The sequence below is a fragment of the Ovis canadensis genome, chromosome 24 (assembly GCF_042477335.2).
Source record: "Ovis canadensis isolate MfBH-ARS-UI-01 breed Bighorn chromosome 24, ARS-UI_OviCan_v2, whole genome shotgun sequence".
Lineage (NCBI taxonomy): Eukaryota > Metazoa > Chordata > Mammalia > Artiodactyla > Bovidae > Ovis > Ovis canadensis.
Genome location: NC_091268.1, coordinates 24,304,248 through 24,376,336, shown reverse-complemented (window position 1 = coordinate 24,376,336; position 72,089 = coordinate 24,304,248). Strand labels below are relative to the sequence as shown.

At 43.3% G+C, this 72,089-nt stretch overlaps 1 protein-coding gene, 1 long non-coding RNA gene and 1 other non-coding gene across 3 annotated transcripts; 2 read left to right on the top strand and 1 right to left on the bottom strand.

The window, feature by feature from the left end:
* The first annotated feature begins 17,347 nt into the window (after positions 1–17,347).
* LOC138429726 (protein yippee-like 2) lies at positions 17,348–18,368 on the top strand. Its single transcript, XM_069571452.1, has one exon. It carries the CDS (start codon positions 17,652–17,654, stop codon positions 18,009–18,011), a length of 360 nt encoding a protein of 119 aa, XP_069427553.1. The 5' UTR covers positions 17,348–17,651; the 3' UTR covers positions 18,012–18,368.
* A 17,314-nt stretch (positions 18,369–35,682) lies between these two features.
* LOC138428706 (uncharacterized) lies at positions 35,683–50,635 on the bottom strand. Its single transcript, XR_011252549.1, has 4 exons — positions 50,474–50,635; positions 42,959–43,018; positions 42,244–42,308; positions 35,683–36,587 (listed from the first exon to the last, which is right to left on the bottom strand). It is a non-coding gene; the product is annotated as an uncharacterized lncRNA (long non-coding RNA).
* Positions 50,636–61,574: 10,939 nt separating this feature from the next.
* LOC138429808 (U6 spliceosomal RNA) lies at positions 61,575–61,681 on the top strand. Its single transcript, XR_011252898.1, has one exon. It is a non-coding gene; the product is annotated as a U6 spliceosomal RNA (small nuclear RNA).
* The last annotated feature ends 10,408 nt before the right edge of the window (positions 61,682–72,089 follow it).

The window sequence follows — 72,089 nt, the reverse complement described above, 5'->3', positions numbered from 1 at the left end:
AACTGGTCCTTTACGAGTAGAAGTGAGATCTATAAGGAGGGAGGTCAGTATCTTGTCAGCATTGTGAATTTGATCAGTTGAATATAAATAATGTACGTATGATAAAAAGAGATTCTTCTCTATATGTGTGATAAAGAGAAGTGTTTATGTGAGTCCATTGATTTGTGGAAATAGGGGATGGATAAGCAAATCCATCCAATCACTGGCCAGGGTCCGGTTTGAGGTACTGAGTAAACGATGGGTCAGATTTAGAGTTCTGAATAGGTAGGGAGGGTTTGGGGCAGGGTGAGTTATAAGCAGGCTATTAATGTGACGTTCCCACTGTAAAAGAAGAGGGAGTAAGAGCAAAATCATGATGTGACATCTCATGTCTAAGGGGAGAAAATGATAACAATAAGAATCCAAGTGTAGAAATCAATTTGGGTTGGTGTGAACTCTATGAAATCTCCCTGGAGCCAAAGATTGGTTATAAAGTCAAGGAGAAAGGGGAGATCAGTAACAGTGGTATCTCCAGGAAAGGTAAGGGCTTGTGTTACTATTTGAAGGAAAGTGGATAATGAATTCATCTAGGCTGATCATAGTAAGAGGAGGGCCACGCCCAAAAAACAAGAACTATGGAGAAGTAGGTAAAACAGACAGAAAGGTTTTGAATGATAGTCCACTCAGGAGGAGACACAGAGTAAAGTCCTATTGTGAATAAGGTAAGTAGGGGAAATCTCAGCCCAATTAGTAGCCAATACGTCTGTTTTTGTTTTACTTGTTTACATTTGTTTTTGGCTGTTCTGTTTCCTCTGGAATTCTATCTAGTCAAAGCCTGGTGGGTCCCAGAACAGTGCTGGTGTAGCAAGGAGCATCTAAGCGGGAAATGTTTCTTGGCAGAGATGGAGACTCTTCTGGGGCCCACTTTAATCTAGAGATATGAAACCAAGAGGAGTGATCTGCTAGTTTAGCAACTGTTGGTATGGTTAGAATGACCTCAAATGGACCAGTCCATTGAGATTGGAGATCCTTGGCTGTAAGGCCTTAAGCAGGACTTGATCCCCAGGTATGGGTGTTAAGTCAGCTGAATTCCTTTGATGAGGCTTTGGGAGAAAGTGATCTGCATATTCTTTCATGAGGCATCTAATAAGGTTAAGGATGAGAAGATAATCTCCCAGCAAGGGGCTGGCAGTAGGGAACTGACCTAAGAGAAAAGGGAGTCCTTACATGAGCTCGAAAGGACTGAGGAAAGACCAGTCCTGTGGAGTAGCCCTAATGTGAGCCAAAGCCATGGGAAGGAGTTCAGTCCACGGCCTTTGCAGTTCTAGAGAGAGTTGGGTTAGGTGTGTTTTGAGCATAGAGTTTGCCTTTTCTACTTTTCCCAAGGATTGGGGTCTGTAAGGAATATATAGTTTCCAGGTTATGCCAGGGATTGGGCTACCTGTTGAGTGATTTGGAAGATAAAAACTGGCCCGTTATTGGATTGGAGACAGAGTGGGAGGCCAAAGTGAGGGATGATTTCTCGTATGAGAAACCGTGTTACCTCTGTGGCAGTTTCTGATCTCGTAGGAAAAGCCTTAATCCACCCTGAAAAAGTGTCTACTAGAGTAAGCATGAGTTTTATTTTTCGTGTTGGAGGCATGTGAGTGAAAGCAATTTGCTAGTCTTCTCCTGGGTTATGTCCTCAGGCCTGATGTGTTGGGAATGAGGGAATAGGCTTTAGGGCTCCCTGTGGTGAGACTATGCCAAAGCCTTTGACTGTGTGGATCACAATAAACTGTGGAAAATTCTGAAAGAGATGGGAATACCAGACCACCTGACCTGCCTCTTAAGAAATCTGTATGCAGCTCAGGAAGCAACAGTTAGAACTGGACATGGAACAACAGACTGGTTCCAAATAGGAAAAGGAGTATGTCAAGGCTGTATATTGTCACCCTGCTTATTTAACTTCTATTCAGAGTACATCATGAGAAACGCTGGACTGGAAGAAACACAAGCTGGAATCAAGATTGCTGGGAGAAATATCAATAACCTCAGATATGCAGATGACATCACCCTTATGGCAGAAAGTGAAGAGGAACTAAAAAGCCTCTTGATGAAAGTAAAAGAGGAGAGCGAAAAAGTTGGCCTAAAGCTCAGCATTCAGAAAACAAAGATCATGGCATCTGGTCCCATCACTTCATGGGAAATAGATGGGGAAACAGTGGAAACAGTGTCAGACTTTATTTTTGGGGGGCTCCAAACTCACTGCAGATGGTGACTGCAGCCATGAAATGAAAAGACGCTTACTCCTTGGAAGAAAAGTTATGACCAACCTAGATAGCATATTCAAAAGCAGAGGCATTACTTTGCTGACTAAGGTCCGTCTAGTCAAAGCTATGGTTTTTCCAGTAGTCATGTATGGATGTGAGAGTTGGACTGTGAAGAAGGCTGAGCGCCAAAGAATTGATGCTTTTGAACTGTGGTATTGGAGAAGATTCTTGAGAGTCCCTTGGACTGCAAGGAGATCCAACCAGTCCATTCTGAAGGAGATCAACCCTGGGATTTCTTTGGAAGGAATGATGCTAAAGCTGAAACTCCAGTACTTTGGCCACCTCATGAGAAGTGTTGACTCATTGGAAAAAACTCTGATGCTGGGAGGGATTGGGGGCAGGAGGAGAAGGGGACGACCGAGAATGAGATGGCTGGATGGCATCATGGACTCGATGGACGTGAGTCTGAGTGAACTCCAGGAGTTGGTGATGGACAGGGAGGCCTGGCGTGCTGCGATTCGTGGGGTTGCTAAGAGTTGGACACGACTGAGCGACTGAACTGAACTGAACTGTGGTGAGACTGAGAAGCAGATAATGCAAGAATGAGTGATTTGTTGTAGGACTAAAAGAAGGTTAGGATAGGTGATAAGAGGTCTTAAGAGATGATAAAGAGGTTTAGTGCCTACTGGTAGAAGCGCAGCCAAGAGGAGCTACCCCATGCCCAAGGTCAGGGGTGGTGACTGAGAGCTCCAGGCTGCAATGGCTCAGGGGGCAGCCAAGAGGAGCTATACCATGTCCGAGGTCGGGGTAGTGGCCGAGTGGAGCTATCCCACGTCCGAGGTCAGGGGTGGCAGCCTAGAGGAACTACCCCACATCCAAGGAGTGGCAGCTGCACGGGCGCAGGAGGGCCGAAAGGAGCTACTCCACATTCAAGGTCAGGAGGGGCGACTTCCTCCAAGGTAAGGCGCAGCGGCTGCGCTTTGCTGGAGCAACCCCGAAGAGATAACCCACATCCAAGATAAGAGAAACACAAGTAAGATGGTAGGCATTGTGAGAGGGCATCAGAGGGCAGACACACTGAAACCATAATCACGGAAAACTAGCCAACCTGATCACATGGGCCACAGGCTTGTTTAACTCAATGAAACTGAGCCATGCTGTGTGGGGCCACCCAAGATGGCCGGGTAATAGTGGAGAAGTCTGACAGAATGTGGTCCACTGGAGAAGGGAATGGCAAGCCACTTCCGTATTCTTGCTTTGAGAACCCCATGAATAGTATGAAAAGGAAAAATGATAGGATAATGAAAGAGGAACTCCCCAGGTTGGTAAGTACGCAATATGCTAGTGGAGATCAGTGGAGAAATAACTCCACAAGAATGAAAGGATAGAGCCAAAACAAAAACAATACCCAGTTGTGGATGTGACTGGTGAGAGAAGCAAGGTCCGGTGCTGTAAAGAGCAATATTGCATAAGAACCTGGAATGTTAGGTCCATGAATCAAGGCAAATTGGAAGTGGTCTAACAGGAGTTGGCAAGAGTGAATGTCGACATTCTAGGAATCAGCGAACTAAAATGGACTGGAATGGGTGAATTTAACTCAGATGACCATTATGTCTACTACTATAGGCAGGAATCCCTTAGAAGAAACGGAGTAGCCATCATGGTCAACAAAAGAGTCTGAAATGCAGTACTTGGATGCAGTCTCAAAAACAACAAAATGATCTCTGTTTGTTTCCAAACAAACCGTTCAATATCACAGTAATCCAAGCCTATGCCCCAGCCAGTAATGCTAAAGAAACTGAAGTTGAACAGTTCTATGAAGACCTACAAGACCTTTTAGAACTAACACCCCCAAAAGATGTCCTTTTCATTATAGGGGACTGGAATGCAAAACTAGGAAGTCAAGAAACACCTGGACTAACAGGCAAATTTGTCCTTGGAGTACAGAATGAAGCAAGGCAAAGGCTAATAGAGTTCTGCCAAGAGAACGCACTGGTCATAGCAAACACCCTCTTCCAACAGCACAAGAGAAGACTCTACACATGGGCATCACCAGATGGTCAACACCGAAATCAGATTGATTATGTTCTTTGCAGCCGAAGATGGAGAAGCTCTGTACAGTCAACAAAAACAAGACTGGGAGCTGACTGTGGCTCAGATCATGAAATCCTTATTGCCAAATTCAGACTGAAATTGAAGAAAGTAGGGAAAACCACTAAACCATTCAGGTATGACCTAAATCAAATTCCTTATGATTATACAGTGGAAGTGAGAAATAGATTTAAGGGACTAGATCTGATAGACAGAGTGCCTGATGAACTATGGATGGAGGTTCATGACATTGTACAGGAGACAGGAATCAAGACCATCCCCATGGAAAAGAAATGCAAAAAAGCAAAATGGCTATCTGGTGAGGCCTTACAAATAGCTGTGAAAAGAAGAGAATCGAAAAGCAAAGGAGAAAAGGAAAGATATAAGCATCTGAATAGAGAGTTCCAAAGAATAGCAAGGAGTGATAAGAAAGCCTTCTTCAGCGATCAATGCAAAGAAATAGAGGAAAACAACAGAATAGGAAAGACTAGAGATCTCTTCAAGAAAATTAGAGATACCAAGGGAATATTTCATGCAAAGATGGGCTCGATAAAGGACAGAAATGGTACAGACCTAACAGAAGCAGAAGATATGAAGAAGAGGTGGCAAGAATACACAGAAGAACTGTAGAAAAAAGAGCTTCATGACCCAGAGAATCACGATGGTGTGATCCCTCACCTAGAGCCAGACATCCTGGAATGTGAAGTCAAGTGGGCCTTAGAAAGCATCACTATGAACAAAGCTAGTGGATGGGATGGAATTCCAGTGGAGCTGTTTCAAATCCTGAAAGATGATGCTGTGAATGTGCTGCGCTCAATATGCCAGCAAATTTGGAAAACTCAGCAGTGGCCACAGGCCTGGAAAAGGTCAGTTTTCATTCCAATCCCAAAGAAAGGCAATGCCAAAGAATGCTCAAACTACCACACAATTGCACTCATCTCAGATGCTAGTAAAGTAATGCTCAAAATTCTTCAAGCCAAGCTTCAGCTATATGTGAACCATGAACGCCCTGATGATCAAGCTGGTTTCAGAAAAGGCAGAGGAACCAGAGATCAATGGCCAACATCTGCTGGATCATGGAAAAAGCAAGAGAGTCCCAGAAAAACATCTATTTCTGCTTTCTTGACTATGCCAAAGCCTTTGACTGTGTGAATCACAATAAACTGTGGGAAATTCTGAAAGAGGTGGGAATACCAGACCACCTGACCTGCCTCTTAAGAAACCTAAATGTAGGTAAGGAAGCAATAGTTAGAACTAGACATGGAACAACAGACTGGTTCCAAATAGGAAAAGGAGTATGTTAAGGCTGTATATTGTCACCCTGTTTATTTAATTTACATGCAGAGTACATCATTAGAAACGCTGGGCTGGAAAAAGCGCAAGCTGGAATCAAGATTGCCGGGAGAAATATCAATAACCTCAGGTATGCAGATGACACCACCCTTATGGCAGAAAGTGAAGAGGAACTAAAAAGCCTGTTGATGAAAGTGAAAAAGGAGAGTGAAAAAGTTGACTTAAAACTCAGCATACAGAAAACAAAGATCATGGCATGCAGTCCCATCACTTCATGGCAAATAGATGGGGAAATTGTGTCAGACTTTGTTTTTTGGGGCTCCAAACTCACGACAGATGGTGATTGCATCCATGAAATTAAAAGACAGTTGTTCCTTGAAAGGAAAGTTATGACCAACTTAGATAGCATATTCAAAAGCAGAGACATTGCTTTGCCAACAAAGGTCCATCTAGTCAAGGCTATGGTTTTTCCAGTGTTCATGTATGGATGTGAGAGTTGGACTGTGAAGAAAGCTGAGTGCGAAAGAATAAATGCTTTTGAACTGTGGTGTTGGAGAAGACTCTTGAGAGTCCCTTGGACTGCAAGGAGATCCCACCAGTCCATTCTGAAGGAGATCAGTCCTGGGTGTTCATTGGAAGGACTGATGCTGAAGCTGAAATCTGAATACTTTGGCCACCTCATGCGAAGAGTTGACTTATTGGAAAAGACTCTGATGCTGGGAGGGATTGGGGGCAGGAGGAGAAGGGGATTACAGAGGATTAGATGGCTGGATGGCATCACCGACTTGATGGATGTAAGTTCGAGTGAACTCCGGGAGTTGGTGATGGATAGGGAAGCCTGTCGTGCTGCGGTTCATGGGGTCACAGAGTCGGACACGACTGAGCGACTGAACTGAACTGACTGTAGGGCCTGATGAATATCTGTAAAAATCTGTGTGGCCTGAGATTGGGGAAAGACATAGCGGCCCTGTTTTTGTTACTAGTCTCTTTGTGATTGTGCTCCCTCTTGTAATAATTGTGTTTTTCCCTCAGGGAGGTAAAGGGGCTCTATGTTGGCGATTATTATACATTGTTGAGCTGATAATCAGAGTGAGGCTTGTTTTGCTTCTCTGTCTGCGGCACCATTGCCCCAGGAAATGGGGTCTGAGGCCATCTGGTGACCTCGGCAATGAATGATGCCTACTGCAGTTGGCATATTAGCTGCTGTTAAAAGTTGGAGTACAAGCGGGGTGTTAGTTGTGGGAGAGCCTTTAATAGATAGGAGCCCTTGTTCCTTCCAGATGGCAGCATGTGAGTGTATGATGTGGAAAGTATATTTAGAATCAGCGTATATGTTTGCTCTCTTGTTAGCTGCGAGGGTAAGGGTAAGTTCTGCCTTTTGGGAAGAGGTTCCCAAGGGGAGAGGTTGGGATTCAGTAATTTTGGTGTCAGACAATTACATTATCCAGCTACGTTTTTTTCTTATGATGTTGAAGAGGAACTGCCATCAATATACCAAGTAAAGTCAGGGTTATTTCAGGGGGTTGAGGAATTGTGGGAGAAGTGGGGCCTCAGGTCTTCTAATGCCTCTTTGCAAGTATGGATGTGGTGCTCAGAAGAAGTAGGGATAAGGGTGGCAGGGCTGACAGTAGGACAGTGTTCAAAGGAGAACTGGGGAGATTCGAGAAGGGTGACATGAATTAGTTGAATGTGTGAAGGAGATAGGAAGGGTCATGGATTTGTGAGACAGTAAAGTCTTAAAGTCTTAAAGTCTTGTGGTGAACAAATGACAGTGGGTGCTCCAAAAGTCACATTTTTACTTTCCTGAGAGAGGAGCACAGCTGCTGTCAGAGCATGTCCGCAGGCTGGCCATCCTCTAACTGTGGCATCTAATTGCTTTGATAGATAAGCGACAGGGGTGAAGGAGGGGCCCTGATTTTGTCCCCAAACTCCTAGGGCAATTCTTTGTCTCTCAGTAGTGTGGAGTATAAAGGGGTGAAAAAGGTCAGGAAGTGTTAGATATGGGGCTGAGACCAGTGGCTTGCTTAAGGGTGTTAAAGGCTGAAGGGACATTTGATTTTAGCTCTAGGGGTTCTGAAAGATCTCCTCAGGTGGCTGAATATAGGGGTTATGCCAAGAGGGCAAAATTAGGAATCCAGAGGTGTAGATATCCAGCTAACCCCAAGAAGGACAGGCTCTCTGTTTTTGATGTAGGGAGTGGTAGGGTGGATATAAGGGACTTTCTATCGGCAGTAATATATCTTTTTGTTGGTGTTAAAAGGACTCTGAGATAGGTAACTCTAGGAAGAGAGAGCTGAACCTTGGTGTGAGACACTCAATAGCCTCAATCACCTAGAAAATTGAGAAGTTGTATAGTGTGTTGTTGAAAGTGTGTAAGTGAAGGACTACAAAAGAGGAGATCATCCACATATTGGAGGACAGTACTCGGAGTAAGATCAAAAGAGGTTAGGTCTGATGTGAGAGCTTGGCCAAAGAAATGGGGGCCATCACGAAAGCCTTGTAGGAGGACTGTCCATGTCAGCTGTTGGGAGCCATGATTGTCTGGATCAGACCAGGTAAAGTCAAAGAGGTCTTGAGAGTGAGTGTAAAGGGATAGTAAAGATGTCATCTTTGATGTCTAGAACAGTGAAGTGGATGGTGGAAGAGGGACTGAGAGAGAGGAGTATAAGGATTTAGAACTACTGGGTGTATGGGGATAACGGCTGCATTGATAAGTCTCAGGTCCTGGACCAGACGATAGGAATCATTTGGCTCTTTGACAGGTAGGATATGGGTGTTAATAGGAAGGGTGATTTGGGTGCAAGAGACCCTGATGTAGGAGTTTAGTGACGATAGGCTTTAATCCTTGTTGATATTTTTTGGAGATGGGGTATTGTAGTTGATTGGGGAATTTAGAGGGGTCTTTGAGATGGATATGAATTGGAGCATGGTGAGAGGCAATAGATGGGTTGTCTGTATCCCAAACTATGGGATTTATGGACAAGGAGGACGATGGGGCAGGGGAAGAAGAGGTGGGGTTGAGGAACTGTAACCAGGCTAGATCAGAGGGTGGGCTTTGGATAGTAATAGAGGCTTTGAATTTTAAGAGAAGGTCTCTCCCAAGAATAGGAGTGGGGCATTTTGGGAGCATGAGAAAAGAATGGGAAAATGGGGGTATCTTGAAGTGTGCAAGGTAGAGTTTTGGTTATTCGTGGTGTAGATGTTTAACTGTCAACCCACATAACAGAGACCTGGGAGACCTTGGTTTTTCTGGAGTAGGCAGGCATAGCAGAATCAGTGGCCCCTGTGTCAGTGAGAAAGAAGATTGGCTTGCCTGCCACTGTAAGAGTTACCCTGGGCTCCGTAGAGGTGATGAGAATTGGGGCCTGGGGCCCTGGGCACCTTCAGTCTTCAGCAGCAAGTCCAAGGAGCCTGGGCAGAGCTGGGTTGGAGGACTCCTGCTCGGGACCAGGAGGGGATGTCTGGATCCCTGGAAGGTGATTTGGGCAGTCAACCTTCCAGTGTCCCTTTATGCCTCAGCTGGGACCTGGACCTGGAAGGGGCCTTGACTTTAGGCATGAACGGGCCCACTGGCCGTTTTTGAGCATTTGAAGCAGGTCCCAGGTGGCTTCCTTTCTTTGTTGGTTGATGGAGGTTTGGAGCCATGTGGGGCAGTGGCTAAAAGGTGGCTTTTGGCTTAATCTCATTGGGCCTTCTCTAGCTTTGCCTGTTCTTCCCGGTTATTGAAAATCTTGAAGGGTAAATTTAAAAGGTCTCGTTGAGGGATTTGAGGGCTTTGTTCTGCCTTTTTTAGTTTCTTTCAGATATCTGGAGATGACTGGGAGATAAAATGGGTGTTAAGGACAATGGTGCCCTCTGCTGAAGTGGGGTCTAATTTTGTATATTTTTGTAGTGCTTCTGTTAACCTGGCTAGAAATTGTGCTGGGTTTTCATCTAGTCTTTGTTATTTTCCAGAACTTATCAAAGTTGATAGCTTTATGCCGTGCCTTTTGAAGGCCCACAATAAGGCAAGCAACCATATGATTACAGGCTGCTCGTCCAGGTCTCCCTGCCTGATAATCCCAGTTGGGATCATCTCGGTGGACAGCCATTGCCCCTAGGGACTTAGTGTCCTCTGTCCTGTGTATCTCATCAGCATGCGCCTGAGACACTTGCCGTACTTGTTCCTTCTCTTCTGGGAGAAGAGTGGAGGAAAGGATGATGTAAATACCATGCCAGGATAAGTCCTAAGACTGGGTAAGATACATGAATTCTTTTAGATAATTATCTGGGTCTGAGGAGGAGGAGCCAAGGCACTGTTCAGTCTGACACAGATCAGTTCAGTTCAGTTCAGTTCAGTCGCTGAGTCGTGTCCGACTCTTTGCGACCCCATGAATCACAGCACGCCAGGCCTCCCTGTCCATCACCAACTCCCGGAGTTCACTCAGACTCACGTCCATCGAGTCAGTGATGCCATCTAGCCATCTCATCCTCTGTCGTCCCCTTCTCCTCCTGCCCCCAATCCCTCCAAGCATCAGAGTCTTTTCCAATGAGTCAACTCTTTGCATGAGATGGCCAAAGTACTGGAGTTTCAGCTTTAGCATCATTCCTTCCAAAGAACATCCAGGGCTGATCTCCTTCAGAATGGACTGGTTGGATCTCCTTGCAGTCCAAGGGACTCTTGAGTCTTCTCCAACACCACAGTTCAAAAGCATCAATTCTTCAGCACTCAGCCTTCTTCACAGTCCAGCTCTTACGTCCATACATGACCACAGGAAAAACTGTAGCCTTGACTAGATGGACCTTAATTGGCAAAGTAATGTCTCTGCTTTTGAATATGCTATCGAGGTTGGTCATAACTTTTCTTCCAAGGAGTAAGCGTCTTTTAATTTCATGGCTACAGTCACCATCTGCAGTGAGTTTGGAGCCCCCCAAAATAAAGTCTGACACTGTTTCCACTGTTTCCTCATCTATTTCCCATGAAGTGATGGGACCGGATGCCATGATCTTCGTTTTCTGAATGTTGAGCTTTAAGCCAACTTTTTCCCTCTCCTCTTTCACTTTCATCAAGAGGCTTTTTAGTTCTTCTTCACTTTCTGCCATAAGGATGGTTTCATCTGCATATCTGAGGTTATTGATATTTCTCCCAGCAATCTTGATTCCAGCTTATGTTTCTTCCAGTCCAGTGTTTCTTTTTTTTTTTTTTTTCAGTGTTTCTTATGATGTACTCCGCATATAAGTTAAATAAGTAGGGTGACAATATACAACCTTGACGTACTCCTTTTCCTATTTGGAACCAGTCTGTTGTTCCATGTCCAGTTCTAACTGTTGCTTCCTGACCTGCGTACAGATTTCTCAAGAGGCAGGTCAGGTGGTCTGGTAGTCCCATCTCTTTCAGAATTTTCCACAGTTTATTGTGATCCACACAGTCAAAGGCTTTGTCACAGTCAATAAAGCAGAAGTAGATGTTTTTCTGGAACTCTCTTGCTTTTTCCATGATCCAGTGGATGTTGGCCATTGATCTCTGGTTCCTCTGCCTTTTCTTAATCCAGCTTGAACCTCAGGAAGCTCATGGTTCACGTATTGCTGAAGCCTGGCTTGGAGAATTTTGAGCATTACTTTTACTACCATGTGAGATGAGTGCAACTGTGCAGTAGTTTGAGCATCCATTGGCATTGCCTTTCTTTGGGATTGGGATGAAAACTGACCTTTTCCAGTCCTGTGGCCACTGCTGAGTTTTCCAAATTTGCTAGCATATTGAGTGTAGCACTTTCACAGCATCATCTTTCAGGATTTGAAATAGCTCCACTGGAAATCCATCACCTCCACCAGCTTTGTTCGTAGTGATGCTTTCTAAGGCCCACTTGACTTCACATTCCAGGATGTCTGGCTCTAGGTGAGTGATCACACCATTGTGATTATCTGGGTCATGAAGCTCTTTTTTGTACAGTTCTTCTGTGTATTCTTGCCACCTCTTCTTCATATCTTCTGCTTCTGTTACGTCCATGCCATTTCTGTCCGTTATTGAGCCCATCTTGCATGAAATATTCCCTTGGTATCTCTAAATTTTTTGAAGAAATCTCTAGTCTTTCCCATTCTATTGTTTTCCTCTATTTCTTTGCACTGATCACTGAGGAAGCCTTTCTTATCTCTTCTTGCTGTTCTTTGGAACTCTGCATTCAAATAGGTATATCTTTCCTTCTCCTTTGCTTTTCGCTTCTCTTCTTTTCACAGCTATTTGTAAGGCCTCGTCAGACAACCATTTTTCTTGTTTGCATTTCTTTTTCTTGGGGATGGTCTTGTTCCCTGTCTCCTGTACAATGTCAAGAACCTCCATCCATGAACAGACAATGTGTCTCTGCATGTGTATGTTTTCTATATATACCTACTCTTTTCTTGACTTGGTGCAGCTGCTCACTGTTCTGACTGCTGCCCCTTCTCGCCTCATTAGAGGTGATCTGTTCCTGTAGAGTATCAGTCTTGTTCTTTCTCTGATCCTCACCTTCTCTAGTTCCCTTACCTTCAGTGCAGTTCAGTTCAGTCACTCAGTCGTGTCCGACTCTTTGCAATCCCATGAATCGCAGCACGCCAGGCCTCCCTGTCCATCACCAACTCCCGGAGGTCACTCAGACTCACGTCCATCAAGTCCATGATGCCATCCAGCCATCTCATCCTCTGTCGTCCCCTTCTCCTCCTGCCCCCAATCCCTCCCAGCATCAGAGTCTTTTCCAATAAGTCAACTATTCACATGTGGTGGCCAAAGTACTGGAGTTTCAGCTTTAGCATCATTCCTTCCAAAGAAATCCCAGGGTTGATCTCCTTCAGAATGGACTGGTTGGATCTCCTTGCAGTCCAAGGGACTCTCAAGAGTCTTCTCCAACACCACAGTTCAAAAGCATCAATTCTTTGGCGCTCAGCCTTCTTCACAGTCCAGCTCTCACATCCATACATGACCAATGGAAAAACCATAGCTTTGACTAGACGGACCTTAGTCAGCAAAGTAATGTCTCTGCTTTTGAATATACTATCTAGATTGGTCATAACTTTTCTTCCAATGAGTAAGCATCTTTTAATTTCATGGCTGCAGTCACCATCTGCAGTGATTTTGGAGCCCCCCAAAATAAAGTCTGACACTGTTTCCACTGTTTCCCCATCTATTTCCCATGAAGTGATGCGACGGGATGCCATGATCTTCGTTTTTTGAATGTTGAGCTTTAAGCCAACTTTTTCGCTCTCCTCTTTCACTTTCATCAAGAGGCTTTTTAGCTCCTCTTCACTTTCTGCCATAAACAGGGATCTATTATCAAGTCTGTGTTGCAGCCAGACAGTGTTAGAATAGTAAGTAAGTCCTTTTGGTCTGATCTCCCCTTGGAAGCTGAAGCCTTTTAGGTTTCGGAGAAGGCATACTAGAGGAGTCTATTTTGAGGGCTGGGATTGAGAATTTCCCATTGTGGCCGAATAGGGAGGTTAGACAAGAGTGAGAGAAAGTGAGGAGAAAGGCCTGAGAGAAAAGGCGTCCCCGTTCTGAGGACTTGCTCAGAGAGTAATAATAGTCTGCTTTGAAATGGGCGTCCCCTATTTCAAAGTCAGATGGGGCACAAGGCCAAGGACCCGAGGGCCGTGGGGACCCTCCCACCTAGTGCTAGGACTTAGATACGAGGCGAGAGAGACAGAATCCAAGGGAATGGGATTTCACTCACCCTTGTAACCAATGGATGAAACGTGGGCTGGTGTGTGGATGTCAGTCCACCAAGGCAAGTGGAGAGTCCCTTCCAGGAGCTCATCTCAGTTTCTCAGCGAGGTCCAAAGGAGGGGACCCCTGGAGGTGGGTTCGTGGGAGGAGCCCACCCAGTTGCTATGGATCTTCCCTCCCAGGGTTTGGCACCAGAATGTAAGGTGAGTGCAGAGAAAAAGAGAGTGAGCCGGCAGTCAGGCAAGAAAAAGGAAATGTATTAGAGGGAAAAGAGAAGGTGACTGGCCCTTAGGGAGAACCAGCGTCCTCCCTTTCTGACAGGGTCTTTCTTATACCCCGCCAATGAAGAATTCTCTGTAGGGATGGTTAATTTTTAACCTGTAGTTGAGTCCTGTGGTAGCCGGAGGTCTGGAATCTGGTGGTCTTGTAGCTTTGAGAAGGTAGGTGCCAGTGAGAAAACAGAATGTCGTTTGGGCAATTTGGTCAGTCTCAAGGATCACTGGTTTTATTCCTTGTTTGTGAGGTCAACATAATGAGCCGTCTTAACAATGAGACCCCATGTGGGCCCTATCAATTTCCACATAGAGCCAGAGAGTTAGTGAAACGTGTGAAGTGTTTATTAGGGAAAAGAGTACACGTGGATAGACGCACAGGTGGACCTAGAGAGAAAGTCACGCCCTTGTGGTAGTTTTGAGGTAGGAATTTCTAGGCAGTTAGTGTAGAATCCCTGAGCTCTCAACCTTTTACAATAAACATCCCATTCCATTAACCTAAGACTACACTGTTTGTCCCGATTTCCTGGCACTCAATGTGTCCTTGGTCTGATAAATTACAAACCCTCAGATCTGGGAAAGGGTAACAGTTAACTTCTGCCCAATATATCTGAGAGAAAAACAACAGGTGAACATTAACTTTTAGCCCATACATCTTGTCCATTGTGAAATGGCCAGGGGTCATAAGAAAAGTTCACAGGACAGGGAGTAAATGAGAAAATGAAGTATCTGAGAATCAAAGGAAATCACAGAAATGTTAAAATAAACACTGTAACTGACAAAGGTCCATATTTTCAAAGCTATGGTTTTTCCAGTAGTCATCTATAGATGTGAAAGGTGAACCATAAAGAAGGCTGAACACTGGTAAACTGATGCTTTTGAACTGTGGTGTTGGAGAAGACTCTTGAGAGTCCCTTGGACTGCATGGAGATCAAACCAATCTATCCTAAAGAAAACCAGTCCTGAATATTCATTGGAAAGACTGATGCTGAAGCTGAAGCTCCAAAACCTTGGCCACCTGATGCAAAGAACTGACTCATTACAAATGACCCTGATATTGAGAAAGATTGAACGCAGAAAGAGAAAGGGATGAAAGAGGATGAGATGGTTGGATGGCATCACTGGCTCGATGGACATGAGTTTGAGCAAGCTCCAGGAGTTGGTGATAGACAGGAAATCCTGGCGTGCTGCAATCCATGAGGTCTCAGAGTCAGACATGACTGAGTGACTGAACTTAACCTTTAAGTTAATTGGTTAAAAATGACATATGCTAAGGGTAAGAACCAAACAGAAATATACAGATCAATACTAGTAAGGGTATAGACTACTATGGATTCAGCTTTCGTGGGCATTTCACCCCTCTCAGTGTCTGCGCTGAGAGCTTTGTACTTTTGTTCTCTTTGAAATAAATCCTGTCTGCTCGCTACCTTGAGTGTTTGCCAAGTTCATTCTGTGCCTCCACAAACAAGAACTTGGATCCCCAGTTTAGTTTGAATCACTTTTATGGGGCATTTCTTCTGGGCTTCCTTTGGCCAGTCATCTTGCTGTGCCTGGTATTTCGTATATCCTAGTGTCCTCCCAAGTGTGCATGTACAACTCTTAGCCAAGATGGACTCTATCCAAGAGACCTATGGGTAGGTGGACATCACTGAGTATGAAGTGACATCCCCTCTCTTTTGACCTCCATGGAGCTTTTCTGCACATGTGTAGTTGAGAAGGTCCCTTGACTTCAAGAATGAGGAATATGTGATCTTTTATCTCTTATCTAGGCAGGGCTCAAACCCTCTCTCCTGCTATTTTGGAGTATCTGTCCACGTGGGAGGAACTCTGGCTGCTCAGCCTGGGGCCCATCTATCTCCTGCCTCAGAGTGAGGGTAGAGGTAGGTCCAGGGGTCAGACTGGAGGGGTGGGTTAGACGGTCTGCCCACCCCCTTGGTGGTGCTGTGTGCAGGGTGCATATGTAGTACCCTTCTCTGGTTCCAGGCTTCTCAGAAATGACAGTTGGGGTTTTGGCCTTTTTGTATCTTGTTCATAACTTGAGCCTATGGTGTATGAACACACTTATTTTTAATCCCTTATAATTTCTTTGTATTTTGTTGCTCAAGGAGATGGTTGTCCACGTGCAAGCACTGCAGCAAAGGGTCCCAGGTCCCAGCCTGTCTCAGATTTATTAGAAAAATATAGATGTTAATATATTTTGTGTGCTTTGTGTTAAAATTTCCATGAAAGATTGTCTCCTGAAATTTGAGTGGTGTAGTTCACTGGGTCAGTGGAGGAGGGATAGAAGAAAGAAGGATTTGAAGCCAGAATGTTCATAGTTAGAAAATACTTTTAGACTATAACTGTTGTCATATGTGTGCAGCTTACTTAGGACTGCTGTGTGTATAGTGGACTTCTCTGGTGGCTCAGATGGTAAAGAATCCTGTGTGGGAGACACAGGAGATGCAGGTTTGATCCCTTGGTGGCGAAGATTCCCAGGGAGAAGGGAATGGCTACCCACTCCAGAATTCTTGCCTGGAGAATTCCATGGAGCCTGGTGGGCTACAGTCCATGTCTATACCCTAAGCCCAGAAGAAATGCCCCATGGGGTCACAAAGAGTGTGTATAGTGGACAAAGTCCTTATTTGAAACATCTAGTCTATCTAGATCTTTTAAAGTGCCCAACATATGTTTAGAGTGAAATATCATTTTGTAAATATCTTTCTGCTAAAGTTGATAGGAAGTACTGTCTTTTGGCAATGGAATTGCTAAACCATCTCTGTGAGCAGTGTCAACCAAAAAAAACGCAGAAGGCTCCATATGAGAGCTTATTTGGAATCTTTATTTTTTTAATTTAATATAAATTTATTTATTTTAATTGGAGGTTAATTACTTTACAATATTATATTGGTTTTGCCATCAGTTCAGTTCAGTTGCTCATTTGTGTCCAACTCTTTGCGACCCCATGAATCGCAGCACGCCAGGCCTCCCTGTCCATCACCAACTCCTGGAGTTCACTCAGACTCACATCCATCGAGTCAGTGATGCCATCCAGCCATCTCATTCTCCGTCGTCCCCTTCTCCTCCTGCTCCCAATCCCTCCCAGCATCAGAGTCTTTTCCAATGAGTCAACTCTTCGCATGAGGTGGCCAAAGTACTGGAGTTTCAGCTTTAGCATCATTCCTTCCAAAGATCAACATAAATCAGCCACAGATATACACTTGTTCCCCGTCCTGAACCCGCCTTCCTCCTCCCTCCCCGTACCATCCCTCTGGAATCTGTAAATTTGTAATTTGGAAGACGTGGATTTGGGTGAAGTTGAAAGAGTGATGTAGGGAAGAGAAAGGATCAGGGGCTTATAAAAGCTAAAATCACAGTTTGTACTTTGACACGAGAAAGGTGTAATATTATGTTCAAAATCTTTCAAGCTAGGCTTTAGCAGTATATGAACCAAGAGCTTCCAGATGTATAAGTTGGGTTTAGAAAAGGCAGAGGAAACAGAGATCAAATTGGCGGCATTCATTGGATCATATAGAAAGCAAGGGAATTCCAGAAAATCATCTACTTCTGCTTCACTGACTATGCTAAAGCGTTTGACTGTGTGGCTGTTTGATCACAGCAAACTGTGGAAGAATTCTTAAAGAGATGGGAATGTCAGACGACTTTACCTCTCTTGTGGCAAACCTGTATGCAGGTCAAAAAGCAGCAGAACCAGAGATGGAAAAATGGACGAGTTCAAAATTGGGAAGGGAGAGCCCCCGGCCCGGCCCAGAGGGATGCGGCGCAGCGGCGGCGGCGGCGGCTGTGGCTTTGAGAGCGCGCCCGGGGCCCGGGATCCGGCCGGGCGGTCCTTCGCTGCTGCGCATCCCCGCGGAGCCGACCGCGGCGCGGGCCGGACGGGGCTGCTGGCTGCCGGGCTGCTGAGAACCAGCCCGAGACCTCTGCTTGAGGGTCCTTCCTCTGAAGACATCACCAGTGTGTGGAGCCTGCCGCACACCCACCCCCGGCCAAACCACGGCCTTTACATGCGTCTTCCGGTGTTTCCCGTGCGACCCGTCCTGTGGGAGTGCCTCGTGGGCCACCCCAGAGTTCACCCCCGGCTCAGCAGCGCCAATGGTGAAGATGACCAGATCCAAGACTTTCCAGGCTTATCTGCCTTCTTGCCACCGGACCTACAGCTGCATTCACTGCAGAGCCCACTTGGCCAATCATGACGAACTTATTTCCAAGTCGTTCCAAGGAAGTCAAGGACGAGCATACCTCTTTAATTCAGTAGTTAACGTGGGCTGCGGGCCGGCGGAGGAGCGCGTGTTGCTAACAGGACTGCACGCCGTCGCAGACATTTACTGTGAAAACTGCAAAACCACCCTGGGCTGGAAATATGAACATGCCTTCGAAAGCAGCCAGAAGTATAAGGAAGGCAAGTACATCATTGAGCTAGCACACATGATCAAGGACAATGGCTGGGACTGATGGGAGAGCCTCCAGCCAACCCAGCGTCCACGTGAATGCCATCCAACCGAACATTCTACCCAAGCGTGAGAGAGTGACTGAACACGTGGTTCCATCCATTTAGAGGCCTTGCCATCTGGGGCATTCTCCCACCCTGACGCCGTCTTTCTGGTGACCGGCCTCTAAACCGCTGTCTCTCTGTCTCTTTGCTTTGTATCTGTTTGTGAGTTGATCCTGGCTTCTCTCTCTGTTCTAGTGTTGGCTGATAAAACAAAACAACAAAAGGAACAGACGCCTGCCCGCGTGGCGGCAGCCCACTTGGACGAAGGCCCCAGGGCCCCTGCAGAGCTGCCCGAAGGCCGCTGGGCGGGAGCACAGTGGCCCAGCCCGGGGGTGTGAGGGTCCCGGGTGGGCAGGGGTCGGGCGGGGAGAGGTAGGCGCAGACGTGTGCTGCTCCTGGAGACCTGGGAACTTAGGCTTGAAATAATCGAGTTGTCTAAGAGGGCAAAGAGGAAAAAAAAAAAATACCTCATGACTGCATTCTCTCTGATCAGAAGCTTCTGTTCCTGCCACCAAATGTGCCAGGTTAGCGAGTGAGGGCACAAGAAGGATGGCCCCTGGTCTTCGCTGGCGGGGCAGGGGGCCGGCCTGGTTCTCCCAGGCCGAGCTGGTGGGGGGAGCAGTGTGTCCTGGCAGCAGGGGATGACTTGGGAAAAGCCCAGAAGGTTTTGATGCCTGATGCCTCACTGCTCCTGTGGGTGATCTCTGCCTCTTCAGCCACTGTTGGTGACAGGAGAGGGGACTGTCATTTGCAATGAGCGCGAGATGCAAATATCCCAAAGGCTTTGACCAGCAATCAAGTAAAAAAAAAAAAAAAATCAATGATTGAGGATAACAGGGAACACAGTGGGGGAGGTGCAGTGGGGAGCTCTTGCAGAAATGGCCTTGATCTTGGGCCAGATAAAATAAAAAAATAGAACCAGTTAGCAAAAAAACAAAAAAAAAACCAAAAAAAAACAAAAAAAAACAAAATTGGGAAGGGAGTAAAACAAGGCTGTATATTGTCACCCTGCTTATTTAACTTATATGCAGAGTACATCATGTGAAATGCCAGGCTGGATGAATCACAAGCTGGAATCAGGACTGCCAGGAGAAATATCAACAACCTCAGATATGCAGATGATACCACTCTAATGGCAGAAAGTGAAGCAGAACTAAAGAGCCTCTTGATGAGAGTGAAAGAGGAGAGTGAAAAAGCTGGCTTAAAACTCAACATTGAAAAACATAAGATCATGCGTCCTGTCCCATCAGTTCAGTTCAGTTGCTCAGTCATGTCCGATTTTTTGTGACCTCATGAATCGCAGCATGCCAGGCCTCCCTGTCTATTACCAACTCCCAGAGTCTACCCAAACCCATGTCCATCAAGTCAGTCATGCCATCCAGCCATCTCATCCTCTGTCGTCCCCTTCTCCTCCTGCCCCCAATCCCTCCCAGCATCAGAGTCTTTTCCAATGAGTCAACTCTTCGCATGAGGTGGCCAAAGTACTGGAGTTTCAGCTTTAGCATCAGTCCTTCCTAAGAAATCCCAGGGCTGATCTCCTTCAGAATGGACTGGTTGGATCTCCTTGCAGTCCAAGGGACCCTCAAGAGTCTTCTCCAACACCATAGTTCAAAAGCATCAATTCTTTGGCGCTCAGCCCTCCTCACAGTCCAACTCTCACATCTATACATGACCACAGGAAAAACCATAGCCTTGACTAGACGGACCTTAGTCGGCAAAGTAATGTCTCTGCTTTTGAATATACTATCTAGGTTGGTCATAACTTTTCTTCCAAGGAGTAAGCATCTTTTAATTTCATGGCTGCAGTCACCATCTGCAGTGAGTTTGGAGCCCCCCAAAATAAAGTCTGACACTGTTTCCACTGTCTCCCCATCTATTTTCCATGAAGTGATGGGACGGGATGCCATGATCTTCGTTTTCTGAATGTTGAGCTTTCAGCCAACTTTTTTGCTCTCCTCTTTCACTTTCATCAAGAGGCTTTTTAGCACCTCTTCACTTTCTGCCATAAAGGTGGTGTTATCTGCATATATGAGGTGATTGATATTTCTCCCGGCAATCTTGATTCCAACTTGTGTTTCTTCCAGTCCAGCGTTTCTCATGATGTACTCTGCATATAAGTTAAATAAGCAGGGTGACAATATACAGCCTTGACGGACTCCTTTTCCTATTAGGAACCAGTCTGTTGTTCCATGTCTGGTTCTAACTGTTGCTTCCTGACCTGCATACAGATTTCTCAAGAGGCAGGTCAGGTGGTCTGGTATTCCCATCTCTTTCAGAATTTTCCACAGTTTATTGTGATCCACACAGTCAAAGGCTTTGGCATAGTCAAGAAAGCAGAAATAGATGTTTTTCTGAAACTCGCTTGCTTTTTTGATGATCCAGCAGATGTTGGCCATTTGATCTCTGGTTCCTCTGCCTTTTCTAAAACCAGCTTGAACATCAGGGAGTTCACGGTTCACGTATTGCTGAAGCCTGGCTTGGAGAATTTTGAGCATTACTTTACTAGCACGTGAGATGAGTGCAATTGTGCGGTAGTTTGAGCATTCTTTGGCATTGCCTTTCTTTGGGATTGGAATGAAAACTGACCTTTTCCAGTCCTGTGGCCACTGCTGAGTTTTCCAAATTTGCTGGCATATGGAGTATAGCACTTTCACAGCATCATCTTTCAGGATTTGAAACAGCTCCACTGGAATTCCATCACCTCCACTAGCTTTGTTCATAGTGATGCTTTCTAAGGCCCACTTGACTTCACATTCCAGGATGTCTGGCTCTAGGTGAGGGATCACACCATCGTGATTACCTGGGTCATGAAGATCTTTTTTGTACAGTTCTTCCATGTATTTTTGCCACCTCTTCTTAATATCTTCTGCTTCTGTTAGGTCCATACCATTTCTGTGCTTTATCGAGCCCATCTTTGCATGAAATATTCCCTTGGTATCTCTAATTTTCTTGAAGAGATCTCTAGTCTTTCCCATTCTGTTGTTTTCCTCTATTTCTTTGCATTGATTGTTGAGGAAGGCTTTCTTATCTCTCCTTGCTATTCCTTGGAACTCTCCATTCAGATGCTTATATCTTTCCTTTTCTCCTTTGCTTTTTGCTTCTCCTCTTTCCACAGCTATTTGTAAGGCCTCCCCAGACAGCCATTTCACTTTTTTTGCATTTCTTTTCCATGGGGATGGTCTTGATCCCTGTCTCCTGCACAATGTCATGAACCTCATTCCACAGTTCATCAGGCACTCTATCAGATCTAGGCCCTTAAATCTATTTCTCACTTCCACTGTATAATCATAAGGAATTTGATTTAGGTCATACCTGAATGGTCTAGCGGTTTTCCCTACTTTCTTCAATTTGAGTCTGAATTTGGTAATAAGGAGTTCCTGATCTGAGCCACAGTCAGCTCCTGGTCTTGTTTTTGTTGACTGTATAGAGCTTCTCCATCTTTGGCTGCAAAGAATAGAATCAATCTGATTTTGGTGTTGACCATCTGGTGATGTCCTTGTGTAGAGTCTTCTCTTGTGTTGTTGGAAGAGGGTGTTTGCAATGACCAGTGCATTTTCTTGGCAAAACTCTATTAGTCTTTGCCCTGCTTCATTCTGCATTCCAAGGCCAAATTTGCCTGTTATTCCAGGTGTTTCTTCACTTCCTACTTTTGCATTCCATTCCCCTATAAGGAAAAGGACATCTTTTTGGGGTGTTAGTTCTAAAAGGTCTTTTAGGTCTTCATAAAACCATTCAACTTCAGTTTCTTCAGCGTTACTGGTTGGGGCATAGACTTGGATAACTGTGATATTGAATGGTTTGCCTTGGAGACGCACAGAGATCATTCTGTTGTTTTTGAGATTGCATCCAAGTACTGCATTTCGGACTCTTTTGTTGACCATGATGGCTACTCCATTTCTTCTGAGGGATTCCTGCCCACAGTAGTAGATATAATGGTCATCTGAGTTAAATTCATCCATTCCAGTCCATTTTAGTTCACTGATTCCTAGAATGTCGACGTTCACCCTTGCCATCTCTTGTTTGACCACTTCCAATTTGCCTTGATTCATGGACCTGACATTCCAGGTTCCTATGCAATATTGCTCTTTACAGCATCGGATCTTGCTTCTATCACCAGTCATATCCACAACTGGGTATTTTTTTTTTGCTTTGGCGCCATCCCTTAATTCTTTCTGGAGTTATTTCTGCACTGATCTCCAGTAGCATACTGGGCACCTAATGACCTGGGGAGTTCCTCTTTTGGTATCCTGTCATTTTGCCTTTTCCTACTGTTCATGGGGTTCTCAAGGCAAGAATACTGAAGTGGCTTGCCATTCCCTTCTCCAGTGGACCAAATTCTGTCAGACCTCTCCACCATGACCTGCCCCTCTTGGGTTGCCCCACAGGCATGGCTAGAACCTCGCAAAACTCAGTAGGACGAAGGAACAAGGAAGAAAAACAGGAGTGTTAGTAGGACTGGACCAGCTCTCAACCAGTGGGGGACCTGAAGCAGGGGTCTGATCCCCACATTTGGGCAATTATGTGAGTCAGAGGAGAAATGTTTAATGCTGGGAGTGATACAGCTGATCTGTGGCAGCCTAAATGGAATGAGAATCAGACAGTTCTTTCCACCGCCATACATACCCTGGACAGGGACGCAGGTCCCCTGGAAGGCGCATTGGCTAGAATCTGTAATTTAGGGATTGTGGAGCAATCCCAGAGTGAGGGCTGCTGTTGACTGTGGAGAGCTGGATCGAGGGGATGTGAGGAAGGAGACTGTGGTATGAAATACCTGTGGAGGAAAGCCAGGCAGCCATGGAAGCAAGGTAATCTTGCTGAGTCACGCGTAGGGGGTGAAGCCATCACCATAGCCTCTCTCTCCCCACACGCCAGCATTGGCAGCTGAACAAGAGAGGCTAGCCCATCAAACGCCTGAGGCACTGAACTACAGAGTAGGACCCCACCCTGGGGGGCGTCTTTATGTGCCCAATGTGCCCAAACAACAGAGAAGGACCCCAGGCAAGGGAACCCTCTAAGTGCCTGAATGCGCGGAGCTACAGAGAAAGACTGGCCAAAGAGGCCTTTTCTGATCGCCAGCTACAAGAAGCTTGAAAAATGACTCAGATAGGACCATAACTCCTGGGGCGGAAGCAGCCCGTGTCCCTGCACACTTGGTGCTGCCAGGGTCCCTGCAAGCCAAGCAGCTGTGCCATCTTCACGCTCAACTCTCACTGGGGCAGAGCTGCCACAGGCGAAAAAAAAAAAAAAAATCTTGCATCTATACACACAAGGTAGCTTCAGTTGTGTCCAACTCTTTGCGACCCTATAGACTGTGGCCTGCCAGGCTTCTCTGTCAGGGGTGTTCTCCAGGCAAGAATAGTGGAACATATTGGCCAATACTGGCTGCCGCACCCTTCTAGAGCATTCTATTTCCTTCTGCCCTAGCCGCCAACTCCCCTGAGTATCTGGTGCTGCCAGAACCCCTGAGACCCAAGCAGCTGCACCACCTCCACACCTGACAGAGGTGGAAATAAAACCACAGTTGAAACCCAGGGGCAGTGTGGCTAAGGGAGAAGCCCCAAAAGCTTCCCACCAGCTGTACAAGCTGCAGATTAAATCCACATGATCAACTAGGCAGACTCTGTGTCTGTGGAATATATAAAAGGTCATTGAGAGCTTCCACAAAAGAAAACACACTAGTTTTGATAGCTGTGGATGTTGAAGGCAAGAACACACAGGAGTAGGACCAGATTAGAATCTCAGCTGCCCCCGCAATAGGTCCAGAGATCAGCATAGTGTTAGAGGGCATCCCTAGGGAGGTGAGGTGGACTGTGACTCCCAGCGAGAGAAAGGACTCTGACAGCAATGACTCAAGAAAAACATTTATTGCTCTTGTTTTGACTTGTTCTGTAGATTATTTTGGATTTTTTTTTCTTTTGCCCGTCTGTTGTACTTGTCGATTTTAATAACACTATAAAATCTAATTAAACTTTTGAGCTTTTTTTTTCTCAGTCATAATTTTTATTGTTGTTATAAACCTCTGTTTGTGCTTTAGTTAGTTTTGTTCTTAAGTGGTAAATATAGTTTTTGCTTTCCTTTGTTCGCCAGGTCAATCTATTGTACTTTATTTTTGTTGGACGGTTTTGATTTTGCTTGTGGGTGTATGTGTATATGTGTACATTCAGTCACACTGTTTACGGTTGTTGTAAACTTCTGCCTCTATGTTGGGCTTTTGCAGTTCTGTGGAGTTTACCCTTTTTTGCTCTCTCTCTCTTTTTAATTTTAATTTTTTAAACCTATTATTATTTTTTTACATTTATTCCTTTGTTTGCTTTTTCTACTGTTCTTTTCCCCTTGAAGTTAACCTTTAATATATATAAATATTCTTAATCTACTTCTGTTTAACTTTGCATATCTATTCTTGCTTTCTTTTCTTTCTTCTCAACATATTTGTTAGTTTTATTTTCATTGCTTTATTCCCCAATTGGCACCTTGCTTTCGCTTTGTTTTCTGGTTTGTGCTTTAGTTAGTTTCATTCTTAAGTGGTAAATATAATTTTTGATTTCCTTTGTTTGCTGGGTCAATCTATTGTACTTTATTTTTTTGGACTGTTTTGATTTTGCTTATATATATATGTATATATTCAGTCACACTTTTTATTGTTGTTATAAACCTCTGCCTCTACCTTAGGTTTTTGCAGTTCTGTGGAGTTTCCCTTTTTTTTTTTCTTCTTTTTTTCTTTCTTCTTACTATTTTTTCTTTTCTATAATTTTAATTTTTAATTTTTTAAAACCTATTATATTTTTCTACATTTATTCCTTTGTTTTTCTTTCCTGCTGTTCTTTCCCCCTTGTAGTTAATCCTTAATGTGTATAAATCTTCTTTATCTACTCTATTTAACTTCATATATCTATTCTTGCTTTCTTTTCTTTCTTTCCTTTCCTCTCAACATATTTTTTAGTTTTGTTTTCATTCCTTTATTCCCCAGTTAGCACCTTGTTTCGGTTTTGCTTTCTGGTTAGTTTTGTTCTTACGTGGTAAATATAATTTTTTATTTCATTTGTTCGCCAGGTCAATCTACTGTACTTTATTTTTGTTGGACTGTTTTGACTTTGCTTACAGGTGTATATGTATATATGTATATTCCATTATTTTAATTATTATTTGCCTGATAGTGTAACTACCATTGGTCTGAGGTTCATCTTTGGTTTCTTGTTTTTGGGAATTTGTTTTAATCTCACTTTATGCCATAACAAACCACTTGTGGAATCTTCATTCCTGACCAGAGATCAATCCCTGAACCTTTGGAGTAGGAGCACTGACTCCAAGACATTAGACTACCAGAGAACTATCCCTAGGGGTATCAAATAGTGAGAACGCATACAAAGGAAACCCCTTGAATACAAGAACCGGCATCACCCAATCACCAGTAGCACCCTGTGGAGGATTCCTCCTCTAAACAACAAACAAAAAAAAATACAAACCCAGTCATCAGCAGACAGGATTGCCACCTCACTCAACCTTGACCATCAGAGGAAAAACAAACAAACAAAAACTCAGCACAAATCTCACCCTATACAAAGTTTACACAAACCACTGGACCAACCTTAGGAGGGCAGAAACCAAAAGGAAGAAAGAATTCGGCCTTGAAGCCTGGGAAAAGCAGACTTCAAACACAATAAGTTAAAAAAATAAAAAAGAAAAGGCAGAGAAATACTACCCAAATGAAGGATCAAATTAGAAACACAGAAGTAAGAATAAATGAAGAGGAAATAGGCAAACTACCTGAAAAAGAATTCAGAATAATGATAGTAAAGATGATCAAAAACCTTGAAAACAAAATGATAAAATGCAAGAATCAATTAACAAAGACCTAGAAGAATTAGAGTAAACATACAGAGACAACACAATTACTGAAATTAAAAATACTCTGGAAGGAATCAATAGCAGAATATCTTAAACAGAATAACGAATCAGTGAGCTAGAAGATAAAATGGTGGAAATAACTTCTGAAGAGCAGAATAAAGTAAAAAGAATGAAAAGAATTGAGGATAGTCTCAGAGACCTCTGGGACAATATCAAGTGCACCAACATTCAAATTATATGGGTCCCAGAAGAAGAAGAGAAAAAGAAAGGATATGAGAAAATTTTTGAAGGGATTATAGTTGAAAATTTCCCCAGTAAGAAAAGAGAAATAGTCAATTAAGTCCAAGAGGCACAAAGAGTCCCATACAGGATATACTCAAGGAGAAACACGCCAAGACACATACTAATCAAACTAACAAAGACTAAACGCAAAGGAAGAATACTGAAAGCAGCAAGGGAAAAGCAACAAGTAACAGACAAGGGAAACCCCATATGTTCAACAGCTGATCTTTCAGCAGAAACTCTGCAGGCCAGAAAGGAATGGCAGGATATATTTAAAGTACTGAAGGGAAAAATATACAACCAAGATTTCTGTACTCGGCAAGGATCTCATTCAAAATTGGTGGAGAAATAAAAAGCTTTTCAGACAAGCAAAAGTTAAGAGAATTCAGTACCACCAAACCAGCTTTACAACAAATGTTAAAGGGACTTATATAGTCAAGAAATACAAGAGAAAGAAAAAGATCTACAAAATCAACCCCAAACAATTAAGAAAATGGCAATAGGAACATATATATCAATAATTGCTTTTAATGTAAATAGATTAAATGCTCCAACCAAAAGACACAGACTGGCTGAATGGATACAAAAGCAAGATCCATACATATGCTGTCTACAAGAAACCCACTTCAGACCTCAAGACACATATAGACTGAAAGTGAGAGGATGGAAAAATATATTCCATGCAAATGGGAAGCAAAAGAAAGCTGGAGTAGCAATCCTCATATCAGATAAAATAGACCTTAAAATAAAGAATATTACAAGAGATAAGGAAGGACACTACATAATGATCAAGGGATCAATCCAAGAGGGAGACATAACAATTGTACTCAGCCAAAAAAAGGAATGCTTTTGTGTCAGTTCTAATGAGGTGGATGAACCTAGAACCTATTATATGGAGCGAAGTAAGTCAGAAAGGGAAAGATAAATATCATATTCTAATGCATGTATATGGAATCTAGAAAAATGGTACTGAAGAATTTACTTACAGGGCAGCAGTGGAGAAACAGACATAGAGAATAGACTTGTGGGCATGGGGAGAGGGGAGGAGAGAGTGAGATGTATGGGAAGAGTAACGTGGAAACTTACATCGCCATGTATAAAACAGATAGCCAATGGGAATTTGCTGTATGTCTCAGGAAACTGAAACAGGGGCTCTGTATCAACCTAGAGGGGTGGGATGGACAGGGAGATGGGAGGGAAGTTCGAAAGGGAGGGGATATATGTATACCTATGGCTGATTCATATTGAGGTTTGACAGAAAACAGCAAAATTCTGTAAAGCAATTATCCTTCAATAAAAAATAAATTAAAAAAAAAAGCAGAGACATCACTTTGGCTACAGATGTCCGTATAGTCAAAGCTATGGTTTTTCCAATAGTCATGTATGTATGTGAGAGTTGGACCATAAAGAAGGCTGAGTGCTGAAGAATTGATCCTTTTAAATTGTGGTGCTAAAGAAGACTCTTAAGAGTCCCTTGGATTGCAAGGAGATCAAACCAGTCAATCCTAAGGAAAATCAACCCTGAATATTCATTGTCAGGACTGTTGCTGAAGTTGATGATCCAATACTTTGGCCACCTGCTGCAAAGAGCCAATTCATTAGAAAAGACTGTGATGCTGGGAAAGACAGGGCAGAAGGAGAAGGGGGCAGCAGCAAATGCGATGGTTGGATAGCATCACCAACTCAACTGAAATGAATTTGAGTAAACTCCTGGAGATAGTGGAGGACAGAGGAGCCTGGCTTGCTGCAGTTTATGGGGTCACAAAGAGTTGGATACCACTTAGGGACTGAACAGCAACAATAATGGGTAGGCTATCATGAGTTATTTTGAGTGAGAGTCTGATAAGTATATTGAGTTTCTGGAACATTGTGCAGATGTTCTAGATGTTTGCATTAAGACAATACAAGGTCCAAAGGTAAGATTCTACCTGGCTGGATGAACATAAGTCACATTTCCTCAATGGCCTCCTAAATACGTTTTATTAATAGAGAAGTCTCTTGCCAATTCTAACTCCATTTTGATTTTCCTTTCATTGCAATATACTACTGTCTATATTGTTCAGTGGTTTGGAGGAGGTGGGAGAGAAGGAAGTGCAAAATATAATATGCTAATATGCTCATATTTGCATAATTACAGACAGAATCATTTTTGGTATACTTTATGCATTTTGTTTTGCTGTGTATATAATGACCTGCCTCTTGAGAAATCTGTGTGCAGGTCAGGAAGCAACAGTTAGAACTGGACATGGAACAACAGAATGGTTCCAAATAGGAAAAGGAGTACATCAAGGCTGTATATTGTCACCCTGCTTATTTACCTTATATGCAGAGTACATCATGAGAAACGCTGGACTGGAAGAAACACAAGCTGGAATCAAGATTACCGGGAAAAATATCAATAACCTCAGATATGCAGATGACACTACCCTTATGGCAGAAAGTGAAGAGGAGCTAAAAAGCCTCTTGATGAAAGTGAAAGAGGAAAGCGAAAAATTTGGCTTAAAGCTCAACATTCAGAAAACGAAGATCATGGCATCTGGTCCCATCACTTCATGGGAAATAGATGGGGAAACAATAGAAACAGTGTCAGACTTTATTTTTTTGGGCTCCAGAATCACTGCAGATGGTGACTGCAGCCATGAAATTAAAAGACACTTACTCCTTGGAAGAAAAGTTATGACCAACCTAGATAGCATATTCAAAAGCAGAGACATTACTTTGACGACTAAGGTCCATCTAGTCAAGGCTATGGTTTTTCCTGTGGTCATGTATGGATGTGAGAGTTGGACTGTGAAGAAGGCTGAGCGCCGAAGAATTGATGCTTTTGAACTGTGGTGTTGGAGAAGACTCTTGAGAGTCCCTTGGACTGCAAGGAGATCCAACCAGTCCATTCTGAAGGAGATCAGCCCTGGGATTTCTTTGGAAGGAATGATGCTGAGGCTGGAACTCCAGTACTTTGGCCACCTCATAAGAAGAGTTGACTCACTGGAAAGAGCTCTGATGCTGGGGGGGATAAGGGGCAGGAGGAGAAGGGGACAACCGAGGATGAGATGGCTGGATGGCATCACGGACTCGATGGACGTGAGTCTGAGTGAACTCCGGGAGATGGTGATGGACAGGGAGGCCTGGCATGATGCGATTCATGGGGTCTCAAAGAGTCGGGCACAACTGAGTGACTGAACTGAACTCAACTTACGCATTTTGTTTTGCTGTGTATATAATGTATATAATAGACAAATGAGCCCTAATTTGGTAGCATCAAGTCTCTGGTAGTTAAGAGATTACCAATATATATTGGGACTTCCCTGGAGGTCCAGTGGCTAAGACTCTGCGCTCACAAGGCAGGGGGCCTGCTTCAATCCCTGGTCAGGGAACTGAGCTAATCAATCCCTGGTTAGGGAACTAATCCCACTTGGCGCAATTTACATGCCACAACTAAAGATCCTGCATGCCACAACTAAGATAGAAGATACTGCATATGGAAACTAAGACCTGTCACAGCCAAATAAATAGATAAATATTAAAAAAAAATAAGTTACCAATATAGAACTGTTGAATATTCATTTGTTCAACCACCTCTAAGCATTATATGTGCCTGAACTTGCCCACTAGATTGTGGTGGAGAGAAGAAAGTAAGGAAGAAATGGCTCAAGGTCAAAATGGTCATACTTAAAAGATACCTCAATTATAACCAGTGCTATCAGACAGTGTGTGTCTGTATGTGCCATTTTACTTAACAGTATTGTATATATAGTGGATAACTAAATTCTGATTTGAAGTATAATATCTAATCTTTTAAGATGTTTAGAAACGTTTCATGTATCTAAAATTAGAGGTAGAATGACATTTTATAAAGAGCTTTTAAAAATTGGTGCTTACCTGGTGGTCCAGTGGGTAAGACCCTGGGTTCCCAGTGCAGGGGGCCTGGGTTCAATTGCTGGTCAGGGAACTACATCCCACACGCAACAACTAAGAATTCACATGCAACAACTAAGAATTCACATGCCACAACTAAAGATCCTGCATAGCACAATGAAGACCTGACACAGTCAAATAAATAAATATTTTTAAAAAGTTGATGGGAATATTATATGACTCCACTTATATCAGGGCTTCCCAAGTGGCATTAATGGTAAAGAACCTGCCTGCCAATGCAGGAGATGTAAGAGATGTGGGTTCAATCCCTGAAATCAGGAAGATGCCTTGGAGAAGGCAATGGCTACCGACTCCAGTATTCTTGTCTGGAGAATCCCATGGACAGAGGAGCCTAGGAAGCTACTATCCATGTGGTGGCAAAGAGTTGCACACAACTGAAATGACTTGGTGTGCACACACCACTTACGTCAGGTACTTAAAATAGTCAAATTCTTGGAGAATTTGACCTAGAGAAGGTAGAGTGTTGGTTATCAAGGGTTTGGAGGAGTGTGCTAATGGGGAATTAATATTTAATGGCTACAGAGTTTCAGTTTGGGATAATAAAAAGTTCTGGAGGGGGACTTGCCTGGTGGTCCAGTGATTAAGAATTTACCTTCCAGTGCAGGGCACATGGGTTTGTCCCTGGTTAGGGAACTAAGTTTCCATATGCTGTATCACATAGCCAAAAAATTTTTTTTGATAAAAAATAAAATAAAATTTATGAGAAATATCATCTTTGCAAATGAAATTGTTAAACCATCTCTGAACAGTCTACTTTTTGTACATTTTCACTGGGTTGTGTGAGATGGGAGGAAAAAATTACAAGACATTTTGTTGGCATGTACTAGGAGATTTCATATTAACATTGCCCAGTGTGTTATGTGCATTTCATTTAACTTTAGCTGTATTGTACATAAATCCAGGAATGTCTTTGTCAAGGGCCTGGGAGCCATCTCTTTGAAATATGATTATCAAGGAAGATAACCCCTATCCCCTAGTTCCTGTGAGAGAGTAGTGGCCCAGCTTTAGTGGGCTCTAACTAAGTTGCAAAACTACCTTCCATCATAAATGCTCACAATAAGTTTAATTTTTCTTTGATTAAATCCAATTAGCAAACACTGATGGTCATCTCAATTACCAGGTGAACTTAATTATATGGATAATGTGTGATGAACAGTGCCATCAAGAAGTCCTTGCACTTGAACATTTATAGCAATCACTTATTACCTTGTGAACATGTATAATAGGTTGTCTGCTTGGCATGAGGAAGGGTGCCCTTATGAAAAGGTGAGGTTTCTTCTTGTCCTTCCAACCTAATGGTGGATTCCCTACAGTGAGCATCACCTGCTTGTTTAATTTTTACCCAATAATACAACTGTTTTCTTCTTCTGTTTGTGGAGAGGATTTCTGGGTTGGGAGATTTTATTCTTTTTTTTTTTTTTAATTGGAGGGTAATTGCTTTACAATACTGTGTTGGTTTCTGCTGTACAGCAGCAAGCGTCAGCTATATGCATACGTATGTCCCCTCCCTATTGAACCTCTCTCCCATCCCCTCACCCTGCCCCTCCCCTGACCCCTGCCCCAGGTTGTCACGAGCACTGAGCTGAGCCCCCTGTGCTATACAGCAGCTTCCGACCAGCTATCTATTTTGCACATGGTGGTGTGTATATGTCAATGCTACTGTCTCAATTCGAAGAGAAACGAAAGTCAAGTTAGTAAAGAAACAGATGTTGTTCACTTTGGGTTAAAGTTCAGAGAAAGAGTGTCTTCTGAAAATGTCTTTGGAAATTAAATCATAAAACTGCATCTCATTCAGCTGGTCCTTTTTGAAGAGAAGAAATCGATAGAAATGAAGGATTCTAGACTACAATATTCCGAACTAGAAGTCACTCTCAGATACAACCATTGTTACATGACTGTCATTTATTCAACCCTATTGTGTATATGATGGACAAACTTAAGTTCTTATTTAAAACATTGAGCTTTTCTTGATGTTTAGAAGTACATAAAGTATATTAAAACTGGAATATATTTTAAAAAGTATATTAGTAAATATATAAAGAAGAAATTATTTTTAAGTATACCAATAAAGAAGTATATTAAAAGTGGAGATAGTGAAGTAAGAGATTTTGCACATATCCGTTTGTTAAAATTCATATGAAGTGGTGCGTTTTGGGAGTGGAGTAGCTGAATTATCTGTCTGAGCAGAACAGACTGTGTTTGTGCTGGTTCAGGGAAAAGGGAGGAGAACGAAGGGCGAAGGGCCCAAGGCCAGTCTGTTTATAGTTAGGCTAGGTTAATCATCATTCTCCCGTGTTCTGTACAGTTGGCTTTATTTCGTGGCGTCTGTGGCATCACTAACTCAATGGACACGAGTGGGAGCAAACTCCAGGAGATAGTGAAGGACAGGGAAGCCTGGCCTGCTGCAGTTCATGGGGTCGGATACGACTGAGTAACAATGGTGTATGTAGAAGGGCTTCCCTGGTGGCTCAGCGGGGGAAGATTCTGCCTGCAATGCAGGAGTTGCAAGAGATGCTTCAATCCCTGAGTCAGGAAGATCGCCTGGAGGAGGAAATGGCAACGCACTCCAGTATTCTTGCCTGGGAAATCCCATGGACAGAGGAGCCTGGTGGGCTACAATTCATGGGGTCCTGAAGAGTGGGACACAACTGAGGATGCACGCAGGGTATGGTGTATATAAAAGTCAAACGAGTTAAAATTTTACAACAGCTAGTCTTCCCAGGTGTTAAAGAGGCTGCTAGTGTAGGTCATGAGTAACATTAGTAAACTAGCTTTTTGTTCGTTTACCTTTTGACACTGGATGATGAATTTCTATACTTGGTCATTAAAATGATGGGAGAGGAAGAAGATGAAGGATGGAAGGAGGGGCCTCTCCACTAGCATCTCCATATCTGGACAATAGTCTTGGATTATATCCATAGTTCTATGTGTACATTTTTTATAAAGCACCTGTGTTTATTGTGGATAAAGCCTACTCTTTTATTTTGCAACATGTAAGGTTTTTAGATGTCTCGAACTGACAATGTATGATAAAAAGTGGAGTTAGTGAATTAATCAAGTAAATATCTTTAAAAAGTAATTAGTAGAAAGGAGTATCTTGGGTGTGGCATTGTTAAACCACCTCTGGGCATTGAACGTCTGCACTCGCCCATTAGGCTGGTGGTGGGGACAAATGTAGACAGATGTGTTCATATTTACATTTCGATAATTTACGTGTATATACAGTTCTTTTGGCTGTACTTTAGGAATATATTGTTAAATAATTCAGTGGAAACATTCTTTCTTGATAATATTTCAAGAGGATATATATGATAATGAATTCTCTTAAGTCATTTTATTCTAGGGACTTCCCTGGTGGTCCAGTGGCTGGGACTCCACCCTCCAACACAGGGGGCCCTGAATCCTGCATGTCACAAGTAGGAGTTGTATGCCATAATTCAAGATCCTGTGTGCTGCCGCCGAAACCTGGTGCAGCCAAATAAATGAATATATAAAAATATTTTTTAAAAATTTATTGTACTCTATCACTTTATGTCTCAATCACTGTTGAGCATAAGGGAATGTAATATTTTAATTGTACTATTTTTAGTATCTTTGTGTAAGAAATCTGTTATCATTTTTGTCTTCTGTGACAGTTTTTGTCCTCAAGTTCTCCAGAGGAACAGAACCAGTAGGATTGATTAACTTATTAGAATTGGCTCCAGAAACATCCAGAAACAATGTTTAGTCTGGGTACACCATGACCAGTCAAGTTAATACAAAAACTTAACCATCACACCAAGAAAAGGACTATTTTGTTTTTTCCTTATTGAGTTAGTGTAGGGTATTCCTCATTTTAATTAACTGGTTAATTATTTAATTGGAGGATAGTTGCTTTACAATTGCTTTCCAATAATTGTTGGCCTCTGCCATACATCACTGTGAATCAGTCACAGATATGCATATGTCCCCTTCTTCCTGAACCACTCACCCATCTCCCACCCCATGCCAGCCCTTTAAGTTGTCACAGAGCACCAGACTGAGCTCTCTCCTATAAAAAGAATGCATTTGACTCAGTCCTAGTGAGGCGGATGAACCTAGAGCCTATTATACAGAGTGAAGTAAGTCAGAAAGAGAAAGACAGACACTGTGAATTAACCCACGCGTACGTGGAGTCTAGAAAGATGGCACTGATGCACATATTTGCAGGGCAGCCATGAAGACGCAGACATAGAGAGCAGATGGGTGTAGGGTATTCTTAGTTATCAGAATGCTTATGACTTTCGGACTGGAATTGACACATTTGCATGATCATGATGTGTGACAATGACTGATACATACTGTACAGTCTCAACCACATAAAAATATTTGCTTAGTTCTGTGCGTACAAGCATAGGACCTGGAAGGATACATCAAGCTGTGAAATACTTGTGATTATGGATGATGTTTAACTGTGGAAAATTCTGAAAGAGATGGGAATACCAGACCACCTGACCTGCCTCTTGAGAAACCTATATGCAGGTCAGGAAGCAACAGTTAGAACTGGACATGGAACAACAGACTGGTTCCAAATAGGGAAAAGAGTACATTAAGGCTGCATATTGTCACCCTGCTTATTTAACTTCTATGCAGAGCACATCATGAGAAACGCTGGGCTGGAAGAAGCACAAGCTGGAATCAAGATTGCTGGGAGAAATATCAATAACCTCAGATATGCAGATGACACCACCCTTATGGCAGAAAGTGGAGAGGAACTAAAGAGCCTCTTGATGAAAGTGAAAGAGGAGAGTGAAAAAGTTGGCTTAAAGCTCAACATTCAGAACACTAAGATCATGGCATCTGGTCCCATCACTTCATGGGAAACAGATGGGGAAACAGTGGAGAAACAGTGTCAGACTTTATTTTTTTGGTTTCCAAACTCACTGCAGATGGTGACTGCAGCCATGAAATTAAAAGACACTTACTCCTTGAAAGGAAAGTTTTGATCAACCTAGATAGCATATTAAAAAGCAGAGACATTACTTTGCCAACAAAGGTCCTTCTAGTCAAATCTCTGGTTTTTCCATTGGTCATGTATGGATGTGAGAGTTGGACTGTGAAGAAAGCTGAGTGCCGAGGAATTGATGCTTTTGAACTGTGGTGTTGGAGAAGACTCTTGAGAGTCCCGTGGACTGCAAGGAGATCCAATCAGTCCATTCTGAAGGAGATCAGTCCTGGGTGTTCATTGGAAGGACTGATGCTAAAGCTGAAACTCCAATACTTTGTCCACATCATGCGAAGAGTTGACTCATTAGAAAAGACCCTGATGCTGGGAGGGATTGGGGGCAGGAGAAGGGGATGACAGAGGATGAGATGATTGGATGACATCACTGACTCAATGGACATGAGTTTGACTTGAACTCCAGGAGTTGATGATGGACAGGGAGGCCTGGCATACTGTGATTCATGGGGTCGCAAAGGGTTGAACACGACTGAGTGACTGAGCTGAATTGATGGATGACGTTTGTGTACTTTGCTTCCTGTGTTTTTTAGTTTCTGTAATGCACGCATTAACTTTTAACCATTTAAAAAATAACACTAACATCTTAATGATTTCCAGGAACAGTGGTTAATTATTCACTTGCTCATGTTTACATTGGCTGCTGAATAGAGCTACCATAACAAAGTACCACAAACTGAGTGACTAAAGAATTTATGTATTCTCTCATGATTCTAGGGGCAGAGGTCTAAAACCAAGATGTTGGTAGGCTTGATTTCTTCTGGAGGTGCTGAGAAAGAATCTGTTCCATTCCCCTCTCCTGGCCTTTCATGGATGCCAGCAGTCCTTGAAGTTCTTATCTTGTAGCTAGAAAATCACTAACCTCTGCCTCTGTGCTCACATGGCCCCCTTCCCTGTGTCTCTGTATTCTTTCTTCTTCTTCTTAGGACACCAGCTGTATTGGATTGACAGCACATCATAATCTAGTATGAGCTCATTTTAACTAATTATGTCTGCAAAGAGCTTATCTCCAAATAAAGTCCCATTCACAGTTACTGGGGGTTGTGATATATATTTTGGGGGGACCCAGTTCAACCCACAACAGTTACAAGTCAGTAGTGGCTCACTTCTCCCAGATGTGTCTTTCTATTCCTGGGCTCAGAGTGAAGGAGTGGGCTCTACTTAGCATGCATCATTCCTGTGGCAGGAATAAACAATAGCTCTTAAAACATCCATTCAAGTGAGGCAGGTATCACGTTTCATTCCATGGTACCTCCAATCATGCCATAACTTGCTATACATCTCAGGTTCCTGCCTCAGGCTTATGTTTGTCCAAAATCTGCATCATTTCCCAGTCATGGACTTCCTGTTAACAGTCAATCTCGGACTTCCCTGGTGGTGCATTCTGCCCACCAGCGCAGGGAACACGGGTTCAATTCCTGATCCGGGAAGATCACGCAGGCTGCGGGGCAGTTGAGCCTGTGCACCACAACTACTGAGCCCATGCTCTTGTGCTCTGCAACAAGAGAAACCACTGCAGTGAGAAGCCTGCGCACTGCGAGTAGAGAGTAGTGCCCGCTCGCCACAACTAAAGAAAGCCTGCATGCAGCAAGGAAGACCCAGCACAGCCGAAAACAAACCCATTTTTTTTAAAAGAGTTAATCTGTTGCAATACCTGTTTTGTTTTGGTTTTAGTTGATTTATAGTCATGGTTTGTGGACAGTTTTACTTTTGTTTTGGATTCGAGGGATGCGTTAACAAAAGAAACCGCTCATCATACACAACAATTTCAATATTTAATAGAAAAGTTCCAATATTTAATAGAAGATTATTTGACTTAATTTCAATATACAGTCATTAAAAGAAATGAAATATAAACAACAGAGAAAAATAACAGCACATACAACACCAATTTGAGCTGACCAACATCCAGAATTAAACAGTGCTGGGAATTCACTTGTTAGCAGCAATCTGGAGTCCCAGGTGGGAAATGTTCCCAGGCAGTGTGTCCACTCCATGGGTGAGACTGCAGATTGCAGTTTCAGGGGCTCCTGCTTATCATCCCAGGCCGCAAACTGATATCATCACTGGTTTGTGTGCAAAAATGCAGCTCTGGTTTTACTTGAATTTTTTCAATGCTGTTTGTTTCTTGTGAGTCATAGGATTTCATTAGACCCCAGAGGGTTGACCAGACCTCCAGGAATTCAAGAATTCCAAGACCTGCTCTCCCCAACCCCCAACTTTAAAAAAAGTTTTTTGTATTGGATATAGCTGATTAACAATGTCTGATAGTTTCAGGTGAACAGTGAAGGGACTCAGCCATACATACACATGTATCCATTCTTCCCTCAAACTCTCCTCTCATCCAGGCTGCCACATAACATTGACCAGATTTCCACATGCTATACAGTATGTCCTTGTTGATTATACATTTTAAATATAGCAGTGTGTACACGTCCATCCCAAACTCCCTAACAATCCCTTCCACTCCCCTTCTTATCTAAAGTGCCACATGATTCGCTGTGCTTGTGGGCAGGCACAGAATCTGGGCAGTGTTCAGGTAGGTCAGAAACAGGTCAGAGGCCTGATACTCTCCTGCTTCTGAAGCCTGAACAAGACTTCTTCCATTTTAATTTCCTTAACAAGTCACTCCTCTTTTTTGTAACTGTAGCATAAGTATCCTCTCTTCTATCAATCCAATCAAAGCCCACTTCTTGAAGGCATTTGATATTTTTTCTTAAGAATTCAGTTGTATCTTCAGCCAATTAAATGCAAGATGCACATAAAACAAATCTCAGCACTTAAATTATCTTAAAAAATATATCAGTTTCTGAAATATGATAAGTGAAATATTTTTACAATGTCCACATCAGTGGGAAAAACTCTATAAGTTGCTTTCAAGTCTGGGTCTGCACAAGAACAAGGGGATTGTTCACTCTACATCTGGTTCCATTTTGCCAAGGAACTTGGGTGCAGGACTGTAGCTATGCCATAGTGTTATCTGAATGATGGAAAGTGCACAGACCTTTTTAAAAATGGGAGAAAAAGGAAGAGGTTCACCATATCTGAACTTCAGGAAGTGAATGAAGCTAAATATTAGAGGCAAGTGGTCTTTAAACCCATTGGTTAGAGGTTTCAAGGTACAAGTTAGAAGCTTGTGTTTTCTTGTTTGTTCATTTTTTGCCCTTGGGTTTAAGTTCATTTAATCTGTTTCACCTTGGAGTTGTTACCAACCAGGGTTCCTGGCCTTCCTTAATCAATAGAAATTGATAAAAGTCCAGACAAAAAATTGAGGCAAGGCTGTATTGTGGCTCCTGTAGCAGCAGGAGGGAGTGTAAACAATAATAGATTCCCTTGCTCCCTCCCTAAGATGGGACAAACTGGTTCTTTATATGGAGTAAGGGTAGCAGCAGGTCCAGGGGTCAGGTCAGAGGGATGGCTTAGGTGGCTTCCCCACCCCTTAGGTGGTGCTATGTATGGAGGTCATGCTTCAGTTCAGTTCAGTTCAGTCTCTCAGTTGTGTCCGACTCTTTGTGACCCCGTGAACCACAGTACGCCAGGCCTCCCTGTCCATCATCAACTTCTGGAATCCACCCAAACCTATGTCCATTGTGTCGGTGATGCCATCCAACCATCTCATCCTCTGTCATCCCCTTCTCCTCCTGCCCTCAATCTTTCCCAGCATCAGGGTCTTTTCCAATGAGTCAACTCTGCATCAGGTGGCCAAAGTATTGGAGTTTCAGCTTCAATATCAGTCCCTCCGATGAATACCTAGGACTAATCTCCTTTAGGATGGACTGGTTGAATCTCCTTGCAGTCCAAGGGACTCTCAGGAGTCTTTTTCAACACCACAGTTCAAAAGCATCACTTCCTCAGCACTCAGCTTTTTTTATAGTCCAACTCTCACATCCATACATGACTACTGGAAAAACCATGGCCTTGACTAGACGGACCTTTGTTGGCAAAGTAATGTCTCTGCTTTTTAATATGCTGTCTAGGTTGGTCATAACTTTCCTTCCAAGGAGCAAGTGTCTTTCAATTTCATGGCTGCAATCACCATCTGCAGTGATTTTGGAGCCCCCAAAAAAAGTTAGTCACGGTTTCCACTGTTTCCCCATCTATTTCCCATGAAGTGATGGGACCAGATGCCATGATATTAGTGTTCTGAATGTTGAGCTTTAAGCCAACTTTTTCACTCTCTTCTTTCACTTTCATCAAGAGGCTCTTTAGTTTTTCTTCACTTTCTGCCATAAGGGGGGTGTCATCTGCATATCTGAGGTTACTGATATTTCTCCTGGCAATCTTGATTCCAGCTTGTGCTTCCTCCAGCCCAGCATTTCTCATGATGTACTCTGCATATAAATTAAATAAGCAGGGTGACTATATACAGCCTTGACGTACTCCTGAGGTCATGCTTAGTATCCTGTTTATGCTCCTGGCTCTTCCGAAGTGGCAGTTGGGCTTCTTTGGTCTTTTTGTATCTTTTCCATAATTTACTGCAACCGAGCATGCATTCAGTTATTTTCAGTCCCTTATGGTTTCTAGGTATTTTGTTGCTCAAGGAAATATTTGTCCAGGTATAAGCATTGCAGCAAAGGGTCGCACGTCCCAGGTTCAGCCTATCTCAGAATGATCCTTAAACACATGAAAAAGTTTCAACATAGTTGGTCATCAGGGAAATGCCACACAGAACTCTGATATCATTATACACCCTCTAGAATGTTGAAGAAAACTTTTTTTTGGTATGATAGTTTTTATTTTCAAGGCCTTGAATGATACATGATGTTAAGCATACATTTCTCATTTTATGAAAATGTATGTTGATTTATGAATTTTATTTATTTATTTATTTGCTATACAGTAGGTCCTTGTTGGTTATCCATTCTGAATATAGCAGTGTGTACCTGTCCATTCGAAACTATCCATTTCCCTTGGCAACCATAGGTTCATTCTTTAAGTCTGTGAGTCTCTTTCTGTTTTGTAAGTAAGTTCATTTGTATCATTTCTTTTTAGATTTCACATGTAGGGGATGTCACATGATATTTCTCCTTCTCTTAGTTACGCAATATGTGGAATGTCCAAAATTTAAAGGATACACAAAACAGCAAGGGCCTCCTGTATAGCAAAAGGAACTATATTCAGTATCTTATAGTGATCTATAATGGAAAAAAGTATGAAAAACAATGTATATATGTAGGTATAACTGAAGTACTTTGCTGTACGCCTGAAATATTGTCAGTCACTATACTCCCAATTTAAAAAAAAAGATGCACAATACCAAGTGTTGATGAGGATATCTGGCAACTGGATTCTTATATTTGGCTGGTAGAAATGTAAAATAGTACAACCACTTTGGGAAGTAGCTTGGCAATATTACTTACACACACACACATGGGGCTTGTAGCTTGGCAGTGTTACACACACACACACGCACACACACACACACACACACACATATACATATGGGGCTTCCCCAGTGGCCCAGCAGTAAAGAAGCTGCCTGCAATGCAGGAACCACAGGAGATGTAGGTTTGATTCCTTGGTCTGGAAGATCCCCTGGAGGAGGGCTTGGCAACCCACTCCAGTATTCTTGCCTGGAGACTGAGAACTTTCATTTTCATACTAAATATATATTTGAATTATATATATATATATATATATATATATATGGAGAAGGCAATGGCACCCCACTCTAGTACTCTTGCCTGGAAAATCCCATGGATGGAGGACCCCGATGGGCTACAGTCCATAGAGTCACTTTTAGGGAAATTGAATAGTCTTGTTTAGGCTTCAGAGATGAAACAGAGCAGGCCTCTGACCTTGCTTCTAATCTGCCTGGACACTGCCCTGACTGTGAGTGCCTGCCTGCTGTGAGTGCAAGACCTGCAACCCATAGATAAGATGGGGATAAATCTTGAGATTCCTGAGTCCCTGGAGGGGCGCTGGCCAACCAAGCCCCGGCTTAACAACATTCCAGGTTTTACAAGACAAAACAAACAACATTAATGTGAAAACAGGGCTGCTGTTTACTCACAGATTAATGATGATATCAGTTTGTGTCCTGGGATTATAAACAGGAACTCAGAACACAATGTTTGAAGTCTCACCTACAGAGCGGTTGAGCTGCCTGGAAACTTCTCCAAACTGGGACTCCAGATGTGCTGTAACAAGTGACTTCCCAGCGCTGTTTTAATCTGGATGTCGGTCATAACTCAATTTGGTGATATATCCTCTGCTGTTTCTATTTCTCTTTTCTTTTAATATTAGTATATTGAATGTAAAACAGATAATTCTCTAATAAATATTGGCATTATTTATTTGTATATAATGAGTGGCCTATTTTGTTAACCAATCCTTTGAACCTGAGACGAAAGTGCTGCAAAGAGTTGGACAAGACTGAAGCGACTTAGCATGTATATATACATATATGCTGCTGCTAAGTCGCTTCAGTCGTGTCTGACTCTGTGTGACCCCATAGACAGCAGCCCACCAGGCTCCCCCATCCCTGGGATTCTCCAGGCAAGAACACTGGAGTGGGTTGCCATTTCCTTCTCCAATGCATGAAAATGAAAAGTGAAAATGAAAGTGAAGTTGTGTCCGACTCTTCACGACCCCGTGGACTGCAGCCTACCAGGTTCCTCCGTCCATGGGATTTTCCAGGCAAGAGTACTGAAGTGGGGTGTCATTGCCTTCTCTGTATATATATATAATTCAAATGTATATTTAGTATGAAAGTGAAAGTTGCTCAGTCGTGTCCGACTCTTTGCAACCCCATGGACTATACTGTCCATGGAATTCTCTAGGCCAGAATAACTGGAGTGGGTAGCCTTTCCCTTCTCCAGGGGATCTTCCCAACCCAGGGATCAAACCCAGGTCTCCCGCATTGAAGGCAGATTCTTTACCAGCTAAGCCACAAGGGAAGCCCAAGAATCCTGGAGTAGGTAGCCTATCCCTTCTCCAGCGGATCTTCCTGACCCAGGAATCGAACCAGGGTCTCCTGCATTGCAGGCGGATTCTCTAACAACTGAGCTATCACGGAAGACCTGACATATATATTGATATATATAATTAAACATGTTTATCATACCACTCAACAATTCCACTTCAACATATGCTAAATATCTAGCCAAGGGGTCAAAAATAGATTATTAGAAGATGAAAAAATATCTTACCAGCTATCTGGGTATCCCTTAGCCTAGTCAAGCTGACATGTAAAATTAACCATCACATGCAGCAACTAGAGTAAGAGACCAAAAGAGAAATTACAAAATTCTTGTTAGGAATTAACTCAAAGACTCAATCAGTGACTGTGGCTTCTCACATTAAATGGGTCAGTTTTAGCATTATAGGTTTTGATGGAAAAAAAGTTCAGATATTCAAGTATGGGGATGTCATTCTGGCTTATACATGATTCGGCCTTAAACTTTGTGTGAATCACAACTGCCTGACTTATGTCCTGTCAAACATACGTTGTACATCAGCCTTAACCTTTCAGGTAAAGAAGGTCCTCTTTGAAGATGAGGATGAAATGACTTCCTTCCTATGGGTCCAGTGTTAGCAGTCCCTTGAAGAGAAGGTTCCATTCCCAGACCCCAGGATCATACACGCTCTCTGCGTGCATATTAATCTGTCTCTTTTGAAACCTTGCAGGAATGCACCCCTGTTGTGTTTGATGTTTGTTCTGATATAAAACTGTGCTGAAAACCAATCTTCCACCAGAGCAATTTCTCAGAACTACTAAGAGATCATCTCCTGGGCTGTAGTCCTCAGTTTGGCTCAAATAAAACCCTCTTCTGTTCCATATTGTAGATTGATTATTGATTATTTGCATCAACAGTTTTACTCATTTATTTCTTTAGTCATTCAATATATATTTAATGAGCATACCTGTTATGTGCCAGGGTCTCAGTGACCAAGAACAGTTTATGTCCTCAAGGGATTTGTCATCTGAAATTAAGGTACACAAGTAAATCAGTAATTTTAATACTGTATGAGCAATGCTACAATAATGTTTTGTCACAAGAAGGACTGATGCTGAAGCTGAAACTCCAATACTTTGGCCACCTGATGCAGAGAGCTGACTCATTTGAAAAGACCCTGATGCTGGGAAGGATTGAGGGCAGGAGGAGAAGGAAACGACAGAGGATGAGATGGTTGGATGGCATCACCGACTTGATGGACATGGGTTTGGGTAGACTCTGGGAGTTGGTGATGGATGGGGAGGCCTGGTGTACCGTGGTTCATGGGGTTGCAAAGAGTCGGACATGACTGAGCGACTGAACTGAACTGAACTGATTTCACTAACAGAATGCCCCCAGGGATCCTTGGCCATAAGATACAGCTTATTACCAGAATACACACTAGACAAAGGGGATGAGATCCTGGTATTTCTACATTCCCTCTTCAAGAGTGGAGTCTTTGGATTCATACTGATACCGTGATACCGAGAATGTATTTGGGTCAGGAATTCAGGTTCAGCTTTTCTGAGGAGGTGACATTGAAAAGAGCTATTTGATTGACAGAAAGGGGGAACAGCTAGTACAAAGGCCCTGAGGTAGGAACACACAGAGTTGGAGAACTAAAGGATGGCCATGTGACCATAGCAGAGTGAGTCCCAGAGGCCAGGTCACACTGGTATCATCTGGGGCAAGGGAGTAAAAGTTCATTCTAAAGAGCATGAAGCCGTTGGAGCATTTTAAGCAGAAATGAGATTGAATGTACCTTGTGCTTGCAGAGCTGGAGACTTGACCATTACTCCACCTGTTGCAGAAGCCAGACCATCAAGAAACCAAGCACCACACTCAGAGAGCTGGAGAACTTGATTATTCCCCCAAGCCCAGAACAGTTAACACTTCCAGCTCTGAGGCTGGAACAAAGGGGTTACAAAGTTTTTATAGGCAGTGCATGACATCAGACTTCAGTGGGCAGTGCTGACTGATAATAGGTTTGTTTAAACTAGGGGTTTTGTGCAGTGGGGAACAGTAGTTAGGGCACAGCAAGGGGGGATGCCTGACCTTTACACAAACAAACATGGTTGAGCAGGATTTCACAGGCTGGGTAATTTCAGAAGTAGGACAAGGGTGAGGTAAGTTTCAGCTCCTAGCACTGTAATTTTCCACCCCCACCCCCCACCCCTGCCGAAACTGTGTATCTTATGTGACTTTGCAAGGAGCAAGCTGAGTTATAGTAGCAGAAGGAGCATGAAGTTATTTCTACCTGGGTGTAAGTTTTAAATTTTCCTCTTCATACCCAACTTGCTCAGTGAGACAAAGCATAGTAATGCTTGTGTTAGGTAGGTAAAACAGGGAAAAGGAGTCCAAAATGGCTGTGGCCACAGACAAGGAAGGGAAAAGCCCGCGAAAATGAAACAAAAGAAGATCCAAGGACCGGAGTGAGGACCTCAGGGAAAACAGACAACACTCCTGGCTGGCCCAGTTTACATAGGACAGGCCCAGGGAGAGAGAAACATAAATAGAAGCGCCAAAGCCAGTTCTCTCTCTCTCTCTCCCACGTGCTGGGACGCTCTTCTGTCTTTAGAGTGTCTTTAGATCGACGTGCCGTCACGCCTCGAAGATTGATTTTCCTGCTATCTTCTAAATAAAATAGAGCTGTAACACTGAGCTGTAACACTGATTTGTCTGAGAGCTATAACACGGTCCATTTGAGACCTGAGAGCTATAACACGGTCTATCCAAGACCTGAGAGTTGTGACACGCCGAGGGGGCTTTAATGTCCGTCACTCCAAATCTTTGTTGTGACGAGACAAAGAACCGAGGAACATACACTCGCGTGACACTTGGAACTACCAAACTTTTATGGTTGGCTTGTGTGTGTACTCAGTTGCTTCAATTGTGTCTGACTCTTTGTGACCCTATGACTGTGGCCCGCCCGGCTTCTCTGTCCAGGGGATTCTCCAGGCAAGAATACTGGAGTGGGCTGCAATGTCCTCCTCCAGGGAATCTTCCGGACCCAGGGATTGAACCTGAGTCTCCTGCGGCTCCTGCATTGCAGGTAGATTCTTTACCACCGAGCCACCGGGGAGGCCCCTTTATGGTTAGCAGCAGTGGACAAATGCATGGTTCTATGCATGTCCCTTAATTTCCCTTAATTCAGAAGAGTAGACTGTAATCGTAGATTTTCTTCACTCTCACTTCCCCTTTGCCTAGTTCAAACCAGCCAACCAACCAGTCACACAAACAAATAAATGACCAAGCAAACAGCAGCAGAAAAAACAAGAGCAACAAAAGCCTCAACACAGCTCTTTCACGTGTGGGGAGCTTTTTAATGTAATGGTAATTTTCTAGATCTTAATTGTGGTGCTGATTACACACATGTATACATTAGTCAAAACCCCATCAAACCATAGCCTTACAATAGGGGAGTTTCATTGTATGTATATAGGTATGTATATTATATTTCTGTCTCAGTTAAGTTGATTTTAAAAAAGGAATTTCTCTACACACTGTAGGTAAATACAAAGGAGGAGTATTTTGCATTCTTATAAGAAGTTCAGGAAGGTTCTCAGAGGGGATGGTGTTGGAACTACTACTTGAAGAGTGAGTAGTAGTATTCTGGTTGTTTAAAACGTTGCAAAATTCTGTGACACTGCTCCCATCAAGATCTGTGACTAGTAATGTGTAGGGGGAAGTGATAGGTGGAAGAATAGGTGCAAGTGATGCTGTGCTTTAGAAATGGACAGCTTTGGGAATTCCTGAACAGTCCAGTGGTTAAGGCTCCATGCTTCTACTGTAGGCAGCATGAGTTTGATTCTTGGTCGGGGAACTAAAATCCTGCATGCAATGGCCAATAAATAAATAAGTAGATACATACATAAATAAAGGTAAAGAAAGAAATGAACAGCTTCCACTTCCTTTCCCTTGGTCCCCTTCTTGGAACCCAGCTGCCATGCTGTGAGCAAGGCTGTTCAGCCCTTGGAGAGGGTCTGGAGGAGAAACTCAGGTGGAAAGGAACAGAGGCCCCCTGCCCAAAAGATTCCAGTATCTGCTCTAGGTCCACTCTCACTTATTCAAAATCCTAACGGTGAACTATATTTCAGAAATCAGAATTTTTTATTTTAGAATTGTTGTTCAGTTACTCAATCATGTCCAACTCTTTGCGACCCCATGGACTGTAGCACACCAGTCTTCCCTGTCCTTCACCATCTCCTGGAGTTTGCTCAAACTCATCTTCATTAAATCGGTGATGCTGTCCAACCATCTCATCCTCTTTCGCCCCCTTCTCCTCCTGCCTTCAAATCTTAATAGCATCAGGGTCTTTTCTAATGAGTCAGCTCTTTGCATCAGGTGGCCCAAAGTATTGGAACTTCAGCTTCAGTGTCAATCTTTCCAATGAATATTTAGGATTGATTTCCTGTAGGATTGGGCTTCCCTGATAGTTCAGTTGGTAAAGAATCCGCCTGCAATGCAGGAGACCCCAAGTCAATTCCTGGGTCAGGAAGATTGACTGGAGAAGGGATAGGCTACCCACTCCAATATTCTTGGGCTTCCCTTGTGGCTCAGCTGGGAAAGAATCCACCTCCAATGTGGAAGACCTGGGTTCAGTCCAGGGTTGGGAAGATCCCCTGGAGAAGGGAAAGGCTACTCACTACAGTATTCTGGCCTGAAGAATTCCATGAACAGTATAGTCCATGGGGTTGCAAAGAGTTGGACATGACTAAGCAACTTTTGGAGAAGGAAATGACAACCCACTCCAGTTTTCTTGCCTGGAGAATCCCATGGAAAGAGGAGCCTGGTAGGCTACAGTTCATGGGATTGCAACAGTTGGATACAGCTTAGTGCTATCTTTTCTTTCTTTTTCCTTTAGGATGGGCTGGTATCATCTCCTTGAAGTCCAAGGGACTCTCAAGAGTCTTCTCCAATACCACAGTTCAAAAGCATCAGTTCTTCAGTGCTCAGCCTTCTTTATGGTCCAATTCTCACATCCATACATGACTGCTGGAAAAATCATAGCTTTGACTAGACAGACCTTTGTTGGCAAAGTAATGTTTCTGCTTTTTAATATGCTCTCTAGGTTGGTCATAGCTTTTCTCCCAAGGAGCAAGCATCTTTTAATTTCATGGCTACAGTCACCATCTGCAATGATTTTGGAGCCCAAGAAAATAAAGTCTGTCACTGTTTCCATTGTTTCCCCATCTATTTGCCATGAGGTGATGGGACTGGATGCCATGATCTTCGTTTTTTGAATGCTGAGTTGACCTTTAAGCCAGCTTTTTCACTCTCCCCTTTCACCTTCATCTTTGGTTCCTTTTCGCTTTCTGCGCTAAGGGTGATGTCGTCTGCATGTGTGTGCAGGTGTGCTAAGTCTCCTCAGTTGTGTTCGATCCTTCGTGACTCCATGGAATCTAGCCTGCCAGGCTCCTCAGTCCATAGGATTCTCCAGGCAAGAGTACTGGAGTGGGCTGCCATTTCCTTCTCCAGGAGATCTTCCCGACCCAGGGATCCAATCCTGGTCTCTTAAGTCTCATGCATCGGCAAGGGAGTTCTTTACCACTAGTGCCACCTGGTAAGCCAGTGGTGCTAATGGTAAAGTCATCTGCATATCTGAGGTTATTGATATTTCTCCTGGCAATCTTGATTCCAGCTTGAGCTTCATCCAGCCTGGCATTTCGTATGATGTTCTCCGCATATAAGTTCAATAAGCAGGGTGACAGTATACAGCCTTAACGTACTCCTTTCCCAATTTGGAACCAGTCCGTTGTTCCATGTCTGGTTCTAAGTGTTGCTTCTTGACCTGCATACAGGTTTCTCAGAAAGCAGGTAAGGTGATCTGGAATTCCCATCTCTTTAAGAATTTTCCACAGTTTGTTGTGATCACACAATCAAAGGCTTTAGTGTAGTCAATGAAGCAGAAGTAGATGCTTTTTGCAGAATTCTCTCACTTTTTCTATGATCCAACAGATGTTGGCAATTTGATACTGATAGGGTCTGCATGGGGGCTCATTGTTAAAATGGATTATTGTGCTGACCATGCAAACAAAAGAAGACATCACGGTGACCCATGAGACTGACTACATTGCTCAAGCGACATCCTGTTTTCACCCCTGGCACTTAGTTTCCCAAGACTATGTTGACCACCCTACCATGGAACACCTCTGGCTCTCTCAAGACTACGTGACTGTCAGACTCCAGTTGCAGGCTAGAGATAAACTAACCACCCCACTTCAGGGGACCTGATTTCCCGTCCATGGGGTATAAGAGGGATCCATCAGAATTCTGTTTAACGAATAAAAAGTTTCAGTTATGCAAGACGGAAAAAAAAAAGAGGAATCCATCAGAAGGGTGGGCTGCTGGTTCTTCTCAGGGGCCAGTCATCCTTTTGTTTCCCTTTAATAAAGTCCCTTTTCTTTGCCCGGCTCCTTCTCTTTTTCTCCGCACTAGCCTTACAGGTACCTATACATATTTTCATAACTTCTCAGTGAGTATTGCAAACTATTAATTCATCTGTAGGGAAAATGTACAAATATGTACACTAAGTGTAACAAATTAAGACCATAAATAGCCACCAGTCAGTCACTTGCTACGAAATGAATTTGCTGTGAAAGAAAGGAAAATGTTTGGTTGTTAAAACGATTTTGGATTTTGATTTTTGGAATGGCACTGAAGGAACAATGGATAAATCTGTGGTTTGGCGTGCCTAAAAAGTAGGGGAAGAAGGGAATGGAGGGAGAGAGAAGGCAGGAAAGGTTAAATGAGTACAGAAGAGTCCTACAGCCTGGTTGTCTGGGATATGAGCCTGAAGTTTATCTTGTGGATGACAGGGAAGCAGGGAAGTGTATGGTCAGTGGCAGGCTCTGGTGTGGATGGGCAGGCTTGAAGCAGAGAGATGACACCAGGTGGGGACCACAGTCACGACGGCTGTGGAGATGGAGAGGAGAAGACACAGAACACTCAGAAAAGTGATGCTATTGAGACACTGCTTTGGGAAAGCAAGTGTCCTCCTTACTTGCTGCAAGTAATAAATCCTGCCTTCTTTGGGGGAAAAAAGTGATGTTGTACATCTTGTGCACTAGGGTGCTTGGAGGGCAGTGCTTACAAGTTGGGGCTGAGGCCCACTTACCCTACCCCGCCTCCAGGGTAAAGCGATTAGAGATTCATTCCCTGTGGGATGAAACTCCAAGGAGAATAGGAGAACAATTAAGGGAGGAGACTGGGCCCTGCCCAGATAACTTATTTCTTATTCTCAAAGTCAGGAGACCTCCCTGACCACACATGCAGAGAAAAGACTCCTTGGAGGCCAAAGGGGAGTTAGCTCAAGGGATGTTCCCTACCCATATGCCTTTTTGGTAAAATCCATTTTGGCTAAGAGATGCGTGAGCACACCTGGGAGGATCCTGAGATACAGCAAATATGGACGGTGAACCAGGCAAACCAAAATGATTGGTCAAAGGAAACCCGGAAGAAATGCCTCATAAAAGTAATTCAAACTGCCTCGAGAACACGATTCAGCGACTCTCTCTCCCTCTGAGTCTGCACATGTGCCTATCCACACATACTCTTTTCCTTCCTAATAATACTTTGTTTTACTACATTCTGCCCTTGTGGGAATTCTTTTCCGATCTAGTGGCTAGGATCTTGTCCTCTCACCACCATGAACCAGCCCAATTTCCTGCTGGGATCCCAAGCCCCGCTCCAAGCTGCTGCAGGCTGACACCACCCAAGATCAAGGTCACCAGGCCTGGAGATCTGCCCCTCACCTCCTGCAGCTGCCGAACTGATAATTCAGCCCACCCTCACCACGTCTGGGGCACAGCAGTGTGCAGGGCCCACTCGTAAAGTTCTGTATTTAAGAGCTAACAAGAAAGTAGAAGGCACTGTACTTGGACATCAGTTTGACATGGGGGACCGAAAAGAGGGTGAATTCCAGGTTTCTGTTTGGACGTTGAGTTGGGTGGTGGAGCCACTCCGGGCTGCTAGTCTTGCTGAGACATATCAGAGTGTGCTAGGCTGTAGGGTGTATTGAGCTTCAGAGTTATCCTAACTGAAGGAAAGCTACACAGCTCAAAATAGCCTGGAGTTAAAACTCCCCTCTGGATCTTTCCCCCCTTCTATACAGAATAAATAACTTTCTCCCCCGAAGAAAGGAATGAACATTAAGATTGATTACGTTCAGCTCCCAGCTGGTCCCAGTCTCCAGCAGGTCTCAGGAATTCCTTGCTCCAGTTGTTAGAAGCCAACTAAACAAAATAATCTTGAGGAAAAACAGACCCCCTCAAAACAATATATCTCCGCATGTATATGTTTTCTATATATACACCTACTCTTTTCTTGACTTAGTGCAGCAGCTCACTGGTCCAACTGCTGCCCTTTCTCGCCTCATTAAAGGTGATCTCTTCCTGTAGAGTCTCGTTCTTTGTCCGAACCTCGCCCTCTCTAGTTCCCTTACCTTACATTAATGAAGGCAGTAATTGAAGTCTTTGGCAGGTGTGAAACTGGTCAGGAAGAATGTTCCCAGTGTGGAGAAATGGAAGAGGAGGTGAAGAGGAAAAGTTAAAATTTTACATAACCTCCTGCTCCTTCTGCCTCTCTAACTGAGCTTGCTCGTTACAAAGTCTGGATCACATAGGTCACCTAGTCTCAGAAAGTGGGGACTTAATACTAGGAACTGGAGCTTATCTCACTCATCCTTGTCCTGCTGTTTGCTAGTTGCCCAGCCCCTGCAAACCTGCTTAATCACGCCTGTCTATGTAAAGGTCAGGCATCTTCCTCCCCATCTTGACTGCTGTTCCTGCCCACGCGAAACCCCTTACTTTAAAGCAGCCTATTAGGAGCTAGTTTTGCCCCCTATAATCTGTATATAAAAACTCTGTAACCCCTTTGTTCGGGGCTCAGAGATTGGAGTGTTAACTCCTCTGGGCCCACCAGGGTAATAAACCTGAGTTCTCTGACTCTCTGAATGCGATGCTTGGTTTCTCGATTACTGGTTTCTGCAACAGAGGGAGAAAAGAAAGAAGGGAGAGAACAGGCACCTATAATATCTTTCATTTTTTTCTTTTTTTGGCCGTGCTGCACAGCTTACAAGATCTTAGTTCCCAGACCAGGGATTGAACCCAGGCCACTGCAGTGAAAGCACTGGGTCCTAACCACTTGACCACCAGGGAGAATTCCCAGGATCTTTTAATTTGTCAAAATTCATCAGTACAAGCCCAGAAATCTTAATTAGACCAGGACTCCATCACAGATCTTCTCGATTTGTTGATCAAGTTGTCAAGGTTAATGTCTGGCAAGTTTTGACTTTCAGATAAAATTCATTATAAATAAATGGAAAACCTCATGCAATAAATGGCCTTCAATGCCACAGACTCTGATTTGATGGCCTTGATGTCTTTGAGATGCAAAAGACCCAGGAAGCCAGAGAATCTACCTAACTATTCAGACCACTTCTGTCTTTGTTTCTTTTTATGTATAAAAATAGGTAAGAGTCCCTTCTAGAGAAAGGGGAGGAGAGGCGGCAAGGTAGGCTGTGATGGAGGGTGCAGGAGGAAGAAAATTTTACCTTTCCAGTCTATACACTTCTGTGTTTTTCAAAAAAATTTTACCAGAATACGTTTGTCTATAAATATATAAAGATGTATATAAAATAGATTCTGGCAGTTTTTGTATGATTTGTTCTACTAGGTGATTCGTAGCAGTTGCAGGAAGAACAGGAGCAAGCCAAGTCAGGATAAAATGAGCAAGCTTTCTTTGTTTAAAAAATAAAAGGGAGGTGATTGCCTCTGATGGGTTCAGGACACACTAGCCTGAAACATGGTACCTTGACATATTGAATATTTTAGGCTGAAAGAGTTTGAGTCAACAGTAGGAGCGAAATTGCTCAGACCTTCTCCCCTCCCCCACATTCTTTTCCAGAAATAGGCCATAAAACCCTCAGGTGAGAAGTGCCCTCCCTATACCTGGGAAAGGAGCATTCTTGTCTCTGAAGACAGAGGGACACCAAGAAGAATCCTAACCAACCAGTCTTGCTAAGTTTCCTCCAATTTACTTCAGTTAGACTTCACACTGCATGACTAGGGCTTCCCAGGTGGCTAGAAGTAAAGAATCCACCTGCCACACAGGAGCCTCAGGTTCAGCCCATCAGTCAGGAAGATCCCCTGGAGAAGGAGAGGGCAACCCACTCCAGTATCCTTGAAGGAAAGTTACACAGCTCAAAATAGCCTGGAGTTAAAACTCTCCTCCAGCTCCTCCCCACCATTCTATGCAAAACAAAGAACTCTCTCACCCGAAGTAAAAAATGGACATTAAGATTGATTACGCCCAGCTCCCAGCCGGTCCCAGCCTCTGGCCGATCTCCAGGATTCCTTGCTCCAGCCATTTAAGAGATAACTAATCCGAACAACCTTGGAAAAGAAGAGGCCCCCTTAAGACAGTAGCGCCTTACTCTTTTCTTGGGTTAGTGCAGCAGCTCACTAATCTGACTGCTGCCCCTTCTCGCCTCATTAAAGGTGATCTGTTCTTGTGAAGTGCTGGTCTCATTCTTTCTCCAAACCTCGCTTTCTCTAATTCCCTTACCCTACAATCCTTGCCTGGGAAATCCCCTGGACAGAGAAGCCTTGGGCGCTACAGTTCATGGGGTCACAAAAGAGTCGAACACGACTTAGCGACTAAACAACAACTCCTTAACTTGTCCTTAACGACTGTCCACCTGTTGTAGCTGCATGTTCTGGGAAACAAACTCACTCAGAAGGACAATGCAGATAGTGGAATGCAGTTTGTTACACTGGCAGGCCCAAGGCAGAGTCTCCTCTTAGCCAAGGACCCCGACCAGTTTTTGTGAAAACCTTATATACCCTAAGTGTATGTGCCCAAACCCACCTCCCCAAATTCCCTGAAACTAGTCTGAACAAAGGAAAAGAAAGATACAATCAAAGTTGACCTGTGATTCATATGCCTTAAGCCCAGGTAGTTAACAGTGGGCAATTATCAATAGGCCTGTGGTCATACCCCAATAAGCATAATAGAATGTATGATTCTATTCGGTTACACAGATAATTAGGGTATTCTTTTAGGTGAAGGAGAGTCCAGGTATGAGCCCTGGGGCTCTTCCTTCCAGGGGCCTGGTTTTCCAGTTTATATATCGTTTCCATAGATACTGCGCGTGTAGCTCAAAGTCCACAGCCTGGCCCAAGATGAAGTCCTGCTTTCAAGATGGAGCCTGTTCTGTCTGTTTCCTCCTTCACACCTTCATCAAACAGTATAAAAGTACCGTACTGTCTCTTTAGGTCTCCATTTCCTTATGAAGCCTCAGTGTCACATAAAACTTATATTAAATAAGTTTGTATGCTCTTCTCCTGTCTCTGTGGGTTCAATTTTTAGACCTAGAGTCACTAAGAAGGTCCAGGAAAACTTTTTCCACCCCGACACCTCCTCTCCCTCACCTTGGGATGTTTCTAGGAAACAGAATAGGCCCCAAGGAGGGCTAACCTTTTGATTTTGCAATACAAATCTGCTTTCTGATCCTTTAAGCTGTAAACACATTTACCCACCGGGCTAACTTTGAAGGTATATAGAGACAATCTATCTCAGAGATGAAGGTGGTTTAATTATTCTTGCCTATAATTTTCTATATACATTGATGTCAGACTCTGTTCAGACTTTGCAGTCACGTTCGTGCTGCCTGGCTTTCATGTAAATACTATCATGCTTACTTCGTATAAAACTGTATTTTCATATTGGTGTAGAAGGGCCTTTGGTTGGCAGGAATTGCTTTATTTCTCCTTGAATTTATCGACAAACTACAACATCAGCTAATTACACACAAAAAAACAGACTGTCAGGTGAAGTCACATGGTAGATATTCAATTTAAGTGAATAATGCTTAGGAGAGTGAGTGCGACGGCTGCCATAAAAAAAGCACTGTCCCTGTGGCCCATGATTTTGCTCTTGGTGGCCTTTGTGTTCCTCCTGAGCGTGAATGGGGGACAGGAATCTGCTGTAATCCCCAGGCCTCACTTTGGAAGTGATGCTTATCATCGGATGAATATCTGTCTTATTGGCCTGAATGTGATTCTTAGTATGTAAGAGCAGTTATTTCTGTTTGACATTCTTTCAAACACAAGCCGAGCACTTCCTCTGATGTTTGTGAAAATACAACCTGATCTAAAGCTGGAGAAAAGGCTCCCTAGATTGATTGCTTTGAGAGCAGAGCAAAACTTGTAGGCGAGCACGACTCAGCACCCCAGAATGTCTCTTTGACATGCGAATTATGTGTTGTGGTTTTGTTTTTAAATTATATTCATCTTTGGAGACTCACAGTGGAGTCTCCACCCAAAGACTCACAGTGGAGCTGGGTCTCCACTGTGCAGTGGGCTATCTCTAATTGTGCTTCGTGGGCTCCTCACTGCTTGGTTTCTCTTGTTGCAGAGCATGGGCTCTAGAGCTCAAGCTCAGTAGCTGTGGCACACGGACTTAGTTGCTCCGTGGGGGAATCTTCCTGGGCCAGGGATGAAATCTGTGTCCCCTACATCAGCAGGCGGATTCTTAACCACTGGACCACCAGAGAAGTCCCTACAGATTATTTAGAACTGAAAACATTCAAGGCCCACCCAAAGACTCAAGAAGAAACTTTGACCGTTTCCCTAACTGCTTCAAACTTTGACCTTTTCCCTAACTGCCTAAAGGTAGAAAGCCTATTCCCAGAGTGGAGCTGTCACCAGAGATAACTGAGAAGAGTGTGGAATAGGAATGGTGGGTGAAACTCTTAGAGAGCAGAGTCCATTCTCTGTCTCATGAACTGCAAAGCCCTGCAGACATTTGTTTAGCAAACATTTGCTTTTCCATCTCAATGTCAATCGCCTTCCTCACTCTTGAAGTCCCAAACCACTGCTTCTAAAATTCTCTTTTATCTTTCTTTTGCATTTAAGGTTTTAAACCATTTTGGTGAGTTGCTCAGTTTCCCTGGGTCTTTCCTAGGTATGCATGTTATTGAACTTTTATTTTTTTTTTTTCTGTTAATCTATCTTATGTCATTTTTAAATATAAATTTGATACTTAAAAAAATTGTTGTCTTTTAATTTTTATTTATTCATTGCGGGGGACTGCCCGTGAAGGGTCAAGTCTTGGGAGCTTCTCGGCAGGTTATGCAGAGCCTTAGGCATGTTCCTAAGCTCCCTGTCCCGCCCCCCTGAAGAATTTGTATAGCCCTTAAGGCTCCAGGATGTCTAGTTCCTGCAACATTTCATAGAAGATAGATTATCTTATTATGTACACTTCATAGAAGATAGATTATCTGATTGTGTTCTGTACACAATGGTAAGGGTCTGGTGATTGTATCTTGAGATTAAAAACAATCTTGTAAATGTCATAAGTCACATACATCATCCTATATATACTGCAGCATAATAAAGAAAGGCATCAGCCATTTTGGTCTGATCCTCTCAACCCCATCTTTTGTCTCTCTCTTATTTTTCTTAGCGGGGACGCTCCGTTCTCTCCCTGTGCAGGTGCGACTCTTGCTTGTGCTGGCCGCGGCAATTCATTTTTTTTTTGGCGGGGGAGGGGGACTTTCCTGGTGGCTCAGATGGTGAAGAATCTGCCTGCAATGCAGGAGATGTGAGTTTTGATCCTTGGGTTAGGAGATTCCCTTGGAGAAGGGAATGGCAACCCACTCCAATATTCTTGCCAGGAGAATTCCATGGACACAGGAGACTGGCCAGCTACAGTCCGTGGGGTTGCAAAGAGTCAGACACAACTCAACAACTCACACGCACATTTTATTTGGCCATTCCATGCGGCATGTGGGATCTTAGTTCCCTGACCAGGGATTGAATCTGGGCCTGCTGCACTGAGAGCTTGGAGTCTTTTTTAAAAAATTAATTTATTTTTAAATTGAAGGGTAATTGCTTTACAGAATTTTGTTGTTTTCTGCCAAATATCAACATGAATCAGTCATAGGTATATATATGTCTCCCCCCTCTTAGACCTCCCTCCCACCTCCCTCCCCATCGCACACCTCTAGGTTGTCACAGAGTCCCTGTTTGAGTTCCTGAGTCATACAGCAAATTCCCCTTGGCTATTATTTTACATACACTAATATCTGGGAGCTCAGGGTATTAACCACTGGACTTCCAGGCGAGTCCCATGTCTCATGTCATTTTAAGACAGCTGGAAGAACCAAGAAGGGTAGAGGAAAACTTCTTCCTCCCTGATAGTCTCTAAGGTGGGGCTGGAGATGAGGAGGATTAGTCTAGACTCAGATGTGGAGGGGAGAGTATCACATGCCGGGTCTGCTCCCAGCACTCTTTGTCCCTTGGCAGCCTCTGTCGTGTTACCTGACCTAATGCCTGCCCGTGAAACCACTAAGAAAGGACCCAGGCTTCTGGGCTTACAAAGCACCTCGTCTCCTCTCCAGGCCATGCACACTCCTCAGTCATAGCTACACATTCAGTCTCATTTAACTACTCAAAGCTTATGCCCTCCAGTAGAAACGCCTCTGACAATGACCATGAATGACTATCACTTCCTTGAATGAACCATGTGACCTTGGACTTTCCTAACTGTCTAGACAGATAGTCATCTCCAGTCTGCCTTTAGTGAATATGGTCTTCACTCTGGGGTAGCCATCCACATTTTCCAGGACTCCCTCCTAGGATCCACAACCATCCTTGGGCATGGAAGTGGTTGCTGTACAAAGTATTGGGTTGGCCAAATACTGTAGGGTATTCCATCTTATAGAAAAAGATGAATGGACTTTTTGGCTAGTCCAATACATGAAACTTCAGCTTCACATGAGGTTTTGTTTCTGAGTTTGAGGGGTCATGAACTGGTGACATCCATATGGGATCTGTTGCTGCTAGACCAGATAAGCAAGCGAAGTGGCTCAAGTTTCAGCATCTTGGCAAACTAGATAAGGGATGGATTGTACCCTGACCAAAACTGTGTTGTGCTTAGAATCACACTGGTAGCAAGGTAGAACAATCAGACTCCTATATATCAAAACAGGTAGAATGACTGAGTAAAGTGCTCTGACCAGCAGCCTGGAACCTCTTGTCTTATCTGCTCTGGGATCCCTTAGTCCCTGGTATTTGGGAGGACTTTAGGTGTTCTTCTTCTTTTTTTTTAATACTTATTTATTTGGCTGCACTGGTTCTTCATGGTGGCATGTGAGGTCTTTAGTTGTGGCGTGTGGAATCTAGTTCCCTGACCAGTGATTGAACACGGGCCCCCTGAATTAGAAGTGATATAGTTAACATCAGGCAGGTTGATAAGTAGTCCAAGGCTCTTAGGGACGTATACACTTTCTTTGTGTTACCAGTCACAGGTAGGCCCTGTGTTAATGATTATGTAGCAACAGTATATCTTGTTTGAAAGCGTGTTTTTCCTTCTTAGCAGGATCTGTTCCTGCTGGCTAATCTTGTACTGATGTTACCTCAGGATGTATGCCTTGGGAAAGGGTCTGGTAAAACTTTTACAACCTTGAGATATTCTTTTGAAAAGTATATAATGCTTTGTTCAAGATAACAATGGGGGTATTCTCTGTTACCCCCTTCTGATGTTTATGTCAGAAGTCTTTCTGTTTTCTTTTCGATAAAACGCTCCTTCCTCATCACAAGCCTTGAGTGGTCACTGCTAACTGCCCAGCTCAGTGAGGAAATTCCTCTTCCTTGTAGAGGCCGTGAGCTTGGGTACAATACACACACCCTGACCTCATTTCATCCAGATGGGTTTCAGAAGCACAGAGTCTTAGCCATTGGATAGGCAGGGAAGTCCCTCAGGTGTGAATTCTTTGGCTGCTCACTGTTTTAACCATCCTTCAGTATCTACTACAGCAAAGCCAAAGACTTACAACCCTATGGGTTCAACGGGTACAGGTACAAGTCAGGTGGTGAAGAGGAACAGGACACACAGAAACTATCTTTTGAAATCAAGGGGTGGACGGAGAGGCAAGGATTAACCTGTCCAGATGCTGCTTCCTTGCAGACTGGCCTCCTAAAGACGAAGTTAGCATCCTATGGAAAGAGTCTGTTTGGGTTACAGAAACTGGTTAAAGCTGAGAGTGAAAAGAATAACCTTTCTGGCAGCGTCCTGATGTGGTAGAACAAGGCCGAGGTGGTCTGTCATACTAAATGACTGTATCTTCAAGACTTGGACCACAGATCAAGGTCATATTAAAGGGAGGCTGGTGCATCCTTAGCCATAGAGCTAGTAAGCCAGGAGGTTACAATTCTTCTCCTGGACCCTTATCTGACTCTACAAATTCTGTTTTCTGCCCCTTATGAAGATGGGCACTGGAGGGGAGTGGGGTCAAACAGCTCCATTGCCCCTTCTCTATTATTTCCTCCAATAAACACTGTTTCAGGCCTGGTGTGTATACTGTCAGCCCATATACTTTATTGAAGTACAGTTGACTTACAATATTTTATTAGTTACAGGTGTACAACATAGTGATTCAATATTTTTAGATTAAACTCTATTTAAAGTTATTGTAAAATAATGGTTATATTTCCCTGTGCTGTGCAATATATCCTTGTTGCTTATCTATTTTTAACATAATAGTTTGTACCTCTTAATCCCATACCACTCCCTGTATTGCCCCTCCCCATTCCCGTTCCCCACTGATAACCGTTAGTTAGTTTTCTATATGTGAATCTGTTTCTCTTTTGTTACGTATATTAGTGTGCTTTACTTTTTAGATTCCACGTATAAGTGATAACATAGAGTATTTGTCTTTCTCTGACATTTCATTAAGCATAATACTCTATAGGTCTATCCACACTGTTGCAAGTGGCAAATTTCATTCTTTTTTAGGTTCCATTATTTTTCAGGGTATGTACACAGATCACATTTTCTTTATCCATTCATCTCTTGATGGTTGCTTCCATGTCATGGCCATTGTAAATAATGCTGCTATTAACATTGGGGTATATGTATCTTTTTGAAATAGTATTTTCCTCTTCTTTGGATATATACCCAGGAGTGGAATTGCTGGATTGTATGGTAGTTTTATTTTTAGTTTTTTTGAAGAACTTCCATACTGTTTTTGAACAGAAGCACTTTTACAAAGTTTTCTTTGTATGTGTGATAAGTTACTTTAGTAGTGTCTGGCTCTTTGCAACCCTGTCAACTGTAGCCTGCCAGACTCCTCTGTCCATGAGATTCTCCAGGCAAGAAAACTGTAGTGGGTTTCCAGGCTCTCCCTCCAGGGAATCTTCCTGACCCAGGGATCAAACCTGCTCTCTGATTCCTCCTACAGAGGTAGGCAGATTCTTTACCACTAGCGCCATCTGGTAAGCCCAGAAAGCTTCCCACCAATATTTAAATCTTTTGTCTCAATATGTTTTAGAAGGTAGAGGTACAGTGTTCACAATTAAAAGTTAAGCTATTGCAACTGAATCTTATTGCTTGTTGCCTATCACCCATTTCCTTCCTATTGGCATCAGTTCACTGAATTTTCTTAAACAAAATTAACCAAACAGTTGAGGTAGGGTTGAGACCCCACCTACAGACTTGGGGGTGGTACCTGATCAACTTCAGGCAACCAGCAAAAACTGTTTTATTTCTCAGGAGTCATGACTTGTCTTAAGAATGTTTGTAGGGATTGTCCTGGTAGTGCAGTGACTAAGACTCCTCCTCCTCCCAATGGAGGGGGCCCGGGTTGGATCCCTGGTCAGGGAGCTGGAACACAACTAAGACCCAGCGCAGACAAATAAATAAATAATACACATTGAAAAAAGGGAAAGCAGTGGTCACGGAGACATTCCTGCCTGCTGTTTCTCAGGTGCCAGCAGCTTAAGTTGATCAGTATGTCAGAGTGACGTGTTTGGGGGGGCCGTGTTCTGAATCCCTTCTTAGACTTACTTCGAAGCCAGTTTTAAGGAAATTGAAGAAAAATAAAGAGAAACCAGGTCATTGGTGACATGGCTGAGCTGCTGTATCAGTCTCAGCTAAATGCTCTCTGTTGCTGGGCTTATTAATTTTGTGGGATGATATATCCTTATTACAGTTGGTCCCCTGGTGGCTCAGAGGTTAAAGCATCTGCCCGGAATGCGGGAGACCCAGGTTCAATCCGTGGGTCGGGAAGATCCTCTGGAGAAGGAAATGGCAACCCACTCCAGTACTCTTGCCTGGAGAATCCCATGGAGAGAGGAGCCTGGTAGGCTACAGTCCATGGTTTCTCAGAGTTGGACACGACTGAGCGAGCTTCCCAGGTGGCATTAGTGGCAAAAAACCCACCTGCCAATGCAGGAGACATAAGAGCTGCAGGTTCGATCCTTGGGTCAGGAAGATCCTAAGGAGAAGGGTATGGCAGCCCACTCCAGGGTTGTTGCCTAGAAGCATTCCAGGACAGAGGAGCCTTGATAGACTATAGCCCCTAGGGTCACAAAGAGTCGGACATGAAGGATGGCGTTTAGCACGCGTGTCTTTCTTATTGTTCAAGACAGTGACTATGGATGTCTACTGCTTGCTACTTGGAGGATCATAACAGATATCGCCATTACGTCCGATGCGATAACAAGAAAACCATTCACAATAGACCAAGAAAGAGGCTAGAAGGGCAAGGATATTACGATTCAAATTTTGACATGTGCTGTTTATATCTGTGTTGCAGTAAGAGTCAAGAAATACTGTAAATTGAGTTGTGTGGTAGGAAAGATTTTATGTTTTACGTGTTCAACAGGCCTTAATTTTCACAATGGACATCTCTACCCAAGAAATTAGGGTGTGAGAAGTGGCTGGGGATGTAAAGAGCATTATTCGTTGAGAAGATAAAAGTTGCCCGAAAATTGAGACAAGGCCAAGTTCCACTGTGCAGATAACAGGCAACAGACTTGAGCAACTTGCCTATAGAAGTGGAATTTTGTTGTTTGATGTCTTTGTTAATTGATGGGTTTATCTGATTAATGGCCCTATGAAGTTAACATGTACCCCAAATAACTTAGTCATGAATTTATTGCCTAACAATCTTTAACCATCTTTGCAACTTAGACTCACAATCTTTAACCAGGTATTTCTTTCTAGAACCTGATCTTGCTCCTCCCCCTGTTTTTGTGAGCTCTCTGTTACTTAGCTGCTAGGTCGTGTCTGACTGTTGGCGACCCAATGGACTATAGCTTTCTGGGTTCCTCTGTCTATGGGATTTCTGAGGCAAGAATACTGGAGAGGGTTGCCATTTCCTTCTCCAAGTGAACTCTCTAGATTTAAAAACAAACAAACAAACAAAAACCAAACAACCCACAAAGAAACTTCATGCTATCCAGTATAACCCTTCCTCCCAACCTTTTAGGCTCCAGACCTCTGAGTAGAGACATCAGAAAATGTGACCACGTCATGAGGTCTGTCTTCTGGATAAATGGAACCAGTTTTTAATTACTTGTTGCTTCACAAAAGCAAAAAAGACTTGATGGACTTTCACTAAACAGGGAGGATGTATTTAAGATGGTCTGAATTGTGTAGGGGAATAAAAAAACCTTTTCCCTCTGCCCATCTTAGGCATTTTCAACTGGGGCCCTGTAAACGAGACCAACAAAAGACCAATTAACAAGGATCAGTCAGTGCTGTCTTCAGCAGCACATATACTAAAATTGGAATGATGCAGAGAATATTAGCATCGCCCCTGTGCAAGGATGGCACACAAATTCGTGAAGCATTCCATATTTTTAATCAAAACTACAATGAGATATCACCTCACACTGGTCAGAATGGCCATCATCAAAAAGTCTACAAACAATAAATGCTGGAGAAGGTGTGGAGAAAAGGGAACTCTCTTGCACTGTTGGTGGGAATGTAAATTGATACAGCCATTATGGAAGACAGTATGGAGATTCCTTAAAAAACTAGGAATAAAACCACCATCTGACCCAGCAATCCCACTCCTAGGCATATACCCTGAGGAAACCAAAACTGAAAGAGACACGTGTATCCCATTGTTTGTTGCAGCACTATTTACAGTATCTAGAACATGGAAGCAACTTAGATGTCCATCAACAGATGAATGGATAAAGAAGTTCTAAAGTATAGTTCTATAGTATATATATAGTATATATACTATATAAAGTATATATACACAATGGAATATTACTCAGTCATAAAAAGGAACACGTTTGAGTCAGTTCTAATGAAGTGGAAGAACCTAGGAGCTATTATATAGAGTGAAGTGAGTCAGAAAGAGAAAGATAAACACCGTATTCCAACACATATATATGGAATCTAGAAAAATGGTACTGAATAATTTACTTACAGGGCAGCAGTGGAGAAACAGACATAGAGAATAGACTTACGGACTTGGGGAGAGGGGAGGAGAGGGTGAGATGCATGGAAAGAGTAATGTGGAAACTTACATTACTATATGTAAAATAGATAGCCAACGGGAATTTGCTATATGGCTCAAGAAATTCAAACAGGGGCTCTGTATTAACCTAGAAGGGTGGATTGGGGAGGGAGATGGGAGGGAAGTTCGAAAGGGAGGGGACATATGTATACCTATGGCTGATTCATGTTGAGGTTTGACAGAAAACAGCAAAATTCTGTAAAGCAATTATCCTTCAATAGAAAATCAATTAATTAAAAAAAAAACAAGGATCAATCAAATAGAAGTGTGCTAGCATGCACACTGCACATATACGTGGGAGAAAGGTAAGTAGCTCAGGGGGCTTCCCTGGTGGCTCAGTGGTAAAGAACCCATCTGCTAATGCAGGAGACACAAGAGATGAGAGTTCGATTCCTGTGTTGGGGAGATGCCCTGGAGGAGGCATGGGAACCCACTCCAGTATTATTGTTTGGAGTATCCCATGAACAGAGGAGGCCGGCGGGCTACAGTCCATAGGGTCTTAAAAGAGTTGGACCCAACTGAGCAATTAAACAATAAAAACTAGCACAGAGGAGTAGTTAGAATTTGAGATCTATGTTCCTTAGTAGGGGAAACAGAATGAGAATCAGTATCTATAGAGAAGAAAATGATGCTTTGGAAAGCTCAATGAATCCTTAAAAGGTTAGATGCAAGACAGAACAGTCCTGTGACAGTCTGTCTGGGTGGGGTACTGACTTCTCCCCTCAGGAGAAGACTCAAGTGGCTCCTGGAGAGGGCACTTAGGACAACTGAATTCTTTCAGGAGGTTCTACCTTTGAGGGATTTCAGAAGCACAAACGTCTTCAGTTCAAAATGATTCTTAAGCCAAAGTGGAATGTTTCAGGGTGGTCTGTCTGGATCCCCTTCACTTGAAAAGATGTGAATTTCATTTTGGGAGGCTTTGGAGCATTACCTCGAAGAGGGAGGTAGTCATTCTCCAAGGAGCTGAAATTGAGGTTCAAGTTAAAAATCGTGTGACTGCTGATTGGCAAAAAGTAGTCAGATCTACAGCAGGTTAATGTACTCAGACCGTGCCCTCAGTGAAGTACGCTGCCTAAGCACAGAGAACTGAATCTACGGTTGGCCAGACTCTCTACACCCCAGGGTTCTCATCTGTAAAAGGGAATAACATTATCTATTTCGTAGAGCTGTTTTAAAGGTTGACAAAGGCTCTCTCCTTGACCAAACTTTAATCAGCTCCTCTAAACTCTCTTCCCAAGGAGAACTTAGGTTTGGGGCTCCCGTCCTCTTCTTGGCATGGCCCAGTCTTAGCAAAAATGGCTAAGTCAGCTTAACCAGCATCCCCCACTCTCAGCATCTGGTCACCATGGATGTCTGACCAAATTCCTCATCCACCCCCATCCCCCAGGTGATGTCTGACCACTAGGTGATGTCTGATCACTTTGCTCCACTTTCAGCGAGAATCTGGTTAGGTTGTTTTAGGCAGAATCCCCAGTGTTTCCTCTTGATTTTCCAGCCCCCAACCACCACCTTTCTCCCTGGCTAGGAGTCCCCCGACTGGTCCTTGTTGATTTCGGAATTGAGCCTGGTTCCACACAGAGGTCTCTTTACCTCTGTAGCCGTAATTCTGAATCAATCTTGTTTTTGCCACTTTACCTTACTGCATTTTCTTTGACAGCATTACATGGGTTACCAAATGAAACACACTTAGAATGGCACCTGGCACACAGTCTCAGCTCTGTTAGGAATTTTTCAGCCTCTCACTTCAGTTTCCCAACCAATGAAAGTAAAGACACATCCTTGTTACTGAGGTCCAAGAAACCGCTGCAGACATGGGTTACTAAAGATCCCTGATCCCCGCTCCCTTCTCTCTGAGCTGCTTTTCCCTGGACCATTCAGGCCCACTATCCTCCTCTTCCTGCCCAAGGGCCGAGGAGTCCTATTTTCCATCCCAACACAGGCTCAGAGCACTCACTTATCTTGTTCTACAATGATTCTCTCTTTCCCAAAGACATGTGATATTTTTCAGTTCCTTGTTCCTCATTCAAGGACCTTTATCTGCACCACTCCCTTCCACCCAAGGTCAACCACATTTGTTATCCTCAGAGACATGCTTGTTTTCCATTTTCCTTGGGCAGAGCAGCTGGCCCCTAAATAAAATATATTCTCATGCAGCTTTAAGGAGAGAGGCTTAAGAGATGGGAGGACTGAGAAAATATGAAATTGGGGACCCCTTCTAATGTGTCTTCGAAGTTCAGGGTCATGTGGAAAGCCAGGGACTTTATAACAATTCTGTATTCCTTTTTGAGTTCTCATGGCTGACAAGGTCACTGATTTCTCTTCCCTCACTGGAGCACCACTCCAATCCTACCTCCTTCCCCAACCGCAGTTTTTGACTACAGATGGGTTTATACAGAGAACATCAGAATTTAAAAAATATCTGTACCTATGACCATTGCCAATCACCAGTTCTGGAGAGTCTCTGTGGAAAAACTCTATCGTCAGACAAAAAAACTTTGTTGCACATAGGAATTCAGTAGTGGTCATTTCAAAAACAAAGTCTATAGAAAGATGTCAAAACAGAAGGGTATACACCATCACCACCACCACAACCAAACGTATTTAAAATGATTGTTCAGTGGAAAAGGATAAAAACACAAACTGGACGAGAGTAAGCAATAAATATAGAATATTTTGTTCACACAATCGAGAAGTTGCTGTTCTTTGGGACTCTGCACTCAGATGCTTATATCTTTCCTTTTCTCCTTTGCTTTTCACTTCTCTTCTTTTCACAGCTATTTGTAAGGCCTCCCTAGATAGCCATTTTGCTTTTTTGCATTTCTTTTCCATGGGGATGGTCCTGATCCCTGTCTCCTGTACAGTGTCACGAACCTCCGTCCATAGTTCATTGGGCACTCTATCTATCAGATCTGGTCCCCTAAATCTATTTCTCACTTCCACTGTATAATCATAAGGAATTTGATTTAGGTCATACCTGAATGGTCTAGTGGTTTTCCCTACTTTCTTCAATTCAAGTCTGAATTTGGCAATAAGGAGCTCATGATCTGAGCCACAGTCAGCTCCTGGTCTTCTTTTTGCTGACTGTATAGAGCTTCTCCATCTTTGGCTGTAAAGAATATAATCAATTTGATTTCAGTGTTGCCATCTAGTGATGTCCATGTGTAGAGACTTCTCTTGTGTTGTTGGAAGAGGGTGTTTGCTATGACCAGTGCATTCTCTTGGCAAAACTCTATTAGCCTTTGCCCTGGTTCATTCTGTATTCCGAGGCCAAATTTGCCTGTTACCACAGGTGTTTCTTGACTTCCTACTTTTGCATTCCAGTCCCCTATAATGAAAAGGACATCTTTTTTGGGCGTTAGTTCTAAAAGGTCTTGTAGGTCTTCATAGAACCATTCAACTTCAGCTTCTTCAGCATTACTGGTTGGGGCATAGACTTGGATTACTGTGATATTGAATGGTTTCCTTGGGAATGAACAGAGATCATTCTGTCATTTTTGAGACTGCATCCAAGTACTGCATTTCAGACTCTTTTGTTGATCCATGCAAAAAAAATAGCGGAAAACAACAGAATGGGAACGGCTAGAGATCTCTTCAAGAAAATTAGAGATACCAAGGGAATATTTCATGCAAAGATGGGCTCGATAAAGCACAGAAATGGTATGGGCCTAACAGAAGCAGAAGATACTAAGAAGGGGTGGCAAGAATACCCAGAAGAACTGTACAAAAAAGAGCTTCACGACCCAGATAATCACGATGGTGTGATCACTCATCTAGAGCCAGACATCCTGGACTGTGAAGTCAAGTGGCCCTTAGGAAGCATCATGATGAACAAAGCTAGTGGAGGTGATGGAATTCCAGTGGAGCTATTTCAAATCCTGAAAGATGATGCTGTGAAAGTGCTGCACTCAATATGCCAGCAAATTTGGAAAACTCAGCAGTGGCCACAGGACTGGAAAAGGTCCGTTTTCATTCCAATCCCAAAGAAAGACAATGCCAATGAATGCTCAAACTACTGCACAATTGCACTCATCTCACAGGCTAGCAAATAATGCTCAAAATTCTCCAAGCCAGGCTTCAGCAGTATGTGAACTGTGAACTTCCTGATGTTCAAGCTGGTTTCAGAAAAGGCAGAGGAACCAGAGATCAAATTGCCCACATCCCCTGGCTCATCAAAAAAGGAAGAAAGTTCCAGAAAAACATCTATTTCTGCTTTATTGACTATGCCAAAGCCTTTGACTGTGTGGATCACAACAAACTGTGAAAAATTCTGAAAGAGATGGGAATACCAGACCACTTTACCTGCCTCTTGAGAAACCTATATGCAGGTCAGGAAGCAACAGTTAGAACTGGACATGACACAACAGATTGGTTCCAAATAGGAAAAGTAGTACCTCAAGGCTGTATATTGTCACCCTGCTTATTTAACTTCTATGCAGAGTACATCATGAGAAACACTGGGCTGGAAGAAGCACAAGCTGGAATCAAGATTGCAGGGAGAAATATCAATAACCTCAGATATGCAGATGACACCACCCTTATGGCAGAAAGTGAAGAAGAACTCAAAAGCATCTTGATAAGAGTGAAAGTGGAGAGCAAAAAAGTTGGCTTAAAGCTCAACATTCAGAAAATGAAGATCATGGCATCTGGTCCCATCACTTCATGGGAAATAGATGGGGAAACAGTGGAAACAGTGTCAGACTTTATTTTGTGGGGGCTCCAAAATCACTGCAGATGTTGATTGCAGCCATGAAATGAAAAGACGCTTACTCCTTGGAAGAAAAGTTATGACCAACTTAGGCAGCATATTCAAAGGCAGAGACATTACTTTTCCAACTAAGGTTTGTCTAGTCAAGGCTATGGTTTTTCCAGTGCTCATGTATGGATGTAAAAGTTGGATTGTGAAGAAAGCTGAACACTGAAGAACTGATGCTTTTGAACTGGGGTGTTGGAGAAGACTCTTGAGAGTCCCTTGGAGTTTAAGGAGATCCAACCAGTCCATCCTAAAGGAGTTTAGTCCTGGGTGTTCATTGGAAGGACTGATGTTGAAGTTAAAACTCCAATACTTTGGCCACCTGATGCAGAGAGCTGACTCATTTGAAAAGACCCTGATGCTGCGAAAGATTGAGGGCAGGAGGAGAAGGGGACGACAGAGGATGAGATGGTTTGATGGCATCACCAACACAATGGACATGGGTTTTGGTGGGCTCTTGGAGTTGGTGATGGATAGGGAGGCCTGGCATGCTGCGATTCAGTTCAGTTCAGTTCAGTTCAGTCGCTCAGTCATGTCTGACTCTTGACGACCCCATGAACTGCAGCATGCCAGTTTATGAATGCACCTGTGGTTCATGGGGTCGCAGAGTCAGATGCGACTGAGCGACGAACGGAGCTTAACTGAAAGGAAATGGTTGTCATGACAACAAAAAAGGGTCTTACAGCCCATCATCTTACCTCATCTAGAAACAACCAGAAACATGTCACATCACACAGTTTTCTGCTCACAGACCGTGCCTTTTCAGTTTTATTGACTTGGTACAATATAGCCATTTTTCAAAATGTCAGAGGTCATTATCTTAAACATTCAGGTACCAGGAAAGCTACTTGTTCTTGTGAGCAGTGCATGAAGTTTTTCTAATTATAGTCTTTCTGGATTCCTGGTCCTTTCCTTTAAATAAAGCGTCTAGCCATATGCTCCATGAGTAGTATTCTAAGTTTTAGATATTGCCTCGTTTTCTTTGGAATCTGTCAATGTCAGAGCTTTTTAGAGTGTTATTGTAAAAATGTACCAAACGTTGGTTGAGAAATCTAGCTTTTCTGAAGATGAAGTGATTTTTAAAAGAGGTTGTGTGGGAGTCTGTGTCCTGTTTGCAAAAATAGTGAAATCAGGCCTTTCAATTAATTCCCTGCCTAGAACTTTTTCAGTGTTGTGTTGCCTGTTTTGCTTGGATTTACACATACTTTGTGTGCAGTTCAAAAATTGTTTCATACTTTTGAGAAGTAAGGTCGTGGAATATTTCACCCAGAGACAGGTGGAGTTGGAGAAAAGGAGGCAATAAATAAAACACATTGAATATATATGAGAACAGAAACTGACATAATTTCCTGTGCCTGAATTAAACCATACTGGGACCAGGAATGTGTGTCCATGCGTACATTAAATAACACAGAAACCAGGCATAAAACAGTTAGCTGCTGATTCCAGGAAATGCTTGCTCTTAGAAAATAAGACTGCGACCTAGCTAAAATAGACTGTTCATCACAGTTTGCTTTTAAGATCTTAGAATCAGCAGGCCCACCTACCCAAAGCTATTATGTCACAAGCTAGGCCCAAGGCTACATGGTCTCCTACCTTGCAAAACCCACATTAAAATCACCCGGCCCAGGCCATAAAGTCCTGCAAATACCCTCTGCTAAAAAAGGAGATCAGAATATGACACCTCAAAATATGCCATTTTGGTGTTTATTTTTCCGTGAAGGCAGTTGAGTCAACAGATGGAGGAAGAGGTCTCTGCCCTCCTCTTATCTGACTGAAGTGCACCTGACTGGTGTGCTCAGTCGTGTCTGCCTCTTTGTGACCCCATGGACTGTATCCCTCCAGGCTCTTCTGTCCGTGGGATTTTCCAGGCAAGACTACTGGAGTGGGTTGCCATTTCCTTCTTTGGAGGATCTTCCTGACACAGGAATCGAATGTGTGTCTCCTGACTTGGCAGGCAGAGTCTTTACCACTGTGCCACCTAGGAAGCACTATAAAGCAGGGTGTACATTTCCCTTTGAGGATGGCACCCAGTCCTTTCCCCCACTACTTGCAAGAGAAAAACGACTCATTGTTGAATGTGGGGAGTCTGTACCAAAGTGAGTTTGCGTACATAGACCTCACTAAAGTAACTCCTGTTCTCCTATTAGTTCTCTCTGTATAATTTCTAGTAATTTCCCCGTAACATATTGTCTCTTGAAGCCCAAACTCTCTTTCCTTTTTTGAAAGTGTACCTAGGACTTCCCTGGTAGTCCAGTGGTTAAAAGTCCGCGTCCCTGGTCGAGGAAAATTCCATACGCCATGGGGGCAACTAAGCCTGTGCGCTGCAACTACTGAAGTCCATGCTCCAGAATTTTTGAGCTGCTGCTGCTGAAGCATGAGCAGGTAGAGTGTGTGCTCCTCAGCAAGAGAAACCACTGAAGTGAGAAACCTGCGCACCTCAGCTAGAGTTTCCCCTGCTCACCACAACTAGAGGAAGCCTGAGGGCAGCAACGAAGACCCATCGCAGCCCCTCAAAAAGGATACATAAGTCCTTGAACAACTTTTCCAAGTTTTCATTCTTTTCTGTGAACTCCCATGCACTTAAATATTACTAAAAATTGTGAGTTTTTTTTTCCCTATTAATTTGTCTTTTGCTAGTGCAATTCACAGGGCTTCCCAGGTGGCTGAGTGGTAAATAATCTGCCTGTCAGTGCAGGAGACTCAGGTTCGATCCCTGGGTTGGGAAGATCCCCTAGAGAAGGAAATGGTAACCCATTCCAGTATTCTTGCCTGGGAAATCCCATGGACAGGGGAGCCTGGTGGGCTATACAGTCCATGGGGTTGTAAAGAGTCAGACCTGACTTAGTGATTAAACAACAACAGCAGCAAAGTGCAATTCACAGGCGTCTTGATAAAGAGCCTAAGAAGACAGAGGAAAAGCTTTTGCTTTCTAACACTAATTTCCCCATTTTAAGATACTACCAGGACTCTTGTAAGTGATGCTCTCCTCTGAGAAGGAAATGGCAACCCACTCCAGTGTTCCTGCCTAGAGAATCCCATGGACAGAGGGGCCTGGTGGGCTACAGCCTGTGGGGTTGCAAAGAGTCGGACACAACTAAGCAACTAACACGCACACACACACACTGCAGTACACCCAATCAATAGCTTTGCTTTATCAGTCCTTGGAGAGTAGAGCGCTAGCGTATATATACTGTGTGTATATAAGGCAATAAAATTCCCACCAAAACACTATGGTCCAAATGACCCAATTATGGGGTTGTGTGACTGCAAGGATAATGAAATTCCCTTTTGCACGGTCAATTTTTCCATCTCGGTTGTGATCCATTTCCACTTACAAACATGACCTCACCTTACAAGCATGCTCAATATTTCTCAATACTAAAAATGTGTGGCAGCTTGATTGTATAAAACATCCTAAATCTTTTATCTCTTCCTTTAACAACACCCTTTATAATGTGACTCTGTGGCTCCTCACATCAAGAGTTAGAGCCGTTTCCCCAGCCTTTCAGTCTGGGTTGGTCTGGTGAGTTGTTCAGGCTAAGGGAATGCAGCAGCATTAAAAGTGTGTCAATTTTGAGCCTAGACCTTAAGAGAACCTTTCAGCTTTTGCTCTTTCTTCTGGAATCCCAACTCTGTCATATGAACAAACCTAAGTTAGACTACTGGAGAGTGAAAAACCCTGTTGGCAAATTTGAGGCACCTCAGCCTACACCCAACCTGCCTCTTGTCATGTGAGAAAGCCCAGCCCAGATGAGCAGAGCCACCTACCCAACCGACACCTATCACTGATGATGTGTGAGCCTACTAAGACCTGCAGAACCACCCAGCTGACCTGTGGATTCCAAATACCTATTGTTTTAAGTCATTGAGTTTTGGACTTGTTTGTTATGCAGCAGTAGCTAACTGGTAGTGTGGCTGAAGCGTACTGATTCCATTCTGTCCGTTTCATCTTTGGCCCTCAGTCCTACCTCTGTCCCTTTCTGCATGACTGAACTTTAGCTTACTCATAAGGAATGTGCCCAAGCCAGATGAGTTTCCTATCAACTTTTACCCTTGGCTTTTTCTGATGTGAAAACTGGAAGAATGTCTTTGCTCACAGAGATGGTGAACGATCATGAGACTCCCTGGGGGAGGAAAAAACCCCTCAAATCCCATCATTGTAGACGTGCTTTTCCCTTAGTGTTCAGATTATATCTTCAACTTTGGCTCCTTTAAATACCACTGTGTCCCTTTTAAAGGCTCAGAGTCCAGCTGTGAATGCTTCTGGATTGTCATCTGCCCAGTCCTGCCAGTATGTAAGTTACCCACCATAAACTTCATAATTTCACTTTATGGAGTTGCCTGCTTGGTTTTTTGATCTCAAATTTTCTTCTCAGTTTTTAGGATATTGTTAAATATACCTACCATTCAACAGATTCCTCTAGTGTGGCAGACATTGTTTATTGCCTAAAAATGTATATCTTCCTCTCTTCTTCCCAGCTAACAGGGTGTAAATCTTGTTCAGATTCCCTGATCTGGGGAAAGGTAGACCGTGGCCCATCACATTATGCCACATTGCTGGCTACAAACAGGAATGGCACATGAGCCATCCTGGCTTCTCATGAGACATTGCTGTGGTCATTATGATGACTCAGAGATGAGCCTCTGAGACAAGATATGTGTCTTAGCCTGTTTGGGTTGGGGCTTCCTTGGTGGCTCAGTGGTAAAGAAGTTGTATGCAATGCAGGAGGCTTGCGTTCCATCCCTGGGGTGGGACAACCTCTGGAGAAGGAAATGGGAACCCACTCCAGTATTCATGCCTTGGAAATCTCATGGACAGAGGAGCCTGGTGAAGTCACCAAAATCAGACACGACTTAGCAACTAAACCGTCACATCATCACCTGTTTGGGTTGCTGAAATGGAATATCATAAACCAGGTAGCTTAAACATTTATTTATTTCTCATGGTTTTGGAGGCTGGAAAGTCCAAATTCAAGGCTGATTCGG

Coding starts and splice junctions, on each gene's coding strand:
- LOC138429726 (XM_069571452.1), top strand. CDS start 17,652: ATGGTGAAGATGACCAGATCCAAGACTTTCCAGGCTTATCTGCCTTCT.